Source organism: Mercenaria mercenaria, chromosome 2 (assembly GCF_021730395.1).
Source record: "Mercenaria mercenaria strain notata chromosome 2, MADL_Memer_1, whole genome shotgun sequence".
Taxonomy (NCBI): domain Eukaryota; kingdom Metazoa; phylum Mollusca; class Bivalvia; order Venerida; family Veneridae; genus Mercenaria; species Mercenaria mercenaria.
The window spans coordinates 12,769,357-12,841,445 of NC_069362.1; the positions used below are offsets into that span (position 1 = coordinate 12,769,357).

Sequence of the window (72,089 nt, forward strand, 5' to 3'; positions counted from 1 at the left end):
TTTTATGTCCCCCCCCCCGCTATCCAAACACACATCTACCCCTCTCCTTTCCTCATGGCTTAATCCCCCCTTCACCCCCCCCCCCTCCCCCCACAACGCACACACACACACAAAGTAAACTTTTTAGATATTTATTCTCAAACTTTTTCATGCTCCATACTCTTACAACTTCTTATTTTATCTTACTTCTTTAATTTTTCCTCCCCATTTCAGCCAGCCCCCATTCCCCCATACCCTTTCACCCCTCCCACTACACAAACAACTGATTGTTGAAAACGGTATCGTAGGTAGGTCCCTTTAAGTAGTTGTAAACAGTATTGTAGGTGAGTCCCTTTAAGTAGTTGAAAACGGTATTGTAGGCGAGTCCCTTTAAGTAGTTGAAAACGGTATTGTAGGTGAGTCCCTTTAAGTAGTTGAAAACGGTATTGTAGGCAAGTCTCTTTAAGTAGTTGTAAACGGTATTGTAGGCGAGTCCCTTTAGGTAGTTGAAAACGGTACTGTAGGCGAGTCCCTTTAAGTAGTTGTAAACGGTACTGTTGGTGAGTCCCTTTAAGTAGTTGTAAACGGTACTGTAGGGGAGTACCTTTAAGTAGTTGGAAATGGTACTGTAGGGGAGTCCCTTTAAGTAGTTGGAAACGGTACTGTAGGTGAGTCCCTTTAAGTAGCTGTAAACGGTACTGTAGGGGAGTCGCTTTAAGTAGTTGAAAACGGTATTCACGTAGGTGAGTCCCTTTAAGTAGTTGAAAACGGTATTCACGCAGGTGAGTCCCTTTAAGTAGGGTGTTTGTCACACTTGTTTGCTGACATTCTCGGTTATTTTTTGTATCTCGGTTTCCATTTATTTTTTTTACTTTACTTGCATTTGATAAATGCAGCAGTGTCACAGACATGTCCTCATTTGTCAAAGATGTTTTTATTGCGGTTCTTGCCTGCCTTGGATCATGCTTTAATCTTCTTCATAAAATAATAACATTTTGTGTTTTCTTATTTATATGTTAAAAAAGAAGTTGTGTGACGTGCATTCAAATATTGGAATATCTCGCTGCTGGTAAATTTTAATATTTTTGAATTTTCCGACATATATTAAATGCATATGTATGCAAATTTATGACCACTTTATGTACAAAACAATGCTAATTATAATTACATATTATTCTAAAGATCTACAAGGGTGGTAATTTGAAGTTACTAAATTCAAAAAAAAGATTTTATTTTTTACTTTTTTCTAATGTGGAGAAAAAGTTCTTATATGGAATTCAGTTTCAGTTATTTTAGACAGCGTTATTTTTCTAAAGTTCAATATTGGCTTTATTTGTTGTTAGGTTGTTTTAAAATTATCTTTTAGGATGGCTTAGCTGTTATAAAAGCACTTTTTTCCCGTTAAAAGTGTAAAAAAACAACCCAGAGGTCAGATTTGTTCACCATGAATTTTAAAGATTTCTTTAATAAAGCATCTTTACAAATGTCAGTTATTGACGTTAATTAAAATCATTCGTTAAATAATTTTTTAAGATTCATGAAGTACCTAATTCCATATTTGATTAATATAACTTTTATCTAGATCGTTACTGCATGTATTGTAACCTGACAGATTTCCTAATATGTAACTAAGTTCTCTGTTCAATTACCAGAAAAGATTAATTGCACCGATCTCGTGATAGGTCTTACGTTTTTGCCTCCCATTAATTAAAAGAAGAGTAAAACACTAGTTAATGGTGCTTTCTGCTTGAATGAATTAATTTCACTACGGCAGTCACTGGGCAGGTGTTTGTGATAAACGGCCGGATCAATCAGTTTAATGACTTACATCAACGACTATCTTAAGGTAGTTAGGCACCGTTATTTAGAAAAGTTGGGAGACCTTAATGTTGCGGTTCACCGCCGGTGAGAAAAATAAACAAACAACTTGTTGAAATACATGGATAAAGCCATGAAATGGTCCGTCATCAAGAAATTAATTGATTCTTTGGAAGTATAGAATCAAAATAATAGCAGACTCGGCTTGATCGAGTCTGTTCATGAGTATAGTAAGATGAAAACTATGAACGTCGTGCATTTTCGGGGGAAGTGTTTTAACAAGTTTCAAGTTTCAAGTTTATTGGCATAATCAGCAAACAATTTGCCTTTGGCCATTTACAAACAAAAACATACTATGGCAAAGACACATATACATACACAAATCATAATGGATACTTAATACATGGCTGTATACACATTATTACAATATACATTTAAGAAACAGCTAAGTTTTTCAGGGCATTTTTTCTTATTAACATGCAGTCTTTAATATATTTAGATATTTTTATCTGCAAACCTTTACTTTTTGTAGACATAAGCGAGTTAAATTTCTGTATACAAGGCCAAGATATGCTTCTAAAGTATTTTCTACGAACTGTTCTGAATTTGTCACAACATAACATAAAATGATATTCCGATTCAACTGCCTTTTGATTGCACACTATACATAGTCTATTTTCTCTTACTGTACCATTATATCTGCCACTTTCTATACAAAGGTTATGAGATGACAATCTTAATCTAGAGAAATATTTTCTCAAGTCATCATTTGTAATATTACAGAGATAATCTTCAAAAACAAAATCATTTTTATATTTACAATAGTAGTTTAGTTTTGGCATGTTATGTATGGTTTCTCTCCATTCTTGAATATGCTGGTCACGGATTCTGCGCTGTATAGTTGGGAAGTAATTTACAGTTCTATCAAAATTAAGTCTTGTGTTACTAAAACCTAAGTGATCAATCACAGAATGAATTCTATTTGCCCAACAATTTGTTTGTACATGCTGGCATAGGTTATTATACATCTTAAAAGAAGGCGAGTCCCTATTTTTCATAAGTTTCAGCCAGTATTTTATTGATCTTTCCCTGCAAATTACTGATAACGGAAATCTACCCAATTCACCAAGAACAGCACTGTTTGGAGTTTGATGTTTAACACCAAGTATATATTTACAAAATCTGACATGAAGTTTATCCACACATTTAAAACTGGTACTATTATAAATCCCCCATACTTCTGAACCGTACATCAATATTGGTACCACCATTTTGTCAAACAATGAGAGTTCAGTTTTAATATCAAAATTAACTTTATCAAACAATGACAAAAGGTTATGATAGGCTCTTAGGGCTTGATCATGTAGAGCTTTTACAGCGCCTGACATATTACCAGTGTATGTGAATTTTACACCTAAGTATATGAAATTATCTACGATCTCAATTTTTTCACCATTTATGACAAAATCAGGATAGACATTTTGTTTACGCTTTTCAAAAACACATACTTTCGTTTTATCAACATTGATTTTCAAGCCCCACTTTTGTGAATACTGATAAACGCTATCAATTTGTGCCTGCAGGCTTTTAGGATCAGTGGTAAACAGTACAATATCATCAGCAAATAATATCATAAACATTGTTAACATATCAAAATCCCTGTCTGTTAACAAATTAATATCTAACTTATCAGTAATATAATTTATAAAAAGTATGAATAAAAGGGGAGATAATGGCTTTACTTTGTCGCCATTAAAACAGGTATTTTTTATGATACATTTATTTTACTACACAATACAGGTCATTTAAAATGTTTTAAAATGATGTAAAATTTCCTGGTACTTAAACAGTAAATATGCGTAAAGCAAATACGAATGTCTTGTCAAAGTGAAACGCATGTGAGTTTGTATAAAAATGCAGTGCTCTAAATATTTTGTATAGGATTGAATAATGCTAGAACTTCATGTAGCTAATGATTTTTTTCACAATAAGAAAATTGCGGTATAACAGATCGTATTTATAATAAAAATTTACAGAGAGAATCCAGCAGGTATTTTAAACAGAGATGTTTTGTGTTGCCCCTACAAAGTGGAAGTCCTCCTTTTCAGCTTTGAAATTGCCACGTAACGCAAGAGTAACTTGACGCACACATTGATTCTGATAAAAGCAACCACAGAAACGGTGATATTTCAATTCCTTGATTTCCCCTTTCCGAAAAGAAAGGTGATTCAAACAAAATACTAGTTCACGATACCAGATAGCCATGAACAAATAACAACACGTTATCTTCCAAATTAGTTCAAAATGGCTCTAAAAACGCACCAGACAGATTTATTAGGGATGCTTGTGCACAAAACAAAATAAACTATGTTACATATCATGTAAGCACTTTCCGCAAACGGACCGCGTTTGGTCTTTTTGATAGCTGCGCACGTGAAAATGTCGGTGAAAAAAAAAACACCGTATAGATGCAAATGTCGTAATTGTGTATCTTAAACTGTCATTTCCTAAAATATCTTCATCAAATTTAGTAGATGCGAGCAAGTTCATATGATGATAAAGACTCATGCAAGGTTTCATCAATTTATATCAAATACTTTTTGAGCTAGGCGCGTCACAAACTCAGTTTTTCTGACGGACACACGGACAATACCAAATCTATATGCCGCCTCCACTGAGTGGTGGGGCAGAAAAATTACACTCAGTAGGAGCAAATGTGATTTGCACCAGGTCCTACAAGGTCTACAAAAACCTAAAGTATTCACGATAACTCGTGTATATATAGCCACTACTATACACTCATTGAATGACTTGCCGCTCAATAATCAAACTATTTACCTTCGGCCTTGGAAGGTTCTAGACATAGAACAATACCATATGCACCTTTAGATGACGGTATGTTGGCACAGACTATGTCTGCCGGCAGATACTTCCGCCATTGTCAATTTTAAAGTCAGACTAAAACTCGGTGCAAGTGACATGTTTATGTTTATTCCGGGGTTTGGTTGTTCTCATGCTGTGCTTGTTTAACGTTCAATGACCCTAGAAACGATCGCTTGTGTCCAATTGATGCATGTGATTCTTCTCGTGAAACTAATATATGACAAATTATTCACTGTGACATTGTCACATGCTTTATTTTTGTGACTATTTTGAGAACGTCTGATTTTCTGTTTACGTTCGTAGGTTACCTACGTACGTACACCCTGCCACGAAATACTTATGACGTGTTGATAAATGATGTCTTGATATGCTTTAGTTTCCGGAGTTGTCCGGTAATCAGTGTGTAAATATCATTATGCTCTGACCGATATTTCTAGGGACCGCCATATAGCTCTTCGACAAATTTGTAGTGTTTATGGAGAAGTGGAATCTGGTGGTACATGTACAGATAAATTACACAGCTATGCTCAGCGTTCCGGAAGAGTTATATCTGGCATATATATGTCCTTTTATGAATCGTTTTCCATGTATCATTCGGGCCATTCTGCGGAACTAGTGTAATGCATTTGTTGAAAACCAAAATTGTTGAATCCATCATAGGAGATAATTGATTTGTGACAATTCTAACAGCCAATATCCTCCTGTTTCTATAGCAACAGTTTTTTTCCAATAACGTTCTCCAACAAAACTTTTGCCTATACCATTATAATTCTGCTTTCAAAATCTGCAGCCGCTAAGGACCGATTGTTTTGGAATAAGTATAGTGAAGTCTAATAAATCATGGAAGAAATAGATCTATATAATAAAAGTGTTCAAAGACAGTTGCGATATTTTATAGATTTCTTTGAATCAATAGGCTTGTGAATACGTTTCCAAGAAGGATTGCATAAAATATCCAATATGGACATTCGCTATTTATCTAAGGATTAAGTAAGATATAAGCTCAGTTTAAGTTACGTGAAAGGTAAGTTTTTACTTTTGTTTCTTGACTACTTCTGCTTTTGGACTAGGGACAAATATTATGTAGTGAATCGGATTTTATCTGAGAGTTGGAATTTATTTCATTTTTTCCGAATATTTCACTTATTTCTACTTTGATGTCCTTTTAACTAGAATATTCTAAGTCTCTATATGTCGCTTAATCTAGAGTTAATACTCATTATTAAATCAAACTGAGATGCTCTTTTGACAGGCACAAACTGTTTGAATAAAAGTCTTATTAGTTGTGCTTCCAAAGGATGTTTCAGATTTTTTTTCAACTATCAGAACGAGTGTTTTGTAGCAGCCTCGGAAGGTGTCTCCTTGTTATAATTTCTGTTCCTTTGAAATCAGGGAGTTTATTGAATGGACATGTATCTACATAATAGTGTTCGTGTCAAGCATGAGGTGTAATTTGTACCTTTCATTCCCCCTAGTGAACAGACTTTATACAAACGAGTATACTATTATTTGGCTTCGTTTCAAAGAATCGTACTTTTTCTCTTTAAAATATTAATGTTTCACATAGTGTCTACTGTGACATATCCGTATAACATCGATTCTTATACCGATATCTTAGAAACCCAAAAGAGAGTTGACAAAAAGTGCATTTATATATGTATATAAATGTTTAGAAAACCAACGATCAGTATGTACTGGCTCGTTTTAACAGATTTGCTAATGTCGTTTGAAAGAGAGAAATCAATGTTTATTTTTTCACAACTGAAATGTGAAGAATTTTAAAGTAAAGTACAACACTTTCCAGATGGCCACTTCGTACTTCTCAAAATGATGGCTGGAACGCCTTGACAATTCGAAATTAGTGAACAACACAGGGGGATACGTGCAATTGGCCGTAAGACTTCGACGTCGTACGACTGCTGCGAAGCAAAGTCGCTCGAGCGAGATACGATGGTGACACGTCTGTCGAACTGACTCGTGGCGTTCACTACTGCAACCACTATACCGGTAGTGTCGCGCTTCACCATCATGAAAGGGACTGTACAAAAAACAATAACAACAAAACGCGCCAGACATATTTATTAGGAATGCTTGTGCACAAAACAAAATAAACTATGTTATATATCATGTAAGCACTTTCCGCAAACGGACCGCGTTTGGTCTTTGAAAGCAGCGCACGTGAAAATGTCGATGAAAAAAGTATAAATGCAAATGTCGTAATTGTGTATCTTGAAATATCATTACCTAAAATTTAGTAGATGTTTAATTCCCCATTTCATCCATTTTCTTCTATTCTCGCAGTAAAACCCAAATGAACTTCTTGGCAAAACTAAATGAAAGAAATCGAACGACATTTTGAGGAGTTACATTCATATTCTATTCTTTCTTTCTGTATAGTTTCTCAAACCTTATTTCAAAAGCAGAGAGAAAGAGGAAAAATAAATTCAACAAATGCGTGAGTATCGGATAACCAAATCTGCTGACTTGTGGAGACAGTAAACAGTTTTCAGAGCTTCTCGGCCTATAGTCGCTTATTCAACTTTCAAAATCTCACACAAAAGTCTGTAACCACACACCTTAAATAAATATATTACAATATTAACATGACTGTATGTCTGTCGTTACAAACCATCTGCAATACATATCTAATATCTAGTTTTCTGTTTACAAGACCTGAATTTTGTGCTCTCCCGGTCGCGGAAACTGATGACGAAAAAAGCTAAATTTGCCAATTTTCAAATCGCTGCAGAACATTCCCTGCAAATGATAGCACCAAATGCTACACGGTTTCATAGTCCGGTAACACTGTAAAATCTGAAAATAACCTCAAATATATGTGCCATCCGTACCGTTTTTTCACTATTCCAGTTTTCCTGAGGCCCCTGCTAAAATGACAACTCCATTTTAAGCTAGCTCAGCTGAGGCATGTATTCGCATCTGCAAGTCATTACGTCATAATTTCAAGATCAAGGCTACTCAACTAATTTTCTTTCAATAACTGAAACACAATTCTTGCCACTGAAACTTCAATTCTAGCAATTATTTTAGTTTCACAATGTATCCAATTGCAATCATACGTAAATTGCATCATACTCGCTAATTTGACCCCCACCCCACCCACGAACTCTCTGCAATTTTTTCGACACATAACCAAGCCTGAAAACTGTTTACTGCCTCCTATATACTATAGTACTCGGGTTACGACTTTCCGACGACGGGTTTAAATACATTATTAACTATTTCAAAATTATCCCGTTTTAGCACAACTGTTTTATACCAAGTATTATTTGATTTATGCAATAATGAAAAATATCACGACTATATTATAGTATATTGTTATAGGCTCAAATTAAATAATTATTACTCTGATTCGACAAAACAAGCTTTCTAGAGATAATGATAATTTTTAACAATAACTTTCCATTAAAATTTAACAGGGACCAGTTCCTGTGTTGAGTCAGTATACAAAAACAAAAGTGCAATATTCAGGTAATACCCTTGCATATAATAAGTTCGTCATAAAATTCTAACAATGTTGTCGTTAAGTCTTGTAAATATATATCAAGTTTTGGTTTATATGCAATAAAGAATTCTGGGCGCAAATAAGTTTACTTCTATCATTTTGGCCTATGAAATTCATTTGTGGCTGATCAGTTAATTTAATTTTCCATTCATTCACCATTATTTTTATTTCAGTATTTTTGCGTATAAGCCCACTTGGGCCTCCCGTCATATATCTCCTTTCTCTTGTTCTCTTGTAAAAAGACCTTTGTTCAAATGATTATATTAATTATGTAATTTATATAAGGCTACACATTATACTTATTAATTAACTCCAATGAAGTAGCCATTTTCCATTGTTACAAGTGATGTTTTATCGTGATGTTGTAATGTATGCTCACTGATGTTTCGAAACATTGTGGGACTTGTGCAGAATGTAAATAAATCTTGGAAAATCTTGGCAAAACCTTTCTTACATGTAAAACTTGACACCAAAATCATTCCCATATTTTTCAATGAAGGAATAGCTGATACATTAATATGATAACATGTTTGGTCGTAATATTTTCGACTTCCTTTTTCAAACATCTAATATCAAACAAAAATGTCCAACCTATTTTCTTGGGATGGTTCACATTACGAACTAGAATGTGTCTGTGTGACACAGGGTATGCCTTCGCTGGTACTTTTGTCATAAATAAGGGACAATAATTCAAATGTTAGCAGTCTTAAGGGGGTATAGCCTCAACAAACATTTTATATAAAGGATTCATTATTCTAGGCCCTATACTTTTTGAGCTATGAACAGCACAAACAAAAAATCCACTATTTTGACTATTTCATAGGCCGTAACTCTGTAATTAGCGCTAAATTCTCAAGAAGATGGTCAAGTGTGCAAGGTCACATCATGATAAAGACTCGTGCAAGGTTTCATAAATTTACAAAAATACTTTTTGAGCTAGGCATGTCATTAGGTGAAAATGTGCAACTTTGAAATAGGGGGTGGAGCCAGACGAAAAATAGGAGGTGCGCAAGTTCATATCATGATAAAGACTCATGCAAGGTTTCATCAATGTATGTGGAATAATTTAGCTAGGCGCGTCACAAGGCAAAAAAATGTGCATTTTTTTACTATTTCAGGGGCCATAACTCTGGAAATAGGTGGCGGAGCCAGACAAAAAATAGGAGATGCGCATGTTCATATCATGATAAAGGCTCGTGCAAGGTTTCATCAGTTTATTTCAAATGCTTTTAGAGCTAGCCGCGTCACAATTTTTTTTTCGGCCGGACCCAAGGACGGACGCACGGACAAGACCAAATCTATATGCCCCTTCCACTGAGTGGTGGAAGCACAAACATTACACTCAGTAGGAGCAAATGTGATTTGCGCCAGGTCCTACAAGGTCTACAAGAACCTAAAGTATGCACCATAACTCGTGTATATATAGCCAGTAACACACACTCATTGAATGAATCAAACTATTTATCTTCGGCCTTGGAAGGTTCTAGACATAGAACAATACCATATGCACTTTTAGATGACTGTATGTTGGCACAGACTATGTCTGCCGGCAGATACATCCGCCAGTCAGTTCTGGTTTTGATTGTTCTCATGCTGTGCTTGTTTAACGTTCAATGACCCTAGAAACGATCGCTCGTGAACCACTGAGGCAAGTGAGTCTTCTCGTGAAACTAATATATGACAAATTATTCACTGTACTATTGTCTTGTGAATGCTTTGAGAACGTCTGATTTTCTGTTTACGTTCGTAGGTCACCTACGTACGTACACCCTGCGACTTTGAGGTGCAACGAAATACTTATGACGTGTTGATATACGCACTGTTTGAAAGGATGTTTTAATGTGCTTTAGTTTCCGGGGTTATGCCCCGTAATCAATTTGTTTAAAGCATTATGCTCTGACCGATGTTTCTAAGAACCGCCATACCTTTTTGACAAATTTGTAGTTTTTATGGATAAGTGGTATCTGGTGGTATATGTACAAACAAATTACACAGCTATGCTCAGCGTTCCTGAAGAGTTATATCTGACATATATATGTCCTTTTATGAATTGTTTTCCATGTATCATTCGGGCCATTCTGCAGAACTAGTGTGATGCATTTGTTGAAAACCAAAATTGTTGAATCCATCATAAGAGATAATTGATTTGTGACAATTCTAACAGCCAATATCCTCCTGTTTCTATAGCAACAGTTTTTTTCCAATACCGTTCTCCGAGAAAACTTTTGTCTATACCATTATAATTTCTGCTTAGAAAATCTGCTGTCACTAAGGACCGATTGGTTTGGAACAAGTACAGTAAAGTCTAATAAATCATGGAAGAAATAGATCTATATGAATAAATATGTTCAAAGACAGTCGCGATATTTTATAGATTTCTTTGAATCGATAGGCTTGTGAATACGTTTCCAAGAAGGATTGCATAAAACATCCAATATGGGCATTCGTTATTATCCGAGGATTAAATTAGATGTAAACTCAGTTTAAGTTACGTGAAAGGTAAGTTTCTTGACTACATATTATCTGCTTTGGATTAAATATGTAATAATGTACATTTAACAAATATTATGTTTATTTGCGAAAAATATTCACCTATTTTTGGTGACATTTGCAGGATATCCGCCATTTTGAAAAATGTTTCTTCGAATATTGCTTTCTAACAAAAGCTTTGCCAAAAATTAATGCTAAAGAATTAAAATATGGCTAATAATGTACCATTTAACCAAATATATTATGCTTTTTGCGAAAAAAAAAATATTTCACCCTTATTTTTGGCTGACATTTGCCTAAAATTGACATAAGATTTACAATGGGGTAGGGGTAGGTAATTTCAAATATCTGTTAAAGTAGATTAGGTTTGGCTTTGATATTTTCCTGACTTACACATATAATGTTAAGCTATAAGTAAAAAAAACTTTCAAGATAGCACTTTACATTATCTAGAAAATATAAATTAAAACAAAAAGAACAAAAAATATCAAAATTCGCCACTTTTTAACAGTTTTTTCTTAATAAATCTCTTAGATGCTCTGTGACCCCTACTTTTTTCTTTCCATTTTGAAGCATTTTTGTAGATCTAAATACGTTTCTTCCATTGACAATAAAGTAGGTGGGGTAATTATGTCAACATGTAAAAATTAAAGAGATTTGTTAGTGACATTTATGCTTTTATAATACTGACATTACCATATATTCATATTAAGCTGTAAGAACTGAAATCCCTATAAGATTAAGTAGGATATTATATGTTTTATAAAGTACCAACATTTTTTTCAATTTTACAAAATTTCAGAAATGCGTAAAGAGTGGGTGAAGAAAATACCCTATAAAATTAAAACGAGTTCGGTGACCTATGTTTTTTCAGCTCTTGTTTGTCTTAGAAACTAATGTTCTTCAAGCTCACAGGGTATGAAAAAATTCTTAACGTTAGAAAAAATTCGCTCGTACATCCTTAAGGATGGGAGTTTCAATTGTCCAAATATTTCACTAAAATCTACTTTGCTGTCTTTTGTAACTAGAACATATTTCTTAAGTCTTTATATGCCACTTATTCTAGGGTGAATATCCATTATGAAGTCAAACTGAGACACTCTTTTGAGAGGCACAACCTTAAACTGTTTGAATAACAGTGTTGTAAAAGTCTTTTCAGCTGTGCATCCATAGGATCTTTTAGATTATTGGAGCCGCGCCATGAGAAAACCAACATAATGGCTTTGCGACCAGCATGGATCCTGACAAGACTGCGCGGATGCGCAGGATCCATGCTGGTCGCAAAGCCATTATGTTGGTTTTCTCATGGCGCGGCTCATTTCAACTCTTACAACGAGTGCTTTGTAACAGCCTCGGAAGGTCTCCCCGTACTTTGGCTCCTTGTTGAATTTCTGGTCCTTTGAAATCGGGGAGTTCATTGAATGAACATGTATCTACATAATAGTGTTCGCCTCAAGCCGGTGATACGTGGCATGAGGTGTAATTGTACATTTCATTCCGTCTCATGAACAGATTTGAAGTTGTATGTATATTTCTAGCGCGTATTAAATATTCTTTTTAAAGGATCTGTTTTTAGCATCATGTTACAGATAAAACAATGATGGAAAATGTGTTTTGTTAGTTTAAGTGTTGCATTCTTAACTATTTAGAAATATTGAAAGTTATTTTATATAAATATTTATTTAACATAATAAAAGTTAGTATTCATATTTTTTTTCATAATTCATAGAGATCTGACACTTTTATTATTTTTATTAACATAGAAGCCTTTAATACAAGTGCTCAAACCCCTTTTTGTTGTTATACATAACGCTCGAAATAAAGTTCGTACATTTTCAGGGCCGTCACCGAATTTGAAAAAAGTGGTCCGGCCTTGGGACACCGAGGGGAGGGGGATTCCCACCCCCTCCAACCCTCTTTTAAGGGGGGATCGGGGGATCTTCTTGAAAGCGTTTTCGGTTAAGATATTCAGTAAATTTCATAATATCTTTAAGACTAAGTATTCAATATTTACCCAATTTTAGCAGATTGCTATAAATGTTGATGAATGTTTTTATAGTTGAGACATATGTCGGCATTTTGTTTGATTTAAAGTAATTATCTAAGATTAGTCCAAATATTCAGAAGAAATTAGCTTTCGTCTAGTTTTTTTACGATTACTCTGCGAAAAACACAATCGTTTCCAATTTTTTAAAACATACGGCATGTTTGTTTTTATTTAAACAAAAATAATTATGGATTATAAAACAAGAGGGCCATGATGGCCCTATATCGCTCACCAGAGTTGATCTGGCCTACTGACCTAGTCTTTGACTCCACGTGACCCAGTTGAACTAGAAATCATCAAGGCAAATATTATGACCAAGTTTCATATAAAGATTGGGTCAAAATTGTGGCCTATAAAGTGTTCACAAGCTTTTCCTTTGATTTGACCTGGTGACCTAGTTTTTGACCCCACATAACCCAGATTTTAACTTGACCTAGAAATTATCAAGACAATTATTCTGACCAAGTTTCATAAAATTGGGTCACAACTGTGGCCTCTAAATTGTTCACAAGCTTTTCCTTTGATCTGGCCTACTTACCTAGTTTTTGACCCCACATATAACCCAGTTTCGAACTTCACCTAAATATCATCAAGACAAACATTCTGACCAAGTTTCATAAAGATTGGGTTACAAATGTGGCCTCTAGAATGTTCACAAGGCAAATGTTGACGCACGACGGACGCCGGACGACGCACGCCCACGGACGCCGGACAATGACCGGTCAGAATAGCTCACCTTGAGCACTTTGTGCTCTGGTGAGCTAAAAAATCGATCTATTGAAGATCCGTTGAATAATCGTTTAATTATAAATGATTAATCCAGTCAAGTAGAGTCTATATGGCCGAAGTTGTTTCACACCCGCAGGCGATCATGCTCTTAGTGGATAGACAATATTTCGGCACTTTTGATCAAAGCAAAAGATGAAATTTAATACCAAATAAGAACTGGTACGGCCCATTACGGCCGATATAATACTCAGCCAAAAAAATGGCCCGGCCGTGGTCGAACCGCCCGTGACGGTCTTGATTTTATGTGGTCAATCCCTCACACAAATCACAGGTTACCGCTTTACTAGATGATACAACACCTTTCATACAAACAGTACATGGAAATTTAGGTTGTCGCCCTTTATTTTCTTTAGTTCTCGATGTTAGTCCTGGGTGAGGATGCACATCACCACTTTTTAGTAGAATAAGTAGATTAGTTAACTTCAGATTATGTTTTGTGAAGTATCTGAAGCTCATTTTAATTTTCCTTTCGCCGGGTACGAAATGGTTGCCTCCCAGTGTTATATCAGTTGTGTACGAAAGGTACGAAATCAGTTCATAGTGTTGAATTTTCACTTGTATAACCGCTCGTACGTGTTTTTACGATACGCAAAAACAAATCAGAAAGAGCTAAAAAGTACGCAAAAGAAAGCACTTGCAAATCTGAAATTAACCATTTGCAACTTGTTTATTGTTGAAATATTAGAAGCTAAAAATATCGTTACCAGCGGCAGTTTCATTACGTAAATTGTTTTGGCGGGAGTCTATTTTTAGATTATGCATATTCATTTCATTAATCTCGATTATTTACTATGATATATTCAATTGTGGAGTTACACGATTAAAACTTTATCATTGTTTCTTGTTGTTCTGAAATTACGTAGTTGTATTTCACTAACGACTGAAATTAAGATCGACTTAAAGATGCGCAAACACATATTGGGCCAGAGGCTATACCATATAGGTATACAGACACTAAATAGAAAAATGGCGCGAAAAAAATGGTAGTCGCATAAATTGCGGATACAAATAGTTGCTCTGTAGAGCTATTTTCCTTATTTTCTTTGCAATTATTTTGCTAAAATCACATGACAGATCTATGCTTGACATGTAGGTAGCATTTTCATAATGAAATAACAACATGACAAAATTTTTCATGGTAACCTAGATCATACACCACCAGTATAATTTGGGGTTTCATTTTTTAGCTGATTTTGCAGTTTGTGTGTTTGACTGAAATTATTTTTCTTGCATCAAACATGACCCCCATTTTTCATCTGATTTTTATTTAGATCTAGCACTGACAATATTCTTCAAGAAAATGTAGGTTACAGACATTTAAAATGGGTCATGATGTGTGCTGCGGCCATTGGAAATAGGTCAGTTTGAGAATAAAGAACAACCCATATTTAGTGTGTTATGACCTATAAGATGACATTGGTAAAAATTGAAATCTGGCCAGATGATGGTGAAAATGGGCTACTTTGATTAGAATTTGATAGAAAATGACAAATTTATTGCATGTTTGTTTAAAATGAGGATAAAACCCAAAAATATCACATTTTCACTGTTTTGAGTGTATATTGTTCTAAAACTGCATATTTATAGCCTGTTGATTGCTAATTTATGGTCATCAGAGGTAAAAGTGAACATATTTAACAGTTTAAATGTGTAATTTGTACGCAGATCAGAGTATAAAATGTCAAAACAGGGCAAAACAAGGCTGCATTTAGGGTAACTGCTTCAAAATTATGTCGGAACACCTATTTTTGACAAAATCTGACGCTTTGTCTTATGGTACTGAAAATGCCATAAAACCTTAGAAACTGTTGATATCAAGCTAAAACCTTATATTTTTTCATGCATTTAGGTTTCTTGTACATTTCAAATGAAACTGGCACAGTGTCAGAGAAAAAAGTTTTTCTTATAGGCATACAGACACTAAATAAAAAAATGGCGCGAAAAAAAATGGTAGTCGCATAATGGCGGATACATTGCTCTGTAGAGCTATTTTCCTTATTTTCTTTGCATTTTTTTTTTGCTAAAATCACATGACAGATTTATGCTTGACATGTAGGTAGCATTTTCATAATGAAATAATAACTTGACAAAAATTTTCATGGAAACCTAGATCATACACCACCAGTATAATTTAGGGTCTCATTTTTTAGCTGATTTTGCAGTTTGTGTGATTGATTGAAATTACTTTTCTTGCATCAAACATGACCCCCACTTTTCTTCTGATTTATATTTAGCACTGACAAAATTCTTCAAGAAAATGTAGGTTACAGACATTTAAAATGGGTCCTGATGTGTGCTGTGTGGAAATAGGTCAGTTTTATATAGAATAAAGAACAACAACTATTTAGTGTGTTATAACCTGGCCCCGTGTTCACAAAACATTTTTTGGTCTCAGCTGAGTTTGAGTTTGAAATTTTAATATCAATTTTACTAAAACTTAAAGGTTAACTTCCAACTGAGACTGACCATCAGTACTGAATAGCCACTTGAGAATAGTTATTGATTTAAAATTTAGTTTAAAACATGCTATTTAGATATAAATGACAAATAAAGTTTCATTATCAAACTCAGCTGAGACTGAAAATGTTTTGTGAACGCGGGGCCTGAATATGCATGAGTTCAAGATGGCGGCGCCCTACGGGAATTCGGATTCCTTTGACGATACCCTTGTATCCATTACATGCTCAGTCAAGTGTGACATGTTCACCATAAGCGTTCCTTCCCTTGAGAAGGAACAATAATATGTAAAGGAGAAAAGCCTCAAACTGTCCATTATGTGAAAGAATGGACAAATCGAGGTGCAACCCGACGAGATTGTCCATTCTTTCACATAATGGATACTTTGAGGCTTTTCTCTGACTACAAACGTTGTCCTCACGAAAAAGTCAAGATTGTCGTGGTATTTATGTATAATTTCTCTAATACTGTCCTCTTCAAGGCAAATACAATTCACTGATTTCTGTCTCTCTACTAAACTAAAACAAGTCAAACGTAGTTAAAATTTAATTGCATTTAAAGATTTCTATTGCAATTTAAACGATTTTTAAACATTAATGATATTCAGTGCTGATTCCTTAGGTCTCGTTTTGTTATGTTTTGAAATACATTTACAAAACTAAACTTTAACTTGGCCTTATGATATGTGCGTAAATAATTGTCCACGTTTTTTTCGTGTTGAATTTGCAGTTTTATTTTATATCGAGTAATTTGATCCAGGGTCCAGGTGAAGACATTCTAAACTGTACATGTATGTATATATTTTTGAAATATTACTCGGCATTTTTAATCAAACAATGAAACAGACATGCAAAGAAAATTCCATTTTTACCAAAAATCGTTTTTTATTTTCTCAATAAGTTATGAAAATAAAATTTAATTCAATTTCTTTTCATTTCTGCTTTTGGAACTCACTTTAGCTCACCCGAGCCAAAGGCTCAAGGTGAGCTATTGTGACCGCTTGATGTACTTCGTCTGTCGTGTGTCGTCCGTCCGTCAACATTTTCTAGAAACATCTTCTTCAAAACTACTGGATAGATTTACACCAAACTTCACAGGAATGATCCTTGGATGCTCCCCTTTCAAAATTGCCCAAAGAATTAAAATCCATTCAGAACTGTGTTTGTTATAGCCTGAAATTCGGCAAATTCTTGGAGGGTAATACGGCAAGAAAAACCCGTGTTTTACAAAATAATGCAGGATTGCTTTCCTTTACGTTGCTGTGTCTTTCACCGCTGTTTATTTCGGTTCCAAGAAGGCATGCGAACGAACCACTTTACTTGAAATAAAATGGTAGGTTTCTCTGTGAAAAATGTGTCTTCCGAAAATGCTAATACGGCAAGAATGATATGACGGCAAGCAGATTCATAAATATACCTATTGTTCCTTTACGAACAGTTTCGCGGAGTATTGAGTTTGAGACTCGATTCCTCATGTAAAATAGTGTTTGCAGATTTCTTTAGCTTTTAAGATTAATTTCGGTAGGATGTTATATGACAGAACGGCCTTTTTCAATGCTTCTTATATATCGTTTAGTAGATCTATTAAAATTTTTCTGTTTCATTACTTGTTATCTAATAATTTAGAGCTTTCAAGAGAAGTTTCCTAATTTCTACTTTATTTATAGTCTCAAGAGGTATCTTAAAAATAAGTCTTTATGTATCTATACTGTTGCATCCGCGAATGGTAACAACCATCTTAAAAGATTCAAACTGCCAAAATGTCTGCAAAAAGTGTTTAAAAATGAAAATACATCCTACATGTTCACATTATGTGTATTCTTATCAACCATTAGTGAAAGTTGGGCCTCTGAACAATGTCTATCAGTAATATATATGTCATACTAGAGTATAAAATGCAGATTCACCTTTAAAAAATAAAAGCAATATACAAAACGTAATGTGTTAAAATATTTTCTCAAATATCTGGACACTTTCAACGCGTAAACCAACGGCTAGAAGAATATAATAAATTAGAGTCTGAGTAAAACTTTTTTTGTATCTCATAAAGACCACACCAAACGTGAGAGAAAGAATTATTGCACGACCTTTTAATAAAGCGTTGGTGATTAGCCAAAGAGCACACATAAGTGCGATATTGATCTGCTCCTGAGGCATACCTATCTGTTGGTAAATAAAACATAGTTATCACAGACGGAATCAAAGGTAGGTGTAACATCTTCCAAATACAGGTCATGTAATGAAACAGTTGTCTACTACTAAATTATGACCCTAGTTATGGTAAGGATCGCAGAATCATTACTGAAGATAACTTGGGCTTATCATAAAACTTAAAAATCATATATCCAATCATATAATGATGAAACCAGAAAGTGCTAAAACTTTATGCCCTTAAAATGGAGCATAAAAGTAAAAGTATGAAAAGAAAAGACGGTTTATCCTGTTCGATAAACGTAACATTATGAATTTGAATTTTCTTAAACTTTTGCATAATCTAATATCAAAATTGAACAGTATTACATGCATTCTTCAGACCCCTGTACGTATGTTGTCATAGTATCAAAATATCGTTTCAAAATCATGGTCGTAAAATGGAATGTAAGACTATGCTTATACAATCACTTTACTTGCCAACATTATTCGTAGTATTCAAGTTGTGTTCAACAGGCAGACTTTAAAAAATAATCTCGAGACGGCTATGACAGTCCTTTATCGCTCACATAGTACAACTGCTTGTACAACAAAGCCCCCATCCTTCCTATGGACTGAAAGTGCATGAAAAGGATACAGTAATTTTGAAAACAGACCACTGAATTATTCTTTCTAATAAATTTTAGGCATACGGAAAAATGTTTTGTCAATACTTCAAAAATGAAACAGGGCTTTAATGTTTATAAACGGTTCCGTCTAGTTTAGCATACCATGTACTAAGTAGGTATGCCCTATTTACTTACCTGCTGACAGAAGTAAGTAGTTTTAAAGAACCAAGTCTCAACTGCTGTTAGGGACAATATGTGTATTCATGAATCTGCTTGCCGTCATATCATTCTTGCCGTATTAGCATTTTCCGAAGACAAATGTTTTCACAGAGAAACCTACCATTTTATTTCGAGTAAAGTGATTCGCTGGCCTTCTTGAAACCGAAATAAACAGCGGTGAAAGACACAAAAAATGTAAAGGAAAGCAATCCTGCATTATTTTGTAAAACACGGGTTTTTCTTGCCGTATTATCCTCCAAGAATTTGCCTAATTTCAGGGTTGCAAAAACTGCTTAGAATTTCAGAAAACATTGCCTTGTGTTTATAGCCCACTGTCTTGGCTTCAGCCTCGTAAAAGAATTATTCAAATCGGTAAAAAAATGAAAAACTTACGGTGGTTTTAAGTTCTGAATCGACGGATTTGTTTATTGATATTCTTGCCGTACTACCCGAAAATGACGTCATAAACCACGTGGTATGATAATGGGCAAACTATAATATTGATTCTTACACCGATATCTTAGAAACCCAACAGAGAGTTGCCAATAAGGTTAATACGTTTGAATATAAGTAGAGATTTAGAAATACATGATCGTATGACGCTGTTTTAAATCATTGTTAATGTCAGCTTAAAGAGAAGAAATCATTGATTGTATAAAAAATGTAGAAGACTTTTGAAGTGGATTCAGGCCAGCTTCTCGGATGCGAGTCTGGAGGCCTGTTTGCTTTACAAATTGCACGTAAACCATAGGTCCATGATCGACCGTTGCTTATTCTAACCTTTCTGCTATATAAAGTGGATGTCCATCATTGGTTTTGGAGTTCCTTTTATATCAAAGAGATTTTACTAAAAATTACGAGATATTTGCCGCCAGCGGGCTAAGGGTTAATACGGTGTTTAAAACATAGTTAAAATATCGGAAGATTATTTAGTAATTTACATAATCTGTAAAGAACAACCTTTTTATCAGTTGTTTAACTGCAGCATTATCTCAAGTTCAGGTCAAAGATGAACATTTGAGCCGCGCCATGGGAAAACCAACATAGTGGCTTTGCGTTCAGCATGGATCCAGACCAGCCTGCGCATCCGCGCAGTCTGGTCAGGCTCCATGCTGTTCGCTTTTAAAGCCTATTGAAATTGGGGAAACTGTTAGCGAACAGCATGGATCCTGACCAGACTGCGCATCCGCGCAGTCTGGTCTGGATCCATGCTGGTCGCAAAGCCACTATGTTGGTTTTCCCATGGCACGGCTCATTTATCTATACTGAAATGTACCCGCATGCTGATACACATATAAAACTCGTACAGTGGTGATACTCATCATATACATGTGTATTCAAACAAGGAAACATGTTTAAAGTTTAAGTACATAGAAGACAATGAGAGTTGGAAGTGGTTTAGATTTAATATCCGTGATAGTTTAAACAACTCATTTAGTAAAGGAATTCTTCACAGAGGTTTGTTTTAAAGTATACTTTCATAAACTAGTCCGATCATTCATACTGTATTAGTGATCTTGCTGCTGTTGTTCATGATGATGAAGATGATGATGATATTAATGCTGTTGTAGTTATTGTTTTATAATGATTATGTGTAGTAGTGTTGTATCTAATGCGGATTTGGAAATTTTGAACAATTTAAAATTATGCTGTATTTGCTGCTGCTGCTTTTTGTGAGGTTGTGATGATGATAGTGATGATGACGGTGATTGTTGTTATTATCATCATCATCATTATTATCACCATCATTATCATTATTATCATTATTAAGATCATAATGATGCAGCTATTACTTTTCCTGTTGTTGCTGCTGCTGATGATGATGACACTGATAAAACTACAGACACTATCAGCAAGTCCAAGTAATAGAATACTTTACAGTATTACAGTTGATCCAATGAGAAGGATAGGTTAAAGTCCCGTGAAAATGTAATAAACAGTCCTTAAATCGACAGAATCCTACATTTATAGCTCTTAAATTCATGATTTGCATAAACTTTGCAATTATATACGAACAAAAGTATCCAGTTTCTGTACTTCTGACCCAAAGGTCAATTGATCGCTTTGTTTTATCAGGTTTTATCGAGGATACAATATGGGATTAAAATCGTCTTATTTTCAATAATAATTCGACATGTTCACTAACAAAACGCAGTACTTGGTGATGACATTAACCTGTTCAAACCTAGCAACCGTTTCCGCATTTGTACATTAAATGACGAATAAGTTCAGGGTGTAGACTTCATACTGATATGATATTAAAATAAATTGCTTAAATGAACGATAAATGTTTCATTAAGGATACGCAAATCAATACATTTGTTTGTGAGTTATCTGAAACCGGATATCAGTTCAGTCAATTTAATACATCATTTTCTATGTTTTGGTATCATTGTGACGGGTCATATGGGTTCGTGTCTTTTTATAGTTGCATGTTACAAAGTATTTCACAGTGTGTAACATTTTTTCACACGTGGGAACAGCATACTGGTGTAACTAAGTTCGTAAGCTATTCTATTGGACGAGTTGTCACGATTAAAGAGTCAAATAAAGATCATTTTGATCATTCTTAGTGTTAGAGAAGAGTGTCAGTTTTCTTCTTTTAAAACAACTTTAACGTCAGGATACAAATAAGGAAATGCCCTTTTGAAAGGTATTTTTTATTTCACCGACCAAATCATTATTTCGGCAGCTCACAAATTCAGTTTATGCTTTCTGAAAAAGCGAGAAAAAATAATGGCTAGGATTTCATATGATTTTAGAGAGAGAGGGAGAGAGTAAACCAATATTTTTTAATTGGCCTAATTTATTAATTGTAAAACAAGACAATACATCATTAAGATGTTTACGTAAATGCACGTCCTATTGTTTGAGAGTGACATTTAATGTATAAAAGTTTGATCGATGTGGGACCTGAAAGTTGACAGTCAAGTCAGTGAAAAACGAATGGATAAATAAAATTACGTGAGTAGAATATCGACTTAAGTTTTGGTTGAATTTTTATCGTTGTTGGTCTTACAATTTAATCTTTGATTTAACGGCATTTTGACAGCATAAATTTTGTCTATAGTAAATAACATTTTAATACATCTCACGTAGAGCAAAGAATCTCAAAACGTGCCGTGTATTGTAAAAGCGCCATGTCTGTTGTTTCATACCATTTTTCAAGGAGACAAGATATGAGCCGCGCCATGAGAAAACCAACATAGTGCATTTGCGACCAGCATGGTTCCAGACCAGCCTGCTGGATCCATGCTGGCCGCAAATGCACTATGATGGTTTTCTCATTGCGCGGCTCATATCTCTTTTTAAAAAAGTGTAGTAGGGTAAACAGTACATTTTTTGTTGTTTTTCGTTAATTTTAGTCTTAACATTTTACATCATTGCATTTACATTCTGCATAAATTTCCTGAGATATAAATACAATGTCAGTCAAGATTTGAATTATAAGTGTTTGACAAGTCCTTTATATGCAACATCTGAACAAAAATATATTTAGAGACAGTCATTTATGAAGACAATTTTAATGAATGTGTCTAAAGTACATAAAACTGTGGCTTTTAGAAAGCTAACCATGGAAGTATGCACATTATTAAGAAATTATTTCACCTAATTAGACTAGAGGTAAAAAGATAAAAAATGATAGCAGTGGTAGACTCTTAATAGTTAAATCCAGCGTATCTGCTGAAATAGCCTGGCTCCATGGCGACATGCATGGTTATTTTCTTTATAAAGAGTGCAAATGTTTTATTAGAAATTGCAAGCCTCTAAAATAGCACATTTTTATCTGATGGCTAAACCATACCTATGTTCGTAGCCAGAGGGAATAAAAAATGTCAATATAGAAACAACCTGCTGGAGTAACTTCCACTGTTAACGAAGAAAACTTACATATGAAAAATATAACAGAACAAACATATGGACGGGAGCCAGTCTACTGCTGAAATTATAAATGTTCATACCTTCGTCTTAGAATATCAAAAGACTGTCAGCGATCTAGACAACCTTAAATATATCTAGTGTCCATCTTTCACTAAAATATATGAGCCGTGCCATGGGAAAACCAACATAGTGGCTTTGCGACCAGCATGGATCCAGACCAGCCTGCGCATCCGCGCAGTCTGGCCAGGATCCATACTGTTCGCTAACAGTTTCTCTAATTACAATAGGCTTTGAAAGCGAACAGCATGGATCCTGACCAGACTGCGCGGATGCGCAGGCTGGTCTGGATCCATGCTGGTCGCAAAGCCACTATGTTGGTTTTCCAATGGCACGGCTCATATTATCTTTAGATATTAACTTCAAATGTATAAAGTCCTCATCAAATGTATTTAAGAGATACATTCATAATTAAATACCAAGCATTATCAGTCGGTTTAATATTGAGAAGAAAAAAAAACTTCAAGTTTTAGCGGCTGTACACATTTATATTATGTTTGTACACATTTATACTGTGTTTAGCGTTAAATGTATTAAGTGTATACTATTTTAAACCTATAGCACAATACTGCGAATAAACATTAACCTGTTTATTATGCCCCCTTCGAAGAAGGAGGGGTATATTGTTTTGCAGATGTCGGTCGGTAGGTCGGTCGGTCGGTCGGTCTGTCGGTCGGTCGGAATGTAGACCAATCCGTTTCCGGATGATAACTCAAGAACGCTTGGGCCTAGGATCATGAAAGTTGATAGGGAGGTTGGTCATCACCAGCAGATGACCCCTATTGATTTTGAGGTCTGTATGTCAAAGGTCAAGGTCACAGTGACCCTGAGTAGTAAAACGGTTTCCGGATGATAACTCAAGAACGCTTGGGCCTAGGATCATGAAAGTTGATAGGGAGGTTAGTCATCACCAGCAGATGACCCCTATTGATTTTGAGGTCAGTATGTTAAAGGTCAAGGTCACAGTGACCCTGAACAATTAAACGGTTTCCGGATGATAACTCAAGAACGCTTCAGCCTAGGGTCACGAAAGTTGATAGGCAGGTTGGTCATGACCAGCAGATGACCCCTATTGATTTAGAGGTCAGTATGTCAAAGGTCAAGGTCACAGTGAGCAGGAACAGTTAAATGTTTTCCGAGCAATAACTGTAGACACTTGGGCCTAGTTCCAGGAAAATTGATAGTTAGGTTGGCCATGACCAGCAGGTGACCCCTATTGATTTTGAGGTCATTAGGTCAAAGGTCAAGGTCGCATTGGCCAGGAACAGTTAAACAGTTTCTGATCTTCTTGTCCAAAACCATAGGGCCTAGGGCTTTGATATTGGGTATGTAGCAAAATCTAGCGGTCCTCTACCAAGATTGTTCAGATTATTTCCCTGGGGTCAAATATGGCCCCATCCCGGGGGTCACATGGTTTATATAGACTTATATAGGAAAAAAATTTGAAAAACCTCTTGTCCAAAACCACAGGGCCTAGGGCTTTGATATTTTGTATATGACATCATCTAGTGGTCCTCTACTAAGATTGTTCAAATTTTTCCCCAAGGGTCAAATATGGCCCCACCCTGGGGGTCACATGGTTTACATAGACTTATATAGGGAAAAACTTTGAAAATCTTCTTGTCCAAACCACAAAGACTATGGCTTTGATATTTTGTAATGTAGCATCATCTAGTGGTTCTCTACCAAGGTTGTTCAAATTATCCCTCTAGGGTCAAATAGGCCCCGCCTCAGGGGTCACATGGTTCATATAGACTTGTATAGGGAAAAACTTAGAATATTCATGTCCATAACTTACATAATTCAAATTTGGACCACATGTATAGTTTTGAGTGGCAAGATGAACCTTGACATGAGTTGACCTTGATCTTGACCTAGTGACCTACTTTCACATTTCTTTAGCTACAACCTTCAAATTTGGACAACATGCATAGGTTTGTGTACTGAAACAAACTTTGACCTTGTTATTGACCTAGTGACCTACTTTCACATTTTTGAAGGTACAGACTTCAAATTTGGACCACATGCATAGTTTTTTGTTCCAAAATAAAATTTGACCTTGATTTTGACCTAGTGACCTACCTTCACATTTCTCAAGCTACAGCCTTCAAATTTGAACCACAAGCATAGTTTTGTGTACTGAAATTAACTTTGATCTTGAGATTGACCTAGTGACCTACTTTCACATTTCTGAAGGTGCAGGCTTCAAATTTGGTCACTTGCATAGTTTTGTGTTCCGAAATAAAATTTGACTTTGATTTTGACCTAGTGACGTACTTTCACATTTTTCAAGCTGCAGCCTTCAAATTTGAACCACATGCATAAGTGAGCAGATAATTTGTTCCTTGTGCAATTACTAAATGCATCAAGGGGGGCATTTCGTGTTCGACGAGCTCTTGTTTACTATTTACTTAATGTATATAATTATTTATATTTTTAGATATAAAGTTTAGGTCAAGTATACCCTAAAACGATGTACAATGTAGATGCGCAGTGCAGCTTACTTAATATAAAGTTCGTAAATTGACCTCTAATTACCTTAACGCATGTCTGTTACCATTAAAAAAAGTAAGAATGCATTATTGATTTTCTTAATTGCCCAGGAATTGTAGAGAAAATTATAAACAGTTTATTCGAATATAGAAAATATTGTTTGAAAAACAAAATCTGACAAGGGATTTTTAGCTCACATGAGCACGAAGTGCTCAAAGGTGAGCGTTTGTGATCGCCCTGTGTCCGTCGTCCGTCGCCCCTCGTCAGTCGTCCGTCGTCGTCAACAAGGACTTCGGACACTTTCTATATGAATTTGCCTACTCCAAGAGTGAAAAATAAACCACTAAGAAATAAGTATTTAATTACATATGCCATCAAAATACATATTTAAGATTATTTCTTAAATTCAAATTTTCAATATTTGTTTCATAAAACGGTGATTTTTGTTCTAAACAGAGTTACGTTCCCTGTTATATTGATATAAAAAGTGTTTTGCTTTATACAACATTGTTCCCACCCGTGCATCAAAACCATATTTGGCCAGCATATGTAGATTTTAATTATACACATTTTCTGTGACTATTGTGTTGATGCCACGGGTGGAACAGTACTTTTAAACAAAAAAATGTAACTACAGGGTGTTCCCAAATGTAAAGTAACCAATACTTTTTGTATTCATTTTTAATAAACTGATAGTCACATATTTTTACATCAGTTTGTAACTCAAATACTATACAAATGTTTGAAAGGGTATACATAGGCATGATATAAATGTATAGTAGTGAGAGAAGCAAATACTGTGAATTCATTATTATTCGTTGGTTAAATTTTCATTGGCTTATCCTGGTTTTTTGTTGCAGTAATTGGCAAATATGTGCTTTAACATACTTGCAACACACCAGGTAATCTTCTGCATGCACCCCCCACCCCCCCACCACCACCACCCTCGCGACGCGCATGAGGATGTAATTTACTTTCCATTTTGTTTTTATTATTTTTTGTATTTCTTATATATTTTTCATTTCTTTATTTTTTCATCTTCTTCTGTGCGTTCATATTTATTTCTTTTAGAAAAATACTAAATGTCACACGCATTCATCACTTCATGTTCTTCCTTCTGTGAAAACTGAATTGAAGACTGTTCTTTGCGGCGGACTAGGCCTAAACACCACAAAAAAGAGGCAATATGTGCACAGCAGTTAATCTGATCATGACTATAGCCTATCCAACAGAAATAACGCTTAGCATTGATATGCCTGTGATGCATAGGTCAAGAACAGTTGCTTCATGGCAGGTTATATCAGTGACGGGTTCACATTCAGCGTGATGCCACGAAAGTGATGTGTCAAGTCGCTTTCCATGCAGATGGCATATATAAATACGGCTAGACGCGAAAGCAAACTAAAAGGTCCAGCCGAGTTTCAGGTGGATTTTTTATGCAGCGACCTGCTTCTACTTTAGCCCTACAATTGACACATTTCGAATGTGTTTTGCCAACAACTTCAGCCCTGATTAGACAACATTATCTTTAGATCGGTTGTTGTCAGACTTATCCCGATTCAACCTTTTCCGATACAGCTTCCTTAGGCAAGCCCCACAAAGAACTGTCATTTCGGATACATTTTTATTACATGTTTAAGCCAAATGAGCCGTGCCATGAGAAAACCAACATAGTGGCTTTGCGACCAGCATGGATCCAGACCAGCCTGGGCACCTGTACCGTCTGGTCAGGATCCATGCTGTTCGCTTTCAATGCCTACTGGAATTAGACCAACCGTTAGCGAACAGCATGGATCCTGACTAGTCTGCACAGATGCGCAGGCTGGTCTGGATCCATGCTGGTCGCAATTGCACTATGTTGGTTTTCTCATGGCGCGGCTCAAATGTTATCTGCGGTACTTATCCCAAGCAAGAACCAACCCTACGGTCTTGATAAGATGACTGCCTTTTTAGCTCACCTGTCACAAAGTGACAAGGTGAGCTTTTGTGATCGCGCGGTGTCCGTCGTCCGTCGTCCGTCCGTCCGTGCGTGCGTCCGTAAACGTTTGCTTGTGACCGCTCTAGAGGTCACATTTTTTTGTGGGATCTTTATGAAAGTTGGTCAGAATGTTCATCTTGATGATATCTAGGTCAGGTTCGAAACTGGGTCACGTGCCATCAAAAACTAGGTCAGTAGGTCTAAAAATAGAAAAACCTTGTGACCTCCCTAGAGGCCATATATTTCACAAGATCTTCATAAAAATTGGTCAGAATGTTCACCTTGATGATATCTAGGTCAAGTTCGAAACTGGGTCACATGCCGTCAAAAACTAGGTCAGTAGGTCTAAAAATAGAAAAACCTTGTGACCTCTCTAGAGGCCATATATTTCACAAGATCTTCATGAAAATTAGTCAGAATGTTCACCTTGATGATATCTAGGTCAAGTTCGAAACTGGGTCATGTGCCTTCAAAAACTAGGTCAGTAGGTTAAATAATAGAAAAACCTTGTGACCTCTCTAAAGGCCATATTTTTCATGGGAGCTGTATGAAAGTTGGTCTGAATGTTCGTCTTAATAATATCTAGATCAAGTTCGAAACTGGGTCACGTGCGGTCAAAAACTAGGTCAGTAGGTCTAAAAATAGAAAAACCTTGTGACCTCTCTAGAGGCCATATATTTCATGAGATCTTCATGAAAATTGGTCAGAATGTTCAACTTGATGATATCTAGGTCAAGTTTGAAATTGGGTCACGTGCCAACAAAAACTAGGTCAGTAGGTCAAATAATAGAAAAACCTTGTGACCTCTCTAGAGACCATATTTTTCATGAGATCTTCATGAAAGTTGGTCTGAATGTTCACCTTGATGATATCTAGGTCAGGTTCGAAAGTGGGTCACGTGCCGTCTAAAACTAGGTCAGTAGGTCAAATAATAGAAAAACCTTCTGACCTCTCTAAAGGCCATATTTTTCATGGGATCTGTATGAAAGTTGATGTCAATGTTTATCTTGTTGATATCTAGGTCAAGTTCGAAACTGGGTCACGTGCGGTCAAAAACTATGTCAGTAGGTCTAAAAATAGAAAAACCTTGTGACCTCTCTAGAGGCCATATTTGTGAATGGATCTCATAAGTGGTCGAAGTTCACCTTGATGATATCTAGGTCAGTTTGAAATGGTCCGTGCCTAAAACTAGTCAGTAGTCAATAATAGAAACCTTGACCTCTCTAAGGCATATTTTTCTGACTGTATGAAAGTTGGTCAATGTTCATCTTGATGATATCTAGGTCAAGTCGACTGGTCACGTGCGTCAAAAACAGTCAGTAGGTCTAAAAAAAACTTGTGACCTCTCTAGAGCCATATTTGTGAATGATCTCATAAAATTGGTCGATGTTCACCTGATGATATCTAGTCAAGTTGAAACTGGTCAGTGTAAAAATAGTCATAGGTCAAATAAAAAACCTTGTGACTTCTCTAGAGGCCATACTTTTTATGGGATCTGTATGAAAGTTGGTCTGAATGTTCATCTTGATGATATCTAGGTTAAGTTTGAAACTGGATCAACTGCGGTCAAAAACTAGGTCAGTAGGTGTAAAATTAGAAAAATCTTTTGACCTCTCTAGAGGCCATATTTTTCAATGTATCTTCATGAAAATTGATCTGAATGTTCACCTTGATGATATCTAGGTCAGTTTATTTTTCATGAGATCTTCATGAAAATTAGTGAGAATGTTTACCTTGATGATATCTAGTTAAATTTCAAAACAGGGTCACGTACCTTCGAAAACTAGGTCAATAGGTCAAATAATAGAAAAACCTTGTGACCTCTCTAGAGACCATATTTTTCAATGGATCTTCATGAAAATTGGTCAGAATTTTTATCTTGATAATATCTAGATCAAGTTCAAAACTGGGTCACATGAGCTCAAAAACTAGGTCACTATGTCAAATAATAGAAAAAACGATGTCATACTCAAAACTGGGTCATGTGGGAAGAGGTGAGCGATTCAGGACCATCATGGTCCTCTTGTCTTAGTATTAATGTTATACAGCACACAGATATCTGCCATCACTTATAACAGAACTATACAGACATGTACATGTACTTAAATAACTACCTGAACCACTGTAATAAAACTGACCGGTCACTTATACATGTATACCTATTCATACATGTAATGCATCATTAATATCGTTCTATTTTTTATTTATTTATAGGATTTTCATCTTAAAATGTTATTTTTTCCTTAAATAAACAGATGTTGTCACTTTATTCGACTGGAAATCATATATTTAAAACTTCCGTAAAGTGATGACATTATATTTTTACGGAAATTAAACATTTAATTTTTTCAATACAATATACCCTGGTCTAGATAAAATAAGAAAAACATCTTGATAGGAACAAATACAAACCAGTTTCTGCTGTATTAAGTTAACTAACACATTGGTTTATCATTGACTTGAAACGACTTGGGTATTGTTTAAATACTTAATGAGAATTTTGCCTTCAAAATGTAAGCTAGAAGCATATGATAGTGTCCGAAGTCCTTTGACTGTTAACACTCCAGAGGTCACAAATTTGAGCCAATCTTAAAGAAACTTGGTCAGAATATTACCCTCAATGAAATCTTGGATGAATTCGATACTAGGTCATCTGGGATCAAAAACTAGGCCACCAAGTCAAATCAAAGGAAAAGCTTGTTAACACTCTGGAGGTCACAGTTTTGGCCCAATCTTATTGAAACTTGGTCAGAATGTAACCCTCAATAAAATCTTGGATGAAGTCGATATTGGGTCATCTGGGTTCAAAAACTAGGTCTCCAGGTCAAATCAAAGGAAAAGCTTGTTAATTCTGTAGAGGTCACAATTTGGGCCCAATCTTAATGAAACTTGGTCAGAATGTTACCCTCAATAAAGTCTTGGATGAGTTTGATATTGGGTTATATGGGGTTAAAAACTAGGCCACCAGGTCAAATCAAAGGAAAAGCTTGTTAACACTCTAGAGGATACATGTTTGGCCCGATCTTAATGAAACTTGGTCAGAATGTAACCCTCAATAAAATCTTGGATGAAGTCGATATTGGGTCATCTGGGGTCAAAAACTAGGTCACCAGGTCAAATCAAAGGAAAAGCTTGTTAACACTGTAGAGGTCACAATTTGGGCCCAGTCTTAATGAAGCTTGGTCAGAATGTTACCCTCAATAAGTCTTGGACGAGTTTGATATTGGGTCATATGGGGGTCAAAAACAAGGTCACCAGGTCAAATCAAAGGAAAAGCTTGTTAACACTGTAGAGGCCACATTTACGACTGTATCTTCTTGAAACTTGGTCAGAATGTTAGTCTTGATGATCTCAAAATCCAGTTTGAATCTGGGTTATGTAGGATCAAAAACTAGATCACCAGGTCAAATCAAAGGAAAAGCTAGTTTACACTGTAGAGGCCACATTGATGAACAAATCTTAATGAAAATAGGTCAGAATGTTAATCTTGATGATCTATAGGTCAAACTCAAATCTGGGTCAGGTGGGGTCAAAAACTAGGTCACTAGGTCAAATCAAAGGAAAAGCTTGTTAACACTGTAGAGGCCACATTTATGACTGTATCTTCACGAAACTTGGTCAGAATGGTAATCTTGATGATTTCAAGGTCCAGTTTGAATCTGGGTCATGTCGGGTCAAAAAATAGGTCACTAGGTCAAATTAAAAGAAAAGCTAGTTTACACTTTAGAGGCGACATTTATACCATATCTTAATTTAACTTGGTCAGCATGTTAATGTCTTTAGGTCAATAGATCAGGTGAGCGATACAGGGCCTTCATGGCCCTCTTGTTTCGTGAATGTATCAATTATTTATAAACTTTACGGCATTCGAAAGTTGTAAATTTCGAAGATACCTTAAATTATTTTGATTTGACTGGCAATATCTAGTATTCAAAAGTAGACCCCTATGTTTAACCATTGAAAATCCACCATATTTTAAACTTACTCACTGAATATATACAGCTCATTTTGTTACGTAAAACATGATTTTCCTATTACACAAAACAAAACTGCAGCTGTGATAATCAGCCGTTTCTTTGAAACCGCCCATCACAGCTTGCAGCCATATCATGTTCCCATTTATGTCTTAAAATATTCATTTTTTATGAACATTTTAGTAAGATCTGGTTATTTTCTTATTTTACTCGATAAAACAAGGCAGAAAAAACGACGAAAAACATACAGTTGAACAAGGGGTCACATTTCTACTTATGTTCCACCTGTCTATGTCATGATCACCTATTTAAGCGAAGAAGCGCATATTTCTTTTGTTTTCTCCATTAGTGTAAGTATTTTTGTTGCACAATGAAATCCAATTTGTCAGACTTTGTTTTGAGAATACATGTACTTTATTTGATACACTATTAAAACTTAATTAAGTGCTTTAATATAATTCAGTCTGTCTAAAAATACCAAGTGCACACAATTAGGCTGTTAAAACGCATGTCAAACTGTCAGAAATGACAATAACGGGACATTTGTTACAGTGTTTTGACGTTATTTTAGGAGAGGGATGCTCAAAAATTGTAGAAAAGTGGTACGTTTCCGTTCAGATACCTAATACTAACTAATAAATGCTCTAAACACTACTTTAATTAACAAACTAATTACGTTTGATAAATCTATGATAATTCAATAGGATTAGAGCATTGATAAATTACATGTTTTTTTTCTTAACTTGAAGAGAAATTAATGACTACATATGTTATTTATCGTCGATTATTGCCCCCCCCCCCCCACATCCCCGATTCAAATTAAGTGCTTGTGTCTAAAAAATACGGAAATAATATATCTTCACCGATGGGGCTCAAAATAACGACCCTTGGGGAGTGGGTGAGTCATTTTACCCTTACACAAGTATGCGTTTCTAATACATTGCAAAATATATCGTGCATTTTGAATATCCCTTGCAATGCAACAGACAGTCTACATGTTATGCAGTAGACATTGTGAAACAAACATTACTCCACAGGCATGCTTTTATAAATTGTTGGTGTGTTGTTAATTAACTTTGGAAATAAGAGTTGGAATTATGTGGATATGGAAAATACTTAAAATACCTTTTCCTTATGCGTTTCGTAGAAAGCATGCCGACCACAATTTGCAATTCCATAGGTATGTAGGTGTTTTTATTAAAGATTCCAATGCTCGTCGTTCACTAAAAATGAGCCATGACATGCATGAGAAAACCAACATAGTGCATTTGCGACCAGCATTGATTCAAACCAGCTTGCATATCCGCGCAGTCTGGTCAGGATCCATGCTGTTCGCTTTCAAAGCCTATAGCAGTTAGAGAAACCGTCAACGAACAGCATGGATCCTGACCAGACTGCGCGGATGCGCAGGTTCGTATGGATCCATGCTGGTCGCATACAAACGCACTATGTTGGTTTTCGAGAAAATAAATGCAGATATTAAGTGGAAAATTTCGCGATAGTGCCAACTTCTGCAGTTAAGATTCAAGATCTTGAAAATTAATCTTTTCATGAAAAGTTGTTAAAATTTCAAGTGCTATTCATCTAAAAATTATAGTGGCATATTTCTGCATAAGATAACTAGATAAGTTTCGCGAAAATGCATCGAGTTTTCACGAAAAACAGAAAAGTTTTCGCGAAAACATGAAAGCTTTTCACGAAAAGAACTGCAAATATTAAGTGGGAAAAATGCGTTAGTGTCCACTTCTGCATAAGAAAACCAGATAAGTTTCGCGAAAATGGACCAAACGTTCATGAAAAACGGTAAAGTTTTCGTGAAAACTCGATACATTTTCGCAAAACTTATCTGGTTATCTTATGCAGAAATATGCCACCATAGTTTGATTTATTTAAACAATGCAAATCAGTTAAACCAGTCGACAATACTCAATATGAGGGATGAAGTTATGGGATTGGCTGAATTCCAGAAGTGGATTAAAAAATCTAGATGCTATTATTTTAAATATGACTTCTACTCGTGAAAAAAAAAATCACAGAACTTCCGGCAAGTCAGTTAATGATACACTTTAAATTTGATCGTGACCATTTTGAATTCCCATCAATGGGAAGTCTACATCTTTACAAAACCTTCATTTTGTGGTGTTTATTGCATTCAGATTAAATTTATATCAAAATACCAGAGGAACAAGTACACACACACGCGCGCACACAACCTGGGCATTTCTATACAGACGGAACTATGTGGTTTCTACCATGCATCTTCCTGTATTAGAACAGATGTCAAATTGTCAATTACATAACTGCGTGTCTAAATTTACGAGTAACGAGATAAAATATAAATGCGGAAGAAAATGCAACAATACCAGTATTATTTTAAAAGGTTGTGTTACTAAACTAACACTCACCATGTAAATGTTTTAAGGTGATGCAGCTTACTTGATGCAGCTTACCCCAGTATGCTGTTCATGGATTTTATTGGAATATATTGCATTTCTTTTATTAAATGTTAAATTGTTTAATACTGAATATTTCTTTGGACGGGGTGTTACTGGATACAGTAACGCCAAAAACGTTTAAATGCGACGTATGAATATCAAAATGTTATGCTAGATACGGAATGTTCATTTTCCTTCCGTAAATATTTTTAAATGATATTTCTATGGAAGCGGTAGGGTAAGATTTTTTTTGCATGTCAAAAACTTTTTTTATTTGCTTTTTCCGGTCGGATTTTCATCTTTACTTCCTGTTTATATCTGGATGAAGGTCATTAAATTTTAACATCCGATTTTGAATGGATGAAAAAATCCACAGGTTTCCGAATGGAATAGATATAATGTGTAGGTGCTCTGCGCTGTATTGTTAGATTATGTAATCCGTTGCAAGGCTCGATCCTGTGGAAATAGCTTGTAAAGCATCATAAACCTGAATCCCCTGCGACAGAGTTCGAATCTGCCGCTCTGATACGGAGTGATCTACAGTCAACTCGTGCCCTAGTCAACTCGTTCCCTAGTCAACTCGGCCCAATTTTGGTCATTTCGTAGCTCTCTCTCTCTCTCTCTCTCTCTCTCCCTCCCTCCCACCCCCCACTCACACCCCACTCACACACACTTTTCGTCCCCTTCTTTTTAGTCTTATTTTTTGTCAATGTTTCCTAGATTATGATTAATATAATTATGGTGTAAAATATGTGTTCTGTAAAATATGTTCTACAGAAAAACATGAAAATTTAACTTTAAAAACTACATTTTGTTTTTCTTTATAAATAAACGCTCGTATGTTAAAGTGCAGAGTACATGCACATTTCGTAGCTTAAGGTAGTAGATGTGTAATAGAGTACCTCCTTTTTGAAGAGTATTCAATTCCTACCATAAACCCACATTTACTGCAATTCTCAGGGGGGCGTAGGTTCAAGCCCTACTGGGACCAAATTTTTTTTCCCCTTATTTTCGATTTTTTCTAGTAAGTTTTTACTTCTTTCAAGACTTATGATAGATTTATTGTACAAAAATGAAAAAAAAAAACATTTGCTAAGCGATTTCTTGCTGTTCAAAGTGAATTTACTACTTAAACAGAAGGGGTAGAGTTACACATCTGTAAAAATATTGAGTTACATGTGGTAAAAGTTCTCTATTTTGCTTCCATTTTTTAGATTACATATTGTGGAAGAAATTTAGGTAGGATTTACATCTGTCCCAAGGTAATTTTTGAATGAAGTAAGCAAAATTCAAAACAGAAACAAGGATTCGACCTTATTTTTTCAACGTTGAAATAAGAATTCTGTATCATTAAATCCGTTTACTTGAGGAACACTATATAAAATGATATCCACATTTTTATTTTGTGTTTAATAATTGTTTAACTCTTTTATTAAAATTAATGGTAAAATGAGTTCTCTGCAAACATTTTATATAGCGTCCATCACTTCGAAATTTTTCTCTACTTGAGCTAGAGGAGATACCACAAGTTATACAAAATTTAGAAAAAACGGCATGGTAAAAGTTGTTTAAAATTTGCAATGCAGTGCAAAACACGGTCATCTTTAAGAATATACCATGCAAATGCCATTTTGTAAACATTGCTTTTACACCTCTACTACCTTAAAGTGTGCATTGACTAATGCGGCCGTGTATCTTTTGTAAAGATACTTACTGTTTATCACTTATATTTGTTGTAACCCGCCCGCTTAGCTCAATAGGGAGAGCGTCGGTCCACGGATCGCAGGGTCGTAAGTTCGATCCTCGGGCGGGGCGTATGTTCTCAGTGACGATTTGATAAAAGACATTGTGTCTGAAATCATTCGTCCTTCACCTCTGATTCATGTGGGGAAGTTGGCAGTTACGTGCGGAGAACAGGTTTACTGGTACAGAATCCAGGAACACTGGTTAGGTTAATTGCCCGCCGTTACATGACTGAAATACTGTTGAAAAACGGCGTTAAACCAAAAACAAATATATATATATATATTTGATTTGTTTTTTTAGTAGGTTTCCTTACTGTTTAGCGGTCGTTTTGCCACACGTAAAAAGCGCATGGGCATTAAAATCAAAGCATCCGGTAAAACATCATGGCAAACAACAGCGTTGTAAATTCGTCTGTATGACCACCTAGATGCTGATTGTCTAGAAATTTGAAACTTGAAACTAATGTGAAGATTAAAAAAATATCAAAACATCTTTGAGTGTTAATCTCATATTTACAAGTAAAAGACAATTTAAACTTACATGTAAACAAGTTTTCTTTTCAAGATCTATTTTTCAGTGATTCGCTGAAAAGCTTGTAATAGGTTATTGCTGCAAAGTTAACACTATATTGTAGGAGACTGGAGTAAGCATAATTATTCATATTGGTATATCGGATTGTGAAACATGAGTCTTGCAATGTTTGCTCTCTACACATGTCTGCTGCTGTAATAGTGTTTGCTAATAGTGAATGTGCATAGAGTTTATAACCGGAAGTGCAGCAACAACAACAACAAAATAAACAAGAAATATCTTTAAAAAATGGTCGGCGAATTGTAATAAGGAAAGAAGTTTATGAAATTTTCATCTAACATTCATCTTTCGTCTAACATTTTTCAAATTGCAAAACTAAACACCGCACTTTAACAATTTAAATGGTTCTCTTTTAATTTTTCACAAAGGTTTCATAGGGTTGCAATTTTGTTTCGTTTATCCTTAGACGAATAATTACAGCAGTAGTTTGATGATAATTCATCAAGCGGTTCATGAGAAGAGGTCATTAAAAGTGTTCATATTTTTAGCTAAATTGGTCCCTATCCCCATTTGTAACAAAATAGCAGGAGACCTTACGACATTGTTACACACCAAGTTTGATAAAAATCCATTACATTTTAGTGGTTAATGCGAAGAAAGGCAGATCTGCTTTTAGCTATAGTGGTCCCTAATAGGGCCCAAGTTCCTATATAAATAAATTTGGAAGATGACCTTATAATGATGCTCCAGACCAAGTATGAAAAAGATCCATCAAGCTGTTCATGAGACGCTGTCTAAAGGCATTTCTAGTTTTAGCTCTAGCAGCCCCTAAAAGGGGTCAAATGTCCCAACTGAACAAAGTTGGCTGCGGGCCTAAAAAGATGCTACAAATCAAGTTTGATGAGAATACATGAGAAAAAAAACAATTTTTTTATCTTTAGCTTTAGCGGCCCCTAAAATAGGCCAACTGATCCCGCTTTAACAAATGCATATTCGCTATTCATGAGTCTTTGGACGATGACGTCACACCTATAAAAAAAGTGAAGGTCAAGGAACACATACAACTGTAATTATTTCAATATTTCTGTTCAATATTTGCATACCATGCTAAAGAAAAATATTCATATAATAATAAATCAGTTAAATAATTTATAACAAATATATCAAAGCAAACAAGTACTCATTTTAATATGCAATCTGAATAAGTCACAGAAGCAAGAAACCTTTTCATATACAGACGACAATTGTAACAAGGAAAATCTTTTAAAAAGCACTTCTCTATATAGAAGACTCTTATCACACCCTTATTCATGTGATACGCAGACCGTATTCAGCACTTTCTTTAATTTGATATGTGTTGGTATTTGAACAGGTTTTATCATATTTATTAAACTTACTTATCATTTTGAGATATATCAATATTCTTGCTTAATATACTGAGCGAAAGTTAGCTTTAAAACTGTGAACAGCGTCATTTGATTACATTTCACTCTGCGTAGCACAATCAACAGAGTGAAACAAATTGACACTCTCGTCCAGTCAGGCAGAGTGTTGCATAAATCTTTCATTTTGATAAATTATCTATAATGCGTTATTAAGTAGTTTGATTTGCAAACTGAAGTCACGTGCCAGGGGTCGGTCAAGGTCACGAATTCGTTCTTATAACGGCATTCGCCGAAAAAATAAAAACAGAAACGACGCCATACAAGCTCATATACAAATGTTATATTTACGTAACTTGCTAAGTTGCCGAGATGACAATAAATGAACAATCTTGTCGATGTTATTTGCAAGTTTATTGCACGTTATCTTTCAAGATAAAAGAGTAAAGGTAAAAAGATGCATGTTTTTGTGCACTTGTAGATAAGCGGAACTTTACTTCAAATCGTATTAAGTGCACATTGTGCTTGTGTATGTTTATACAAGTTTTGTTGAAAAGGAATTACAAAATGGAGACTGGTCAGATATCAACGGAGTTCACGTTGAGGCACGTTGATTGTTTTTTTTTTATTAAAACGGAATATACCTTGTTGAATTGTTTATTTGCTGTTTAACTGTGAAGCAATCTATAATCGATTCGATTTCGGGTTGGTTGCTTGATTGTTATTTTTACATAGGGAATTCTAGATTTTGTTGATTCAGATTCTCATGTATAAACTTTTACAAAATAGATTAAGGAATAAGATTTCGCACAGTTTATGCGGTGAATATTGTTTTTGATTCGTTTTTTAGCTCATCTGATTTTTTGAAAAAAAAAAATATGAGTTATTGTCATCACTTGATCGGCGTCGGTGTCGGCGTTGCTTGGTTAACTTTTATGTTTAGGTCAGCTTTCCTCCTAAACTATCAAAGCTATTGCTTTGAAACTTGGAAAACTTGTTCACCATCATAAGCTGACCCTGTACAGCAAGAAACATAACTCCATCCTGCTTTTTGCAAGATTTATGCCCCTTTTGGACTTAGAAAATATCAGATTTCTTGGTTAAGATTTATGTTTAGGTCAACTTTTTCTCTTAAACTATCAAAGCTATTGCTTTGAAACTTGCAACACTTGTTCACCATCATAAGCTGACCCTGTACATCAAGAAACATAACTCCGTCCTGCTTTTTTCAAGAATTATTGCCCCTTTTGGACTTAGAAAATCAGTTTTCTTGGTTGAGTAATTAATATGTTTAAGTCAGCTTTTCTCATAAACTATCAAAGCTATTGCTTTAAAACTTGCAGCACTTGTTCACCATCATAAGCTGACCATGTACAGCAAAAAACATAACTCTATCCTGCTTTTTGAAAAACTTATGTCCCCTTTTGGACTTAGAAAATATCAGATTTATTGGTTAAGTTTTATGTTTAGGTCAGCCTTCTCCTAAACTATACATCAAGAAACATAACTCCATCCTGCTTTTTGCAAGAATTATGCCCCTTTTTGGACTTAGAAAATTATGGGTAGGACAATTTTTCTATTATACAAAACAAAATCAGATGAGCGTCAGCACCCGCAAGGCGGTGCTCTTGTTTTTATAAACTGCGGAAAGCAATTTAATCTAGCCGACCTTGAAAACGATCTGTTCTGCAGATGTACGGATTTATGAAGACCTCATATCTACGTTTAAAGTAAAGTGATATCTAAAAAAATTCCACTGCGCTTGTTGGACATGCCGATATTTCCTTTCTAATTTGATATTTTGTTAATCAGAATTTTATTTATAAATGATTATATTAAAATATCTTTCTGTAATATAGCATCTTTTCTGTTTGTTGATGTATCGGTCCTGAATGCACACTGCTGTACACTATGAATTCTTATTCACTTTTTGTTGTTTCAAAAAGAATTATAAGCAACATCTGGATGAACTAATATCCAGTGCTCATAGAAACTCTTAACATTAAAGTTCATACTAACATTTTGTAATTGCGATATACTGGTTTTTAACATTTATTTATCTTAAGTCTCAGCTCTGAAAACTGTCTTCCTATCTTTTTCAGCAACTGTTCTTGTTCCGAAATGAAACGGAGGTTTCTACGCAGACGTTCTTTGCTTCTACTGTTGATCGTGTGCATTCTTGTTTACATGTCTGGGAAATTATTCGTCGTAAATGCTGGATCTGAGGACTTGAATTTGTATTTCAATTTGCACGAGTTTACGGACAATGTTCACAACGCCTTGAAGTTGCCATTTACTAAAAGAACTTCGAAACGATTTGTTCGAGATGTAAACTGCGCCGCCATCTTGAACGGGGACAAGTCAGAAATCAACAAAGCGAAAGAATTGACGAAGACTGGAAATTATTCGCGAAAACTGATTACAGACAAAGAATATATTCAGCTTACAGCAAATTGTGACAGTTTTAAAAGAACAAGAAGCTACGATAATTATTTTGCATCGAGGGAAGAGGTTGAATTTCCTATCGCTTATAGTATTTTGCTTTATAAAGACGTTGAACAGGCTGAGAGATTACTACGCGCCATTTATACACCGCAGAACTACTTTTGTTTGCACGTTGATGCAGATTCGAAACAAGAAGTACATGATGCCGTTCAGGGAATTGCAAATTGTTTTGATAACGTTTTTGTTGTTTCTAGAAAAGAATACATGGTTTACGCGGGTTTCACGCGGTTACAAGCAGACTTGAATTGTATGGAGAATTTGCTACAACGTGGAAAAGATTGGAAATACTTTATAAATTTGCCAAGTCAGGAATATCCATTGAAAACGAACAAAGAAATTGTAAAAATACTGAGAATTTATAATGGAGCAAACGATATTGAAGGTTTGACCGGCAATCGGAGGTTGGAATATAGATATAAACATCGGTTTGTTTTTAAACATGTTAATGATAAGGCCAAACCAAAAGTAATGAAATCTAGTCAGCAAAAAGACGATCCGCCTTACAATATCACAGTTGTAAAAGGTAGCGCTTATGGCGTTTTCAGTCGAGACTTTGTGCATTTTGTAATAAATAATAAAATAGCACGAGAATTATTGGACTGGTTTAGGGATGTTCTCAGTCCCGATGAGTATTACTGGGCGACCTTGAACTTCAACCATCACATTGGAACACCAGGCTCATTTTACAAAGGTTAGTTCCATTTCGAATGTTAATATTTCTTAATTACTGCAGCAACCGTAATGTGTATGGGATGACGATATGAACTATTAATGGCTTTGTTTGAGCATAGCGCTTTGGAGCCTGTCTGTTAACAAAATGATACAAATGTTTCCATTGCATATAAGAGAAACAGGTCACTATTTTTTTAAAGAGTATCCTGGTTTGTGTAACGCCTGTTTCCTTTTATCATTGATTGATTTCACATTGTTTATGTTACAACATCTATCCGTTCTTCCTCCGCCGTGTTGAGAAGTTATTATTTTGCGACCTAAAGGATTTTCATTACATTTATTTCTCTGCCAATCCAGTTCCTTCTTATTTTCATGTTTAATACTTGAAGGTGTCCCCCACCTATGTGTTTGTATAAAGTATAACCACTTCAACGTTGCTTGGTTCGTTCAGAACAATACAATTTATACTAACTTTGTTCCAGATTTCTGATTTTTTACAATTTATTTTATTCTCTTAGACAAATATATAACACTTATAAAAACCGCCGACCAGGCAAATGTAATCAAACCCATATATCATGAAAAGTGGGGATTTGTTTGTCATTTGAGCCGCACCATGAGAAAACCAATATAGTGCATTTGCGACCAGTATGGATCCAGACCAGCCTGCGCATCCGCGCAATCTGGTCAGGATCCATGCTGTTCGCTTTCAAAGCCTATTGCAATTAGAGAACCCGTTAGCGAACAGCATGGATCCTGACCAGACTGCACGGATACGCAGGCTGGTCTGGATCCATGCTGGTCGCAAACGCACTGTATTGGTTTTCTCATGGCGCGGCTCAAAGTTTTATATTATTCGTTCTTCCGTATGTTGATATAAAAACGTTCTCGCATACCAGAGGTTTGCCATGGTTCCCTAGTTCGTCTCGGGAGTTTGCCGAACCTCTGATGGATGAGAATGTATCAAGATAAATTAGTAAAAAATATCGTATGAAAATAATGTCCGTATATTCGGATGCTCTTAAAGGTCCATTACTAAGGGAAAGTGAGTTGGCAATTTTTTTCATAGCCAGTGCATAGACTTCTGCAAGACACTAAATAATGAAGATTGGCAGGTCAAAATTTACAGAAGGTCTTTTGAACTCAAAGAAATGTATGTGTATTATGTTGAAATTTCAATTAATCGACAGAATGACCCCCAGGTCTTTTTAACTTTCTTCATACTTCATAGAAAAAAAATGGTACATATACTGCGATTTATTTCGAATTTCTACATACCAACTTTCATTTTCCAATAAAATGAAATAGTTTCTGTGCTTTTTAAAAGAAATTAAAATGTTCGCTTTCCTTAGTATTGGACCTTTAAGTAACGCGTGTTATTCCAGGATATTAAGAAAAGGTTTATAAAAAGCGATCGTCTTACGGTAAAAATGTCTTTACAAAAGCAAGTTCCGACTCATCTGTTGTTTGCATCCGTCTAAAAATGCAGAAAAAAAATTGTACAAAAGTTACAAAATATACACAATGACCTTTGAGCAAAACATAGACTGGCATCAGTCGTTAGAGTCCTTTGAAACAAATATCTCTACCATAGAATCCTCTTTAATAGCACTTCCTTGAAAGTTTTGCAGTATCTCTTATCTCTGTTGAACAAATGGTTTTCTGAGAAAATATCAGTGTCATTAAGAAGAAAGAAATTAACATTAGTACCCAACAGACTTTGTAAGTCTAAGCAAAACAGTGAATTTGTTTATACATACACTCGTTGTAAATTTTGCCATTTCATTTTTCTTTCTTGAGTCCATATAGAACTTTTTTATTGGTTTTATTTACATAATTCCAACTTTTGCATTGATTCGAATAAAAAAAAACTATTGTCGCCATAAAAACTACATCGACTGTTCGAATATTATATAGATATTTCATTCCTGAGAGGGTGATATGAAAAATATTCACCTCGAGGAATATGAATATTGATCTAGGCGTCAGCCGAAGTATATATTAATATTTCGAGGGGAGAACATTTACTGCAAATTAAATGATTTATTGGAATAATCATTAAAAAGTAGATCATGAATAATCAATTGTAGTCTTGACTAGACTAGGAAATACTCCGATATTGTGAGATTTTTTTTTCCAAGCAGTTTGATCGGTTTAGCCGAGGCGTTCACATATTGAAAAAACCCTTGTTTATTATTTTGTATTTTATAAATGCACATCTTTCAGCGTCAATGCAGAAACCGACAGCAGTAACATTCGATAAACGGCGATAGTTTTCTTATCTGAACAAAACATATAGATGTGTGCACTGATTTTCTTGGTTATAGATCACTTCCATCCAGTGATCATAATTTTGCGTCAAAATTTGATAAAACATTGAGAGCAAATCATTAAAAAAAGTAAAATCGACATGGTTTACCCATGCATGAATTTTAATCCTATAATGCCAGCTTTGACCGTTGTAGGATTTAACTCAATGTGGAAGTATCATATCACCAAACGGGAAATATGGGGGAAAACTATATCACAAGGGCAGAAAACCAGAATAGCGTTGTTGCGCATATGATATTAAATTACTGACAGACAGACAGGCAAATTCTTTATTTCATCTCAGGTACATATGTACAACATGAGGAAATACAAATATTCTACAAAGAACAGTTCATCAAAACACATTTACAGCCCAGTAAACATAGGTATATTGGACCAAAATCGGCAGATCTGTATGTACTTATATTGGTCCGACATGCAGCCAAAATCATGCATCTTACAGATTATCTGTCAAAACAGTATAGGACAGAATTTATGAACTGATAAAGGGCCAATATTGAATAACATATCAGTCCAATATCAGCCTGATATATAATGCGTGTTAGGACTTGAGCAATAGTCCAAAAATATAATGAAAAATAATATTTAAAAAGATGAAATATTTAGTCTCACATTAAGACGATCGGGTGAATAGAATTTATTATGAATTAAAAAATATCGTTTGTCCCATAAACATAATGCAGAAAATTAAGATTTTTCGCACTCCTTTTTACCAGGGTAACTATTTGCGCCGGCGCGGAAGGTGCAAAAACTGCGAGCTGTGTGTTAGCTCATTTAACACGTGAGGAAAATTGCTTTAAAGATAGGTCACGCGCAATAACGCGGCATGACTGCGAAGTTTTAGTAATTCGATTAGAATGTAACGTCCTTCATCATTTGTATTTTCAGGCAAGCCTGATGATAAACCATGGCTGGCAGTGTTTGCAGCATGGGGTGGGGAAAACCCTTGTCACGGAAAATTCGTGCGTGGAGTATGTGTGTTTGGGGTCGGTGACTTAAAGGCCCTCAGTAGTAAACACCATCTGTTTGCAAATAAATTCTACATAGATTACCAACGGTATGCTTTAGACTGTATGGAAGAATGGCACTACAATAAAACTGCAGAAGGAGATTTAAAATCTTTAAACATTTCATATTATGAATCACTTCCGTTTATAAAGAGAGATAAAGGGAGATAACACAAACTGAAAATAATCATCAAAAGAAATAGTGAAAGAAGACAGCTGCTGTAAATCGAAAGCATATGACTTACATCAGTGGACAGTCCATTTACGGTCGCGAGTACGTGTGAATCTTTGTAATTCATCAATCTATATGTGGCCAAATATTCCTATATGTTCGAGGACTAAAGGGGAACTGTGCAATTCCAGGTTGTTGTGTATGAAAGGAAATATCGTATTTTTTTGACTTTCTCAGTTGAGCGAACGATCTTATGAATAGATGCAATTTTGCAGTAATGTTGTGATTTTAATAAATAGATTTCGATTTTTATCTAGAAATTGATCTCTGGAAATATTCTACACGTCTTTCATAACTGTTTACAATAAACAACATGTATTATGCTCATCTGCCAATATCTGCTGATTATAGAAGTACTACAAATGAGAAGTGCTGAATGTGATTAAATATTGCTGAAGCATATTCAGGTGAAATGTTTATGATATGTTGACATTATCAAAGTTTAATTGGTTGAGATTTTATGACAGTTTCAACGGATCAGTCCTGTTAAACCTGTTTTGTATGTACTTTTTTGTCCTCCTATATTATCAATTTATTAAAGTTCCACAAGGCTTAAAATTTTATGTTAAAAACATGTAAAGCAATTGTCCAAATAGATGTTATGCATACTTAGATGGCTAGAAAAGCAGTTATCTTGATATTGCACATGAAGGTTTACTGTTAGAATTATAAAGGGAGGTAATCAAAACAATTGGTTGAGTAATACTTTCTACAAGTTTAACCCATATTCAGATCTTGGACAGTTATTTAAGGAAACAATCATTGAAAATAAGATTTAAAAGTAAATTGTTTACAACACAAAAATGTGGCAGCCACATTATAATCAAATGCATTTTGAGTCTTTAATCTATGTGCACCCCACTAGAATATAATTTCTAATGGTAATGCATATAGTAAACGATAAAACATTACAGTGTTTTCATCCTGTTTTGCTACATCTTATCGATTTCTTTGGTAATCAACAAAAATCTTTGAAAGATTCAACATACAAAATGTACAATACTGACGAACGTATTTTCAATAAAATATTCGACACAATTCTTTAACTGGAAACTTCGACAACGTCAACATGCCTTCATATCAATTGCACTGTCAAAACAAATTGATATATTTTCATTAATTTTTAGCTAACCCGAAGGACCACCACAGCTAAAAGTAGAATAGCCTATAGACTTCATCTTACGAACCACTTGACAGACATTTTTAAGCATTATAAGGCCCGCATTCAACTTCATGCAAAATGTTTCTATTGGCGTCTTTTAGGGACCATCAGAGCTGAAAGAAATCTTAAAATGATTTTTTGTTCTCTTGAACTACTTGACGGGTTTTCACCAAACTTTGACTGATTTTAGAGATTGAAATACACAATACGAATTTCAATGGCTTCGTAAGGAGTTGAAAATAGAAAAAAATCTTTTACATGACTTCACGGATAACCCGATGGATCATCACCAAACGTGTCTTTAGTACCCTTGTAAGGTCTTTTCTCAGACTGGTTCAAAATGCTTTGTTTAACCCATTTAATATCTAGGTCGAGTTCGAATATGGGTCATATGGGGTCAAAAACTAGGTCACTAGGTCAAAACAAAGAAAAACCTTGTGTATGCGATAGAGGCTGTATTTTTCAGTTGATCTTCATATAATTTGGTCAGAATGATTGCCTTGATGAAATCTAGGTCAAGTTTGAATATGGGTTATGGGGAGTAAAAAAGTAGGTCACTAGGTCAAATCAAAGAAAAACCTTTTGTATGCGATAGAGGCTGTATTTTTAATTGATCTTCATGAAATTTGGTAAGAATGATTGTCTTGATGAAATCTAGCTCAAGTTTGAATATGGGTCATGGGGGTCAAAAAGTAGGTCACTAGGTCAAATCAAATAAAAACTTTGTGTATGCGATAGAGGATGTATTTTTCATTTGATCTTCATGAAATTTAATCAGAATGTTTGTGTGGATAAAATCTAAGTCGAGTTCGAATATGGGGCATCTGGTCTCAAAAGCTAGGTCAATAGGTCAAATCAAAGAAAAACCTTGTGTATGCGATATAAGTTGTAATTTTTTATTGATCTTCATAAAATTTGGTAAGAATGATTACCTTGATAAAATCTAGATCATGTTCGAATATGGGTCATCTGGGGTCAAACACTAGGTCACTAGGTCAAATCAAAGAAAAACCTTGTGTATGTGATAGAGGCTGTATTTTTCAATTAATATTCAAGAAATGTAGTCAGAATGATTGCCTTGATGAAATCTAGGTCGAATTGTCGAATTCGAATATGGTCATCTGGGGTCAGAAACTAGGTCACTAGGTCAAATCAAAGAAAAACATTGTGAATGCGATAGAAGCTGTATTTTTCAATTGATCTTCAAAACATTTGGTCAGAATGATTGCCTTGATGAATTCTAGGCGGAGTTTGAATATGGGTCATCTGGGGTTAAAAAGTAATTCACTAAGTCAAATCAAAGAAAAACCTTGTGTATGCAATAGAGGCTGTATTTTTCAATTGATCTTCATGAAATTTGGTCAGAATGATTGCCTTGATAAAATCTAGGTCAAGTCCGAATATGGGTCATCTGGGATCAAAAACTAGGTCACTAGGGTTTACACTGTTGTTGTTTGTTTCTCAGGTGAGCGACCTAGGGCCATCTTGGCCCTCTTGTTTAAATATATTTCTTGTTTTCTTATGAATTGCTTGATTCAATCTAGCATGATACATTGCTGATGAAATAGATCCGTACAGAAAATATATGATAATGACTTTGTAGTGATGATGTTTATTCTTGAAAGTGCATTTGACATTTTCAAGTTTATTCCTCTTTTTGTCGTACGTATAAACCATTCAGTGAACTTAAAAACGGTTGGTTATATCCCATCAAACTCTGTAATCATTTGTACTATTCTAAGGCAATTTGTTTCCAGTATATACAGACTTTCTCTTGCATGTGCAAGAAGTAATTCAGCGTAAGGTTGCGTTTGTTCAAATTTCCATTGAATTTTTGGGACGTGTTGCATAGGTGAGGTTGAATGTAAAACAGGAGTTATGTTCCGTTGTAAATTAACTTGTAAAAAGATTTTTTTAAGCAGACTTTTAATCTTAGGGAACAACGTGCCACCTGTTGACGGAGTAGTTTTATAGGGAAATGGGACACTTTCTTAGATTCACAAATAAATGACATAGCTAAGCTAAACGTACATCAAATGCTTGCATTCACCATGAATAGAGTAGTATCATGCCGGCCGTTCTGCGGAAATAGGGTGAACTGATGCATTTGTTGAAACCAAAATTGTTAATCCATCATTCGTGGCAATTGTAACATCTAATATCCTCCTGTTTCTATAGCAACAGTTTTTCCAATACCGTTATCAGGGAAAAACCAGACGAAGCAATTTTGCTTCTATCATAAAAAATCTGTCGTGTCTGAGGACTGACTGATTTCGGGCAACACGCACTGTAAATAGCAACAAATAATGAAAGAGATTGATCTATAAAATTATGAATACATGATTTCACAGGCAGCTGCGATATTTTATTAATGTCTTTAGATCAATTTGATATTTGTGAAGCCGTTTCCAAGGAGGATTGCATAAAACATCTACTATTGACATTCATTGTACATCCGAAAGACTAAGTAAGATGTAAACTCAATGTAACTTACTCGAAAAGGGAGATTTTCATTCTTTTATCTCTTTAAGTGGCAGAGGGCACCTGGGTACGCTTTCTGAATAAAATAGATAGATGTATCTATTATGCATTTATATTCAACTGGTTATTTATGATGTTCATAGAACTACATTAACACGGTGCACAATCACGTGACTTGTGACGTTTCAACTAGGGTATCACGCCAAGCAGAATTTGTGAACAAAACGGCGTTTTTGAAGGTAAAGTTTTTAAAGATATATTTTTGTAAAATGACCCCTAGCTGGTGCGTCCTTATATCAATGCGTACCTCCGGTGATATAACATATGTCCGTGTCTGCTTTAGTTTTGCTGGTAACCTGGACAAACCGCAATGCTTCCACAGCAAGCGTATTTTCAAATGACTTGAAACCCAAACCCAAGCGACTGTTCCTCGATAAACGACCAAATAGTTGTCACCGCTGCGTTCTCTTTGATATCTAAGATCATTTTGGTAGAATTTTCGCTCAAAAAATAGCGCATTTCTGGATAGATCGCCGAACTCGAAAAATGTCCGTTCTAAAGTCCAAAAGCTCTCACAGAAAGCACTGTTTTAAATCGCGATTTTCTAGTTCCTCTCGTTGAATGCAACGCCGCAATTAACACAGGTAACGTTTTTCCCTACCAACGCAATACTTTGTAAAGTTTACTGCACGTGGATAGTGATATTTTCAAGAAAATGTGGGTTCTCAAAAACATGCTCTCCAAGCCAGTTACTTTATACCAATGCTGTCACATCAAGCAAAAATCTTTAGCTGACAGTTTAACCACTTTCTACTGTTAATTTTGCCAAGAAGATAAAGCAGCGTGATTCTTATTTGACATATAGTCCTTTCCCAATTGGATTTCACATGAATTTAGTTGTATCGAGACGACACTTGAATAATCAAAAGATGTAACGCAAATACTAAATTTACTGTTAACATGCGGTCAATACAAAAGGAGCATCATAGAAGGCACGTGCTGTTTTCCCACCAAAATGATCGTCTGCTTCCCGTTCCATTTGGAAATCCTTTATGGCGTATAAGATTGCCCGATATTTACGCATATTTGAGTCGTGTTTTCATTCGTTTAGGCTGGCTCTTTACAACTTAAGCCCACGTTCAACCAAATATTCGGAAAATCTGCCGGTCAGTTGACGAACATGTATAGAAGATCTATATTGATCTAGTACAATTTCTACAGAAATATGGTTTTGGAAAAGTAATGTTGAGCCAACGGCATTATTTTAAAGCATACATGTATCATGTCCCGACGCCAACAAGGCTCGTCATTTCATTGGACATGATTTATCAAAAATTAGTCACGAGTTTTTAGAATAATAATATCACGAGGTACATGTTTTAATAAACATGGTTTATAACATTTTTATTAAATGGCTAAAATGCGAAATTAACACATTGTGATCATTTTGGCCACATACTATTTAACGAATAACAGAAATTAATAAGAAGGATAATGCTTCAAAAACGATATCAAATATTTCGCAAGTCACAATTTTTTTACTACATCGTAAAATAGCTGGCTTTGTCAATAATAATTTAAAGCAAAAAAAGTTCCAGGGCTACCTATCATTAGCTTTAATCAGGCGACGAAATATGATTTGAAACTAACAGAAGGTAAATTCACCTCGCAAATCAATCAATCATGGAAATATAATGTTTTCTTCACATAAATATTTGAGAGAAAAATGATATTCTCGAATTTTAGAGTTTAACATTGCACTGATACATATCCTTATTAATCCTTATTGATTTTGGCAATCTAACCAAACAATTCGACAGAAAAAAAAACCCAGACAAAACACGTGCGCAACAGCTTAAATACATGTTGGGCTAGCAATTTCGTGTCACATCTTTGCACAGAAAAAGAGTGTAAAAACTGCAGTCAGTAAGTTAGCTGTTTTATAAACGAGGACTGTCGGGGATCATTATGATACCGGGTTTCCTAGCGACTTATATATTTTCTTATAAAAACGTTTCGGAAGAGGCCAGTGCTTTCACAAATATATAGAAATTCCAGTCTATGGATGGCGATGATATTTATGTTACTGCTATGGTATTCAATCATACAAAGGCACTACGTGTTTGTGTGCGTGCGTGCGTGTGTGTGTGTTCGGGTTTAACGTCTTTTTCAACAATTTTTCAGTCATATAAACGACGGTGTCTACTTGTAGCAGTGAGCACAATGCCCAACTTTATAGAGCTGCCTCATTGGAATATCACGCCGTAGACACGTGGCATGATACCCCAGTCACATTATACTGACACCGGTCTGACCAGTCCTAGCTATATCCTCTTAATGCTGAGCGCCAAGCGAGGAAGCTACTAGTACCATTTTTTTACGTCTTTGGTATGACGCGGCCGGGGATCGAGCCCAAAAGGCACTACGTCGCCGCCGGATAATAAAATGGGTACATGTGATTTATAAACATGCGAATCACGAGGATTCTGTGCAGTTGTTTTACTTCATTGTATTTGTATGAGCAAAGAAAAAATCGACTAGTTTTAGGAAAAAGGGATGTTTATAAAGAGAATTTGTTCTCAATTCAAGCACGTTTTTGTTCCAGCTTCGTTTCCATTTCTGGAACTCTCGTTAGCTGCATTGCATTTTATTTCTTTTCCCTGTTCAGTTTTGGTGCGTATGCAAAACAGCCATTACATTTAAGTAGATGAAATCATTGTCTGAAATATCGACATTTCGTAAAACGGTTTTGCGGAACTATTATGCATGAAGAAGAATGTTGAATAGTAGAATAGTTTTTCTAGAAAATTAACGATACTCATGATAAGCGTGCCTGTTAAGTTAACACATAAAAAACAAAATGATATGGTAACACAGAGGACTCGATCCTATAACAACGAGATGGATCAGTACATGTGATATTAATTATGATGTTAATTAATAAATGTATTTTATTGGTTTTTCAATGATTATCGTTATTTAGGTTCACACACTGAAAATTAATAACGGAAACATATGGAATATTCATGAGTTCTTGATCAATGCATTATAAACGCCACGTGCCAGTTGGATACATGGCGGGAAAATGGAAGAATCAATCGGTCTCCACAGATTTTATCGACATCTTACACAAGTGCGAGATACAGTAAATAATCGGTGGCACGATTCCATAAGAATCATTTTGCTTTATCTTCTTGGCAAAATTAACAGTAGAAAGTGGTTAAACTATCGGCTAAAGATTTATGCTTGATGTGACAGCATTGGTCTAAAGAAACTGGCTGTGGGAGCATGTTTTTCAGTTACCCACATTTTCTTGAAAATTTCACTATCCACGTGCAGTAAACTTTACAAAGTATTGCGTTGGTAGGGAAAAACGTTACCTGCGTTAATTGCGGCATTGCATTCAACGAGAGGAACTAGAAAATCGCGATTTAAAACAGTGCTTTCTGTGAGAGCTTTTGGACTTTAGAATGGACATTTTTCGAGTTTGGCGATCTATCCAGAAATACGCCATTTTCTGAGCGAAAATCCTACCAAAATGATCTTAGATACCAAAGAGAACGCAGCAGTGACGACTAGTTGGTCGTTTATCGAGGAACAGTCGCTTGGGTTTGGGTTTCAAGCCATTTGGAAATACGCTTGCTGTGGAAGCATTGCGGTTTGTCCAGGTTACCAGCAAAACTAAAGCAGACACGGACATATGTTATATCACCGGAGGTACGCATTGATATAAGGACTTGCACCAGCTAGGTGTCATTTCACAAAAATATAATAAAGTCACGTGATTGTGCATCGTGATAACTGTGTAAAATAGATAGATCCTAGTTCAGTGTAGACGGCCGGGTCTAAAATCTTACCTGAGGTAACCTGCGGTAACGGAAGTCAAACTAAACGGAAGCTGTCATCCATCCAGCCATCCAGATTCAGCTAAAAAAATGCAAACTGATATAAAACACTTTTCTTCCCACCATTATTTTCGTCTGCTCACATTCTTTAAAGATAAGTATATGTTTCGGGTTAGTTAGTTGAAGATAATACGGTGCAGGTCGCACAATGTGTGCATTTTTGGCCTTTTTGTCTCAAAATTTAGTGTCCTGAAACCGGTGTTTTACTCGTTTCTATCATAAATACAACGGAATCGGTAGGCTGAAAATGTCACATGATGAAGTGCTAAGTATATGCAATACATTCGCTCTACACTTGCCTATCATTTCTCAAAATTGGATTTTTATGATTTATTTTCGCACTGGTATCAACGCCAATTTGTGGAATTTTCAAAATTACTGTCCCCAATCTGACTAAAGTACCTGATCTTCTAAACAAAGATCTGAGAATAACCCATTCACATTCGTCTTCTGTATATTTTGGATTTCCGATATTGCTATTTTTATTTTCGCAAATCTATTTTTATTTGAACCAGTCAGACGACTTTTTCAACAAGTATTTGACTGAACCATCAAAATAGCGTCGAATGTCAAAGGGTGAGCAAAATGTGCAGTCAGTCCGGGGCTCGAACCGGGACCTCTCGCTTACAGGGCGAGTTCCCTACCGACTGAGCTAACCGGCTGTCTGACACCTTACGTGACCAAATCCGTACCATGACATATGATTTCTTTCAAAACACGAGGGCGTAGTCGCGATGTGGTCATCATAAGAATTGTAAATATGAAAAACCCAGGTTAAATATAGAATTGTTAAACTTCTACTTTCACATACAAAATGTTGTAAGTAAGGCTCTGACTGGCTAGCGGAAGGGTCGTCAGAACGAGGCTATCAATAGCACGTCTTCAGATCCAATGTGCGTAGCTACGATTGGAGATGTACTTTAGTCAGACTGTACTGTCCCTTGCCTCCATTTGGAGATGTACTTTAGTCAGACTGTACTGTCCCTTGCCTCCATTTGGAGATGTACTTTAGTCAGACTGTACTGTCCCTTGCCTCCATTTGGAGATGTACTTTAGTCAGATTGTACTGTCCCTTGCCTCCATAACTGTATGTATCCTGACTATTCATTAGCTCGTTGTTGTCTATCCTTGCTAGCGTAAACAACGTTTTAATTATTTATTTTGTGGGGAATCTGCCTGCTGAACGCTATCGGTTTCTCTAATTGCAATAAGCTTTGAAAGCGAACAGCATGGATCCTGACCAGACTGCGCGGATGCGCAGGCTTGTCCGGATCCATGCTGGTCGTAAACTCACTATGTTGGTTTTCTCATGGCGCGGCTCAAATGTTGGATGATAATTGGAGATAATGATATAGAAATATTTACAGCAAAAATAACGATAATGATTACAGTAGTGATTTTTTTGCCATCTAAGAATGGATTTGTGCGAGCAGGAAATTAGATTATATTTCGAATAGGCTGTATTCTATTTTAACATGAAAAATCAAACAAACACTTATCAATTGCTAATTACAGATGACGAAGATTAAACTTCAGTAAACTGTGCGTTGTTTCGATGTCAGATTTAGGCGACAACCAGTCTTTTATATATGATTGTCATATGTGAAAATAATTTCAATTAATTTTTGCATAGCTGACATTTTGTCCGGGTCTTTTGGATTCCTTTCCTTTTATAGTTGTACGTTTCAAAGAGTTTCACATTATTAAGCAGGTTTTTGTTTTCTCGCGTGAAAGCACGTACTAGTGTAACTAAGTTCGAAAGGTATTCTATTGCACGAGTTCGATTATAGACTCCCTTTTAAAGATCAATTTGATCATAACTGATGTTAGTGAAGAGTGTATAATCTTTATTTAGGTTGACTATTTTTTAACCCTAATAAGGAAATACCCATAAAAAGCTAGCTTTATTTCATCGACCAAACATCAGGTGCTGTTGAATGTGCTTACTGAAGAAGCGAAAAAACATTGACCAAAGAACTTACAAAGGATTTCATATGATCTGAGAGAGGGAGAGAGAGAGGGAGGGACGGGGGGGGGGGGGTGAGAGTAATGTTAATAACAAATAGATTCTAAATTTATCTTAATTTAATTCGCCACGTTAACTTGTGAATAAATATCTATTTAAGATATTTGTGAAAATGCACGTAAAGTTTGGACGATGTGGGGCAAAACTGATAAATGTACGCAAGCAAAAAGAAATATTTTTTCTCTCGTCTCCTGTTGTTTTGAAAGAAGTTTCGATTTGAAGTATTTCCGTTTTTTTTTTGTAATAAAACTTTATCTTTGATTTTAGGACATAAACACACACTATCAAGCTGTCACGTGCATTGTTAAAGCGGCATGTCTCTTAAGTTATATCATTTTTTTTTCTAAATTGATAAAATTCAGCCTAAATAAATATTGTAAATAAAAGAGAAAAGAGATCTATTTAATCGATTTAAGAAGGATAAAAGTGAATAAAGGGTACACAATACGTACTGTAAATCTTTACACAATAAAAGACCGAAGGTGAAGAGTACGGAATTATACCACAGTTACACCTCAAAATGGTAGCAACGCGTTTTGGTAGTCACTACCAAAATTCGGCCGAGTTTTGGTAGCGACAAAATACGTTGCAATGGTACATATGATGTGTTAAGGATCATGGAATGGAACGTGTTTTGGTAGTTTTTTTCTGCACCGGGGACTGAGCTCATTTTTTGAATTACGCATAAAAGAGAAAGATAAAAGGAGTGAATGCCTCATAAAAATGGTCATAGAGGGTGTTCGGAATTTCTCTCCCGATATATAGTTTTCGTATAAAACAACCAAAATGTAGATTCCTGAGAGTGTGAAAGGGGCCTGTGAGGAAGGCACGTGGGTCCTCCTCCAAAATGTTTTTTTTTAAAACATCCCACATAAACATAAATGGTGAATTTTGTGCGTGTTAAGGGGTCTCAGATAAATATTACCGGCAAAAAGGGGTTTTTCTCTTTAAAGGTGAGGGGTTTCGAGAGCCCACCACATATATCTTTGAAACACAACGTAAAAAAAATGGTAGAATGTGGGCCTGGACTTACTTGACTAATTTTCCAAAAACTGAATTCTCCGTCGTTAGATTTTTATTTTCATTTTGGTGTCTACATGCGAGTGGTATTTTGGGGTCCTCCTCGGGCAACACATGGAAATGGTGGGTTCTGTGTGTTTAGATGGGTAAGAAATATATAATTTACTCAGAAATGAAGCTTACTCTGCAATTTGCAATGAGGTATACAATGTCATGTATCTTATTATTTATGTACATATATGCGAATGATTTTCTCTTAATATTTATCGCAGATTTTGGCTCTCTTCTTCATTTGTTTACGACGCATTGTGAGAACACCTGCGGTGGGCGGGCGGCTCCAAAAGTTGTTCGCTATCTAACTTGAGCATTTTTTATCCAGTGTTCTATAGACTTGGTCAGAATGTAAACATCTGGGACAAGTTCGATAATCAGCCGGATCGTCTCAGTAGTTCTAGAGTTTCGCCCGTTTAATTGCTCAAAATTGCAAGTATTGGCAGCGTCCACTCTTAAACTTGAGCAATCTTATCCAATATCCACCAAACTTGGTCAGTATGCTGATTTGCATTATATCTTGGTCAAGATCTATAACCAGTCAGATCATCTCAGTAGCTCTGGAGGTATGTCCCTCAAATAACTCAGAAATGTGAATGTTGACAGCTTCCGCCCTCTTACATGAGAAGTTTTTGTCCGATGTTCACCAAACTTACTTTTATTGTTCACCAAACTTGGTCAGAATATTTATAGGCATAATATCTCGCGCAAGTTTGATAACCAACAGCAAAAACTAAATGCTTTCCTTTAGCTTTGCATAGATCTACCCTACAATTGTTTAAATGTTTTGTAATCAAAATAATATGTTGTAAAAATGATTAATTTCCATAGAATAAAATATATTAATCACATGATCAGCATTGTCCTATTTCTTATAATTCTTGATTGTGTTTTGCATACATTTTAATTCTTAAACTTGACAGTGCATACCCTACAATTATTTAAATGTTTTGTAATCAAAGTAACGTATATTTTGCTTGTGTTGTGAAATTGTTTAATTTCCATAAAATTTAATCAATGGTTATGACGACCTGTATGATGATGGTAATGGAAGTGATGATAATGATGATAATGAAACTGATAATAATGAAAAATGATGATTGTGGTGATGATGTTGAGGATGAAAATAATGATGACGACAATTTATCTTACTGCGAAGTAAGCTTCGTATAAGATTCCTCAAAACTACATGAAAAGATATATGTAATATATATCGTATTTCTGATTTTCGTTTAGATATGTTTAAGACCCCTTATGCATACACGCTCAGAATTCAACATTTTTGGGTTGCTATTTCCCCTTTTACCTCTCATTCGTGTGTATCATTAAAATGAGCCAAGCCCCTGATGTAGACGGAACTACCAAAATGCGTTCAATTACCGCGCCCCAAAATGGTAGCAACGCATTTTGGTAGACACTACCAAAATTCGGTCGAGGTTTGGTAGTCACTACCAAAGTGCGGCCGAGTTTTGGTAGTCACTACCAAACTGCGTTAGACAGAACAAAGACTAGTGTATTTGACCATCTTGGTTCCTTTATCACATTTTTTATTTCTAAAATTAACCGCTATTTCTTCCACATTTTAAAAGAATCCTCCGAACGGTGATTCTTTGCGGGACTTCCTCTACTATGCCTTTGGAAAGGTAGATGCTGGGTCTGAGAATTCCTGTTAACTTAATCATTTCTCAAAAATGCTCTACTTTATTTAAAACAAATAGTATTTGATGGATTCTCCTCAAGACAAATTTTCACTATTTGAATTTGTACGTGCAATGGTAGCATATCAAAGCGAAATATAGAAGGAGTACACAATTTTTTATTCCTATGACGCTGTCTCTCAACTAATCGTAGCAAAGTTAAAGTATCCGGCTGATAATCTGTATTCTCTGGCTGAGGATCGGTACACTTTATCTGAGGATCAAGAGAATCTGTACGAAGTTCTGGGGCTAAACTTTCAGTATTCTCTGGCGAATGATCTGTTCTCTCTGGCACAGAATCAGTATTCTCTGGCGAAGGATCTGCACTCTCTGGCGCTAAACTTTCAGTATTCTCTGGCGAAGGATCTGTTCTCTCTGGCACAGAATCAGTATTCTCTGGCGAAGGATCTGTTCTCTCTGGCACTGAATCAGTATTCTCTAGCGAAGGATCTGCACTCTCTGGCGCTAAACTTTCAGTATTCTCTGGCGAAGGATCTGCACTCTCTGGAGATAAACTTTCAGTATTTCTCTGGCAAAGGATCTGTGCTCTCTGGTGCTAAACTTTCAGTATTCTCTGGCGAAGGATCTGTTCTCTCTGGCACAGAATCAGTATTCTCTGGCGAAGGATCTGCAATCTCTAGCGCTAAACTTTCAGTATTCTCTGTCTGGCGAAGGATCTGATTACATGTAAATTTATAAGCGGACGCCAACTTGGACGCTGGTACCGACGCCACATCTGTGAAGGTCCTAATGTGATATATGGTTCTCGTTCCAAGTCGCATAAAGTATTTATCCTGAATATTCAGTTATTATAATAAGGCTCATGTTTCCAAGATACCAACATTTAGTCGAGTAGTGGAAAGACGCTTAGCTAATGTGCAACTGAACCTCAAATTTAAAACAGATGTAACAATTCAGGAGTTTACATTTGTGCATTCAGTCGAACGACAGTCCTACTCCCCGGGGTGTACGTAAAGTTTTTTCCAGCACCAGGTGAAAATACGAGAAAGTTATGCCCGGTATACAAATATACAAGTGCTTGATATTTACTCGACCAACCTCGATAACTCTCGGTGAATAAATTAATCGGTAACCCTCGGAATTAAATTCACAACGGGATTTGATTATTTAATTGCATTTCACTTCACTATATTAAACAACATTGAAAACTTCTAAAGAATTTTGGTGGATAAATGTTGCATGTCTATCTTGCATATACTTTTAAAGGTATTATACAGACCGTCTTATGTGACAATTTCTCGTGAATTGCTAGAATATTAACCTCTGTCTATACTTATGAGCGTTTGTGAAACCTGTCCCAGGGTCGGGTCATGCGTCCGACGCATCAAATAATTGTGGTAAACAGTTGCGCCAAGTTCCTTCAATATCTCTCGATATATGTCAAAGTTAGACTCACGTGTGTTCCAATGGTCCTGCTTGACTGAATATGTTTTCAAGATTGAAAGGTCAAGGTCGGATGAGCGGTTAAGTTCCATCATGGCACTCTTTGAAATAATATTGTCGATTTGTCGCAAACTATCTTCTTTTTTTGCAAATCATGAGATTTTTATTAATACCGTTTTCCGTTGGATGTGTACATATCCGACGCATTTTGGTACTACAATTCTGTAAACTACCAAATTTCGTTGAGTGTAACGCGTTTTGGTAGTGACTACCAAAACTCGGCCGAATTTTGGTAGTGACTACTAAAACGCGTTGCTACCAATTTAAGGTGCAACATACCACAGTTACACATACGGCGCAGATAGCTAAGTTTAGCTACGGATAGAAACGTAGTAATCCATATCGATCCGTACCTGAGCCGTACGGACTGGTACGGATTGATACGGGTTACTACTTTAAGGTACGGCTCAGGTACGGATCGATACGGATTACTACGTTTCTATCCGTGGCAAGACGTAGCTATCCGCGCCGTATGTGTGACTGGGGTATTATGGATCGCATCAAGTTATATAGTTAATAGTTAGTTATATTAGTTAGTGTTTAATGAACAAACTAATCATAACTAGAAAATGCTTTTGTAAAAAAGCGCATGTCTCCCCCAATGCAAAGTCCTATAGGCAAGAAGTCAATAGAAGTCAAAATAAATAGGGGTCATCTACTCTGCATGTCCAATCACCCTATTAAGTTTCAACATTGTAGGTCAAGTGGTTCTCAAGTTATTTCCAAAAAAATGATTTTACATGAACAAGCCACTGTGACCTTGACCTTTAATAGACTGACCCCAAAATCAATAGGGGTCATCTGCTCTGCATGTTCAATCATCCTATGAAGTTTTAACATTCTGGGTCAAGTGGTTCTCAAGTTATTGATCGGAACTGGTTATCAATGTTCAGGCCCCTGTGACCTTGACTTTTAACGGAGTGACCCCAAAAACAGTAGGAGTCATTTACTCTGTATGAACAATCATTCTGTTAAGTTTCAACATTCTGGGTCGACAGGTTCTCAAGTTATTGATTGGAAATGGTTTTCCATGTTCAGGCCCCTGTGGCCTTGACCTTTAACAGAGTGACCCTTAAATCGTTAGGGGTCATCTACTTTGCATGACCAATCATCCTATGACGTTTCATCATTCTGTGTCAAGTGGTTCTCAAGTTACTGACCGGAAATGGTTTTCAATGTTCAGGCCCCTGTGACCTTGACCTTTCACAGAGTGACCCCAAAATCGTTAGGGGTCATCTATTCTGCATGACCAATCATCCTATTAAGTTTCAACATTCTGGGTCAAGTGGTTCTCAAGTTACTGACCGGAAATGGTTTTCAATGTTCAGGCCCCTGTGACCTTGACCTTTAATGGAGTGACCCCAAAATCGATAGAGGTCATTTACTTTGCATGTACAATCATCCTATGAAGTTTCAACATTCTGGGTCAAGTGGTTCTCTAGTTATTGATCGGAAATGGTTTTCCATGTTCAGGCCCCTGTGACCTTGACCTTTGACGGAGTGACCCCAAAATCAATAGGAGTCATTTACTCTTTATGACCAATCATCCTATGAAGTTTCAACATTCTGGGTCAAGTGGTTCTCTAGTTATTGATCGGAAATGGTTTTCCATGTTCAGGCCCCTGTGTCCTTGACCTTTGACTGAGTAACCCCAAAATCAATAGGGGTCATCTACTCTTCATGACCAATCATCCTATGAAGTTTCAACATTCTGGGTGAAGTGGTTCTCTAGTTATTGATCGGAAATGGTTTTCCATGTTCAGGCCCCTGTGACCTTGACCTTTGACGGAGTGACCCCAAAAACAATATTGGTCGTCTACTCCAGCAGTCTTACAACCCTATGAAGTTTGAAGGTTCTAGGTCAAATGGTTCTCTAGTTATTGATCGGAAATGGTTTTCAATGTTCAGGCCCCTGTGACCTTGACCTTTGACGGAGTGACCCCAAAAACAATAGGGGTCGTCTACTCCAGCAGCCCTACAATCCTATGAAGTTTGAAGGTTCTAGGTCAAATGGTTCTCCAGTTATTGCTCGGAAATGAAGTGTGACGTACGGACAGACGGACGGAAGGACGGACGGACGGACGGACAGGGCAAAAACAATATGTCTCCTGGGGGAGACATAACTATAGTTTCGAGAAGCGGAATTTCATCTCAGTAATATTTTTCTTTTTGCTAGTAACACTCCAGGAGAACTACGTTCCAACGTAAGTCAAGTCTCATCGATATCATGTGACATACCTTAACGATGAAGCTACCGTGTCGCTTCGAATGACCTTGTTGATTCATTTATTATGTGTAATTAAGCATATATTCTACGTTTTCATAACTGAAAAGGTAAGTTTGATGTGTGGAAGATATATTAGCTATTTGCAGCATTTTACAAGATACAACGAACTAGTTACAAATACGCTTATCTAAGCTACCTAAATGCTGCAAGGCCGCAACGATAACAGACATTAAGTGACAACGTCTCACATACAGTGTTGCAAAGTCTCAGCATCATAATTACCATTTGAACTTGTAGAAAATTCTTATGTACATCTTATCTTTACGTCGAGAACATTTCTTTGACATTTTCATAAAAGACTGGATGACGTCTGGACAAGATAAAACAATTTAATCAGTATGACAAATGTATTTGTCGTTATAATAATACACATTATATATAGTATTACACAGGCTGGAGTAAAATTCTTTGAAATGGATAATTAAAATCATATACAATTTCAGCATGAAAAATAAAATGTAAGGTTAATGCTCTTCAATAGAAATAGGTATCTTCAGGTATTCGCTATAGAAATACTTTTATTTATATAAAATCCATGGAACCTTGTTAAGTATTGTCGATGTCTCCTACACAAAAGTGGTGCTCAGCTGAACCATTACTCTTACAGTTAGTTTTGAAAAAGTGTATACATGTTATGCATTGCAATGTTTACATTATACGTTAAAAGCGGATAGAGAATCCGTAAGGTTTTAATAATTGGAAGAACATAACAATTATATTATTTTAAACTTTACTGCATGTCTTTCTTTCTCGTCCTTTTTAAACACGCGCTTTTCCTGAAAATTTCATTGCTAGTATTTTGCGTTGTCAAATATTGATGGCATTGTTGATAAAAAGCAAAACAAATAATTCTTTTAAGTGTTTGGAAAATATATAAAATGAAAATACCAAGATAAATATGAGGTGAACGTATATGATAAAAAAGTCAATAAACGGCTGGTTGTGCCTTCTAGCTGCAATGGCACACCTAGTTTCATAATGGTCCTCGGAATAAAGCCCTCGGGCTATTATAACACTAGGCGTACCATTATGGCAGTCGTACATTAACTTCCTAGTAATTCTTCATGAAATGATTTTCTTTTCAACCCTAAATTATGCTTTATGTAAGAAAGTACAACTATCAAGGCATTTGATTTTATACAACATATAGCCTCTTATCCAAATGGTATAGAAACTGAAAAACTCCAGTAAATGCTTGAACAAATGAAAAATGCACTTTAAACTTTTCTTACAAGATTATAGGTACACGTGTAATAAACAGGTAAATAGATGGGAGAACGGTGTCTTTGCGTGATATTGGCCCTAAAAGAAAATAATAGCCCTCGGGCTATTTATCTCTTTGGCAGGGCCATTATTACTCAAAGGCACCACTCTCCCATTTATTAAACTGTACATATTGCGGACAACGCTTTCATATCGGAGAGGAATGTTTTCTAAACGTTTAAATGGAAAGAATCGCGTGATGTCCATGACGTCCACGCGCACGTTGCGACATCTATTTGACGTTTCAACTTGCGGAAAATATGAATGCGCGTCAGCTTATTTTGTTTATTAGATTTTCGAAGAAATTCTTCTCGTATTTTTCCTGTTTTTCGTACCAGAACGAAAATTTAGACTTAAAGTAATTACTTGATAGTAGGTATATAATAAAAACATTATCAACTTTGTATATGGATATATGCACTCGTTCTTCCGCGGATAATATTGCGCTCCTAAAGTCGCGCAATATTACTGCTGCAGAACAAGTGCATTATATCCACTTATCGCATAGTGCGGCAATTTTCCTTTGATCTTTGCAGCATGTTATACATAGTAACACACATTATTACTACAAAACTGTGCTGATATCTTACAAAACTGTTGCGATATATGTCAACACGGGAATCTCTATGGAGTTTCATAAGAAAAAAAAGTGTTCCGATATATATCAGCACAGTAAAACTGTTCCGATATATATCGGAACACTTTTTCTCTATTGAGGTCCTATCAAGGGAGTATAATTTTTTCCTTTCAAAGAAAAGATGATTTTAGCTCCAATTTACAGTTCACAGATAAAGAATTGTCACAAACACCTACAATTATAAAGTAAAAGAATAAATAAACTAGAATATTTCAAAAACTTGATAGTTATTGCCAAATTCAGAAATACATGAAATATATGAAATTCTGAGATTTCTCAAATGTTTCTTTTTCTTTGATTTTTTTTACAACAAGTTTTACAATATGTCTGGCCAATGCAATGCAAACATTTAAAACCAATGCAGAAATTTGTTGGGTACTTTTATCTGAGGAACACATTTTCTAAAACATAAGTTTTAGTGTTTCAGTCAGCGAGGCGCAGAAAGGGAATCAAAATAGTAAAATATCCTGGTAACACACTCTCACACATACTATAACTATTACATACAAAGTTAATAACCTATAAATATTATCGTTTCAGTTTCATTTCGGGTGCGTGTCGTCAATTGTGACGTCAGTTTCATGAATGTCGTCACGTTTTTAAGTTCTTTAACTTGGACATTTTCAGTTCCACTTGGGCTAAAGAACAAATTTTTTATCATTGATATAATGAGTAATACACATGCATGTAGTAATTATAAAAAGATCTTTAGATTTGCATCGATAAATAAGCATTCATTCCTCATAAAGTCGCGCAATATTTCTATATTTCCGCTGCAGAACGCATGCATATACCTAGATACAAATCTAATAACCTACGATTACATGCTCACTTCAGGTTTCTTAGTTGCGTCCTGTGCTTCAAAAGAATCTTTTTACAGACTTAATAATAATTAAGGAGGTAGGTTACCTTGTTACAAGGGTAAATTCAAATTAGTTGAACCGCAGCACATTTTTGTATTTCGTGTAATATGAAGTTTTAACTGCTACAATCTCAATTTCGTTTGTCTCTGTCCCTTCAAGTTCAATTTTTATCCAGGTTTGAAGAACATGACCCTCCAAAGGTATTTCATATTAAAAGAAGAAGGAAAATACGGATATTTAACACTTTTCAGTGTATTTTAGTTTCATTAATATCCGTAGAAGTCTGCATAACTGATAATTTTACTAGTATGCACGTTATCTTTCTAATAAAAGCTTAAAATGTATATGTCGCGGGGCTCGTGTTTCCATGGTAACGCATTTTCTCTCATTTTTAAACAACTATGTATAAAAATAGGGGTTTTCGACGGCTTCAGTGCCATTCTATTAATGACCAACATGGAATATTTGAGTAATATTATTAGCAAAATACCAAGCGCTTTACATGGTACCCTATTTTTCTTAAAGTTTAAAGTAACCATGTCAACAGAGATGTTTAAAATAGTTTATATCTTGCTTTTTGTCGTAGTTTCGTATAAAAAATACTGAATAAGATTATCTTTCTAGTTAATGTAGCTATAAAACATATTATTTCTAACGTAAGTTATATTTTCGTGTTATTTGCATTTATTCAAACAAATTTCACAGCTTAGAATACTTACAGCAGTACCCCTCGTCTGGCATTTTTCATGGAAAAATCGTTTAGCATGCTGCTATTATTCTCATGGATATTGTTGAAATGAAAATAAAAAGCCGAAGCTGTGTTTCTTAAATAGACCAGTGTCAACGCTTTTGAATTTTACATTTAGATACATAGGTCACGGGCTTCGTTTCCATGGTAACATCAATTCAATTCAAGAAACCACAATTTTCTACCGAAATTTGAACAATTTTAGATCTTAGTTTTAGTATATAAGTAACAAATTATCAACGGAATCTGAAAAATAGGTATTACAAATCGAACTGCTAGATTTTTTATTTGAAAATGGCCGTAACAACTAACCTTTCAACCAACTATATTCCAAATAACATTGGTTACCATCATCCATTTTCTTACATTCCGCATAACATTTCAATATAACTACATAAAAGAAGCAAAATATTGATTTTTATTCAGAGCAAAAGACTCATAAAAATATTTCAGCAAATAATGGTTATTTGAAAATAGCTAAAATAAAAAAAATGCAAAGAATTACGTACATTCAAGATAAAAACTATTAATTTTGCGCGGTAACTGACACGTAACGTCATGACGTCAGTGACGTCATTTTAAGGCAACATTGTTTTGAAGCGTTTCTGCGGCAATTTATTCATTATTTCTGCATTATTAAACCATAAAGCATCAGATCGAAGACAGGTTCATGATTTGTTTTCAGAAGAATGAATATACAAGCACATTTAGTTTGTCGTAAACGTCGTCGTAAATCGTCACGTTAGCTTCCGGTTGGACATGCGCACATACAAATATGAAGGTAACCTACCTCCTTAAGGTGTGCGCATGCAATAGTATAAGTCAACTCCGCGCCACCTCGTACATACTGCTAGTAAGATATCTTGGGGAAACCGTCAAATATAATAAAAGAAACGGATAAAAAAATACTAGTACATACTTTGAACAAAATCTGATTTTCAGTCACAGACTTGCTGGTATATTTTGCTCGAATATAAGTAATGTGTTAAGCAGCAATACTTCGATGAGTGTCAGTCACGCTTGCCTTTGTCGCGTATAGAGTTAGTAACATCATCGGTTAGAGAGAGGGACATGATATTTAATAAATATTGTTCGTTTATGATAAAACAGTTGCAGTAATATATTTCTAAGATTAAAACTGGCATTGCCATTAATCGATCATTGACTGTCAGTAAGTATTGCTGTTGAAAAAGTGTAGTATATTTGTTTTATTCTGGAAAATAGCAATATGCTTCTATTTTCTAAATAACAGACAACTGTTTTTAAAATTTAAATGTTTTAATAAATTTATGCGATTACTATTAGAATCTGAATACATGTTCAAGTCAAGACATAAGTAAATATAATAAAAGTAATTGATATATATTGAAATAATATAAGCCGTGTCATATTGAGCGATACCGTAACCAAAAGTCGTTGAGATATGTCACATGATATCGTTGAGACATGACTTACGTTGGAACGTAGTTCTCCAGGAGTGAGTAAGTCATCCGATTGTGTTAGCAATCATATCTGAAGACTGAAGTACCTTTAAATAGCCGTTTCTTGTGACTTTGCGGACGGACCGTCAGGGGAGGTAACTAAAGCGGATTTGGACTAGGTAAATAATAGATCACATTTCACTGAGGTCAATTAAAACACATGTTTAAGGAAAAATAACTATAGCTATTGCTTCGAACAGAAACCAACAATGCTTAGCTTGTTACTTATTGCGTCTACTTTAATCTACGACTAGGCCCTGTAGAATTAAAACTAGACAATAACAAGAACACCGCCTTGCAATTGCGGGTGCAGACGCTCATCTGATTTTTTTGTCTCTATATAATCTGCCCATAGGGGCCATACATACTTCTTGCAAAAGGCAATGTAGAATTATGTTACTTGCTGTGCAGAGTCAGCTTTTTATGGTAAATAACTGCTCCAAGTTTTTGAAAGCAATAGCTCTGACCATTTCGGAGAAAAGTTGACCTAAACGCAAAACTTAACCAAGAAATCCGATATTTTATAAGTCCAATAGAGGCCATAATTCTTGCAAAAACCAGGATGGAGTTATGTTTCTTGCTGCACAGAGTCAGCTTTTGATGGTGAACAAGTGTTGTAAGTTTTAAAGCAATAGCTTTAATAGTTTAGGAGAAAAACTTATCCAAGAAATCTGATTTTTTAAGTCCAAAAGAGGTCATAATTCTTGCAAAAAGCAGGATGGAGTTAAGTATCTTGCGGTACAGAGTCCGCGTTTGATTGTAAACAAGTGTTGCAAGTTTTAAAGCAATAGCTTTGATAGTTCAGGAGAAAAGTTGAACTAAACATAAAACTTAACCAAGAAATCTGATAATTTCTAAGTCCAAAAGGGGCCATAATTCTTGCAAAAAACAGGATGGAGTTATGGCTCTTGCTGTACAGAGTTAGCTAATGATGGTGAACAAGTGTTGCAAGTTTTAAAACGATCAAGTGATGACAATAACTCATCTTTTTTCTTTTTTTTCCAAAAAAACAGATGAGCTAATAAAAATGATATCATTAACACCAACAATAGCAACAGTAATGCTAATGATAATAATAATATAAACAACATCAGTAATAACAGCAATAATAATAATAATGATGATGATGAAGAATAACTCTTTGCTTGCATTTGTTTATCAAAAGTCCGATGTTTTGAGAAAATGATTAACCACACATATAGTTATTGAAAGATATTTTTAAATAGTAACGCGTTTTAAAAACCTTTTTTTCTCTCATTCAGTTTGATGAAGTTTTTTTATTGGTTTGAATGACTATGAGTTACTTCTGTTTATTCCATCACTCTATAGAAAATGGTACATTTATATCTTAAATAATTCAGTAGGTCTTGCCTCATAATCAAATAATATAAAATCCTCAGCATATGCTTTTGAAATAGTTTCCATATCATCTTTATCAACAGTAGAAAACATGTTCAAAAACGAGCTATGTTGCAGCTCCTTCCGTTCTTCTGCCGTTGACTTCCGGTAAGCATTTCGCGCCATATCTAGAAAGTCGCTATATGTTAAATTGCCTCCAGTACTAAAGTCAATCGTCAGATTATAGTTGCCAATAAGGCCGCGCATTTTTAACTTCGACCAAGATCTCTGGAATACTTCCATTCTATTCAAACATTTCTTTACGAGAGGTACAAATTCTGGATCAAATGGTTGGTATGTCGTATCTCTGATAGCGTCGTCCGTGACAAGTTCGCTCCCATGGTGGGCTAGGAATTCAATTGTGCTACTTAAATTCAAAGATTTCATTAATGCTACTGCATCGGTTTTGATATTTTCCAATTTGCCGACAAAATCATAACTTATCTGACACGGTTTGCACAATGCAGTGAAGCTGTCAAAATGCATGTCACGATTTACCTTTTTACGTGAGGTCATTGAGGCAGCAACATATTTTACATATTCGCGAAATGTTAGATCATGACCACATGATAAGCTCTTGTTATCCGGTTTTTCTCTTGCAAACCGAATCGCGGGCACTCCCAATATTTTCCAGTAGACTGGATTCGGTGCTAAGAGTTTATCTATATATCCAGATAGTAGACGATGGTACGGGTCGCGTACAAACAGGAATCTCTGAACATCATCAGAATTCGGTACCACTAATTGTTTACTGCCGTACATGACATGAAAACTTATATTGAAAGGATTGACAATATCTTTGTATTCTGGCAAAGTATTAATCATGAACAACCGTTTGAAAAATGTTGTGCCCACTTTCCACACGGCGCATAGTTTCACCTTTTCGCTTTTACTTGAATAAGTCTCTACTTTCACAGCCCGTGTCTTACTGCTGGTGTGGCCACATTTATTTCTAACGCTGGTAGCAAGATCATACAGCCTTTGATATGATGCACCAAGGAATCCTGGTGTCTAAAAGTGAAACAAAAGAAAATACTTTGTATAGAACTTATATTTCACTGAACATGAAAGCATATTTATTACAGACTTCTAAAGCATGAGCATGCCAGTGAAAAATTAGCACCAAATAAAACATTGTATGAATAAATGCCCCCTACTGGCACCAATGTTACAGCATAAGAAAGTTTAATGAAGTATAGTCCATTCGTACTATTATGGTACCCCGTGATTTACAGCTAAAAGTGTGTCGTTTACTAAGTTACCACCTACTTAAAAGTATTTGAAATGCTTCATATTAACTAGGGATGGGAACGAATATTCGAATATTCGAAAATCGGCCGAATATTTGAATATGAAAATCAAATTCGAATATTCGTAAATTAGTGTATAGTTGTTTTTGTTTGTTTTTTTTCAAAATAAATATCGTTATTTTGGTTTATTAACCCTTATCATGCTGGACACGATTGATTCTATCTTTGCGACCAGTGCAGATTATGGTCGGCCAGCATATGACCTGCACTGTTCGCCATTCAGTCAGTATCTTTTTGGTATGCACCCTTTTTAACAGTTAATTGTACAGTCAAAATTGCAAGACGGACAAGTTCATTATAGAAATTTAGCATGGTAAGGTTTAAAATGGCGAAGTTCTTTAGATATAATTTCCTGTTGGGTAGATAAGTAATATGAAATAAGGCAATGCCTCAATCAGGAATCGTTACAGTCCATCAGCTTGCCCGGAAATATTCGTTTGTATAAATTTAAAGGTAGATTTTGGAATAAAAAAACAATACTGCCCATATTTGTTGTGCAAGACTTTGCGTTTAGGACAAGTAATGTGAGCGCTTATTACGCACAAGGAAAAAGCGTATTTCTTCCAAAAAATCCGAAGTCAGACGCTCTGTGCACGTGCCGGAAGACCATATTTTTTAATTCGAAAGTATATCTCATTTAGTATATTTTATATCGCATGTTACCGTAGAGGGATCGATCCTGATTTCTGTCGATTCGCAACGAAAATCAGTAGGATCAATTCCCCAATATATGCAAGATTGGCAAAGCTAACACAAAATATGAACGGAAAGCAAAGCCTTGCTTAATATTATCTAATGAATGTATTGGAAAGCTGTAAAACTTTATGTTATAAGTACCTTCCATCTATTGTTGTTGTTGTTGAAGTTGGCCACATTAAGGTAGTAAATAGGTTTTCGTCCGTTGTATCCTTTAAGGTATGAAATCTTCACCTCTGTAAAAGATCATGAAAATATTCAGTACTACAACAACATGTGTCTAGAAGTGAACAGAATGCCATCTACTGAAGCAACTGGTACTTCCAACATTAGCAAATGTTTTGTTCTGCTCAACCCGGGTCTAGAGGGCATAGTCGGTAGTATGCATTGCCACTACCGTCCATCAAACTGAACCTGTAAATTTTTAATTTATGATCGGTGGACACATGCATTTTCAAACTAAAAGTGTTTTATTTGGAAAGAAGTAAACTTTGCTGTGCCATTTTAAGCTTAACTTAATTGACAAACAAATTGTCTCAATTACTAGTAAAACAACAAGATCTGTCTTATGACAGCGCGCTCGACTATTCAAAGGCTTGTCAACAAAATGGATTTGAGCCGTATCATGGGAAAATCAACATAGTGGCTTTGCGACCAGCATGGATCCAGACCAGCCTGCGCATCCGCGCAGTCTTGTCAGGATCCATGCTGTTCGCTAACAGTTTCTCCAATTCCAATAGGCTTTAAAAGCGAACAGCATGGAGCCTGACCAGACTGCGCGGATGCGTAGGCTGGTCTGGATCCATGCTGGTCGCAAACCCACTATGTTGATTTTCTCATGGCACGGCTCATTTTATAACAGAACTGTTACATCTGTGTCACAGTGAGAGACAAAATTATAAAACCTGTTGTACTTTACAAGTACTTACAATGGCAGAAATTTGTATGCAGTATTTACACATTAAGTACAAAAGGGGCATAGTTCTGATAAAATACAAGTCCAAGATATGCGACCTTATACACTGAATCTTAACATTTGTAGTCTTAATCCAATAGTCCTAGTACTTAGAATTCAAGCTGCATGAAAATCCGCAGTATTAGCTAAGTAGACAAAAGGGTATAATTCTGTTTAAATACAATTCAGAGTTATTTAACTTGGCCCAGTGACCGTATGCAATGACCCAAAGACTGTGTATGAGGTTTCAACACAATAACCCCCAAGTATTTACAAAGGCAGACAATTGTACTCTGTATTAACACATGCATTTTTTAGTATAAAAAGGCACATAATTTTGTTAAAATACAAGCTAGACTTCTAGGACCCGGACCTGTGACTATATTTACTGACACTAAAGGCATGTGTGAAGTTTGAATCCAATGCATCAATGGACTGCAGAAACAGTTATCATTATGAATAATATTAATCAAATTCCTAAGTTTAAAGGGGACATAACTCTAAAAATATTGCTGACAGAGTGATGTCTCTTGTCATACATGTGCACACTGTCACTATATGCAAGTATTCTAAGTCTCAGTTGAATATCTTTGTTGGTGTCCAAGATATTTGACTTTATCAAACACTTTAACCAAAATTTCTGAGTTAGGAAGGGGCATAACACTGAAAATATTGCTGACAGAGTAATGTCCCCTTGTCATACATGTAAACATTATCACTATATGCGAGTATTCTAAGTCTCAGTTTAATATCTTTGATAGTGTTCATGTATTTATCAAAAACTTTAACAAAATTTTTAAATTAAAATATTACTGACAGTGTAATTTCCCTTGTCGTACGTGTACACACTGTATTGAAGTCTCAGTTGAATATCTGTGATAGTGTTCAAGATATCAGACATGATAAACTTTATCCAACACCGATGCCGGGGTGAGTAGTTGAGCTAAAACCGAGCAAAATTGTGCCATAAAGCAACAAGGACAACTTTATTATTTTATTTATTATTATTTTATTTATTTATTTATTTATTTATTTATTTTGGGGCTTTTTTGCTGGACAATTTTATGTTCTAAAAACAGGCTTTATTCAACTGTAACGTTTAATCAATGTATAATTTAAACGATTGATATCCAAATCAAATGAAAATTTGTATGTTTCTTTTCGGGGTAATTTTACATTTATTACTATGGAAGACATAGATATTGAACTCATTGTTTTTGATGCAGCAATTCAATTATATGAATATCCCTAATCAATGGATAAATACTACGGTGGTATGTTTAGGACATGCATTTTTTAAAGATTAAATTACCTCGTGCGCACGACATCTTATTTCGAGCACACTGCATCTTATCTCGTGCGCACGACATATTATCTCGAGCGCACGACATTTTATCTCGTACACACAACATCCTATCCCTATTAAGTTTCGTGATCCTAGGCCCAAGCATTCTCAAGTTATCGTTCGGAGACGATCTGCCTGTTCCGGGTCACTGTGACCTAGACCTCTGACCTCAAAATCAATAGTTGTCATCTACTGGTCATGTCCAACCTTTCTATCAACTTTCATGATCCTAGGCCCAAGCGTTCTAAAGTTATCATCCTGAAACCGTTTAATTGTTTCGGGTCATTGTGACCTTAACGCTTGATCTACTGACCTCAAAGTCAAACCTGATCTGTATTTTATACCTGTGTACCACAATTTATGATCCTAGGCCCACACATGCTCAAGTTATCATCCGGAAACCGTTTAACTGTTCCGGGTCATTGTTACCTTGACCTTTGGCCTACTGATCTCAAAGTCGAACTTGATCTGTACTTTATAATGTTACACCTGTATACCAAAATTTATGATCCTTGGCCCAAACGTTCTTAAGTTATCATCCGGAAACCTTATAACTGTTCCGGGTCATTGTGACCTTAACCCTTAGCCTACTGACCTCAAAGGCAAACTTGACCTGTATTTTATGATGTTACAAATGTGTACCAAAATGTATGATCCTAGGCCCAAACATTCTCAAGTTATCATCTGGAAACCGTTTAACTGTTCCGGGTCATTGTGACCTTGACCTTTGGCCTACTGACCTCAAAGTCGAACTTGACCTGTGTTTTATAATGTTTCATGTGTATAACAAAATTTGTGATTCTTGGCCCAAGCTTTCTAAAGTTATCACCCGGAAACTGTTTAACTGTTCCGGGTCATTGTAACCTTGACCTTTAATCTACTGACCTTAAAGTCGAACTTGACCTGTATTTAATAATGTCACACCTGAGTACTAAAAATATTTGAATCTTTCAAACCTTTCACGAGTTATTGTCCGGAAACCATGATTACCAACGGACCGACCGACCAACAGACCGACAGACCTACAAGCTCACTCCTATATACCCCGTCCCAACCCCGCTCCAAACTTCGTTTTGTGGGGGTATAATCATGTGCAACGAGAAGAGATGACG

General features: G+C 35.6%; 2 protein-coding genes across 13 annotated transcripts in view; one reads left to right on the forward strand and one right to left on the reverse strand.

Moving 5' to 3' along the window:
• The first annotated feature begins 572 nt into the window (after nt 1-572).
• On the forward strand, nt 573-45,099 carry LOC123563217 (beta-1,3-galactosyl-O-glycosyl-glycoprotein beta-1,6-N-acetylglucosaminyltransferase-like). Of its 11 annotated transcripts, none has more exons than XM_053530145.1 (3): nt 573-1,048; nt 39,544-40,637; nt 43,838-45,099. In XM_053530145.1, the coding sequence occupies exons 1-3, from the start codon at nt 993-995 to the stop codon at nt 44,125-44,127; spliced, it is 1,440 nt and encodes a 479-aa protein (XP_053386120.1). In that variant the 5' UTR covers nt 573-992; the 3' UTR covers nt 44,128-45,099. The 11 variants fall into 11 exon arrangements, with proteins under 11 accessions (XP_053386120.1, XP_045211835.1, XP_045211834.1 ...); XM_045355900.2 differs by lacking the exon at nt 573-1,048 and adding an exon at nt 5,499-5,704; XM_045355899.2 differs by lacking the exon at nt 573-1,048 and adding an exon at nt 10,572-10,702.
• Nucleotides 45,100-66,326: 21,227 nt separating this feature from the next.
• The window catches only part of LOC123562570 (uncharacterized), a 14,586-nt gene continuing 8,823 nt past the window's right edge, over nt 66,327-72,089 (reverse strand). For both annotated transcript variants that reach the window (XM_053530191.1, XM_045355199.2), the window contains exons 3-4: nt 68,819-68,913; nt 66,327-67,682 (exon numbers count right to left, since the gene is read on the reverse strand). In XM_053530191.1, coding sequence (XP_053386166.1) covers nt 66,615-67,682; nt 68,819-68,913 — 1,163 coding nt within the window. In that variant the 3' untranslated portion in view covers nt 66,327-66,614. The remainder of the gene's footprint in view (nt 67,683-68,818; nt 68,914-72,089) is intronic.

Coding starts and splice junctions, on each gene's coding strand:
- LOC123563217 (XM_045355893.2), top strand. CDS start 32,445: ATGTGGATATGGAAAATACTTAAAATACCTTTTCCTTATGCGTTTCGT. Junction 32,528..39,543: donor CACAATTTGCAATTCCATAG/GTATGTAGGTGT, acceptor TATCTTTTTCAG/CAACTGTTCTTGTTCCGAAA. Junction 40,638..43,837: donor ACCAGGCTCATTTTACAAAG/GTTAGTTCCATT, acceptor TTGTATTTTCAG/GCAAGCCTGATGATAAACCA.